This window comes from Phyllostomus discolor, chromosome 10, assembly GCF_004126475.2.
Source record: "Phyllostomus discolor isolate MPI-MPIP mPhyDis1 chromosome 10, mPhyDis1.pri.v3, whole genome shotgun sequence".
NCBI lineage: Eukaryota > Metazoa > Chordata > Mammalia > Chiroptera > Phyllostomidae > Phyllostomus > Phyllostomus discolor.
In genome coordinates, this window is record NC_040912.2 from 19,017,880 (window position 1) to 19,089,968 (window position 72,089).

The following is a 72,089-nucleotide window of genomic DNA, read 5'->3' on the forward strand; positions in this document are numbered from 1 at the left end:
ACATTTTGGCCAAGTAAATCTTTGCTGTGGGACTGTCTTATGCATTGGAAGCACCCCTGGCCTCTACCCACTAGAAGCCAACCTACTCAAAATGTCCAAATCAATAAAGTTATTGGTGAAAATGAAAAGTGTGTCTTTTATCTTATGGAAGAAACTAAACAGACATTTTGGCCAACCCAATAATTTCATGGGGGCAGTTGATAAAGAGAAGGATACAGGAGGTAGGCAGGACCTCTCCTCACATTTAATTCCATTTCCCAGCCTGTCTCCAACCCATGACACTGTGTTCCTTTGGAAATGCACCCTCTTCTCTTAGTGGTTTTCAACCAAGGCCACACCACCCCCCCCTCCCATGCCAAGGGGCATTCGGCAAGATCTGGAGAAATTTGGGATTGTTGCACCTGTAGGTAGGGCTGTTACTGGCATCTTTCGAGTAGAGGCCAGTGATGCTGCTAAGTATCCTACACGGCACAGCACTGTCCTCCCAGTGGGGTGGCCTGCTCCAGTGACCAAAACAAGGCATTCCTTTTAAGCTGATGGGGAAACTCAGTGCTTGCTTGCTTACCTCATAAAGTCAGCTTCTGCCATTCATAACTATCTTTATTTTCCAGCTTTACTGAATTAGAACTTAAGCATAAAATTGTAAGATGTTAAAGTAGACAACGTTAGGATTTGATAAGCATATACATTGTGAAAGGATTCCCGCCATCAAGTTAACACATCCATCACCTCGTATATTTACTCCCCCCGCCCCTCCACTTCTGTTTTCCCCCCTTGGTGAGAACATTTCATTTCTACTCTTAGCAAATTTCAACTATACAGTACAGTGTTGTCAGTGCGTTACATATGAAGTCCTCAGACTCTACTCATTTTATAAGTGAAAGTTTGTGCCGTTTCACCAGCCTCTATTTCCCCCACTGCAACCACTTTCCTACTCTCTTGTTTCTATGAGGTTCACTTTTTTTTTGTTTTTTGATTCAACATATCCGTGGAACCATGCAGTGTTTGTCTTTCTCTGCTTGCCTTGTTTCACTTAGCGCCATGCCTTCCAGGGTCATCCATGTTGTGGCAAATGACAGGAGTTCCTTCTTTTCTAAGGTTGAATACTCACTACATTTTCTTGACCCATCCATCCATCGAGGAACACTTAGTCTGTCTACTTGCCTTAGCTGCCCCACATGACTGCCTCTCCACAGTCTCACCCACTTAGTAAGGGGAAGGTTCCACATGGATCCACGCATCAACTCTCTCAGGTCTTTCAACTCTGGGCCCTTTGGGTTTACCCTGGCCCAGCAAAGGAAACACAGTGTGAAGGACAGGATATAGAAGATGTAAGACAACTATGGTTGGGAATGGGGCCAACGAAGCACATAACTTCATGGACATTGCAAATACCTTTAAGTGATCCATGTCAAAGAGAATGATTATGAAAAACATGTGATAGCTTCTGGAAAGGCAGGCAGCAGTGACACCATTATTCGCAGCCATTACTCCTTTATCTTAAGGTGCTACTTTACTGAGCCAATCACTCCTGTAAATGTCCCTCAAGTTTTATTGGCCCACACTTGATCTAAAAGCACTCATGGGTTGCATATTTCTCTTCAATATTTTCTGTACATCACTGTATTGACGGACTGTACCTTTATTAAAAAATAATTTACATCCTTAGCAGAATTACAGCCTTAATAGAATTGTGGCAGCTTGCGTGAAAATGTTAAGACAAGATGCAATATCAGGAGAGAAGTAACAAGTGAAGTCAGGCCAGTAGGAAGGCCAAGAAGCACCAATGACGTCGCTGAAATAAAGGCAGAGGTACTGCTTGCATCTGTGTGAACACCTGAGCTCTCTGCTTCCAGGCCGCACAAATAGGTAAAAAAAATAAGTTACACAGTGCTTTGCCAGAAGAGACAAATCATCTAAGTCTGAACAGACCGAGTTCTGCATCTCATAGAGGCCAGTGAATGGAAGGGATAGTGGGAAGGGCAATTCACAGAAGGTTTTTTATGAAATTGGGTTGCTTTACAATAACAGTAGTGATAGTGGTGGTGGTGGTGGTGATGTTTTGGAGAGAGAAATCTTTTCCCCATTGCTCAGGTTTCCATGAGAAGGGATGAGCAAGCCTAACCTGTTTTGAGTTAAGTTGGAGATGATGTCATTGCTGAGTGAGAAGGTGTGGATACTGCCAGGGTGGTGGGCGGTAGAGATGAGAAGGTGGGTCATCTGAGGCAGAAGTCTATTTCCCCCTTATATAAAAGGGGTCCAGAGGCAGACAGATAAAGTTTTCTTTGGTTTCTCCAAGGCATGAGAAACCCTGGATCATCGCATTTTGGTTTTGTCATCCTAGTTTATGACTGTGTCTTCACAGTTCAAGATAGCTGCGTGCTCTCTATCCATCATCACAGCCATGTGTGCTGGCGAGGAAGAGAGGGAAAACAGGAAAGGGGGAGCTCCATCTGCATTGTCTTTTTAAGCAAACTTCTGCAAGTATCACACGGGAAAGTTGGCTTTCCCCTATTTGCCTGAAACTACGTTAGTTACTCCTATTCCACAAAAGAGGCTGGAAAATATAGTCTTTAAAAAAAAAAAAAAGATTTTATTTGTTTTTAGAGAGAGAGAGAGAAATTCAATGCGCGGTTGCTGGGGGGTCATGGCCTGCAACCCAGGCATGTATCCTGACTGGGAATCGAACCTGCGACACTTTGGTTCGCAGCCCGCACTCAATCCACTGAGCTACGCCAGCCAGGGCTGGAAAATGTAGTCTTTTTAATCCTCAAACTGACCAGGGAAAGGTTAGGGTTCTCTTGCCAAGAAGGAAGGGATGATATTGATGTAGGTTAAGTCTCTGCCACACACATGGTAACAGGTTGTGGTAAACCTTATTATTCCGCCTTTGTTACTTTTCCTAGCAGCAATGCTTATCAGAGTGTTGGGCCAGGGGCATGGGTTAGAGTGGCTGTTATCAATAAGGAAGTAGGTAATTCCGGAATGTAAGCAACAATATCACTGAAATCTTGATACTAAGGTCTAGGCTAATGGACTGAATAAGGACAATGTGCACTTGGGGCATGGAGATCACAGTGAGGGTGAAGAGCTAGTCGCTGAACAGAGAAGAAAGGACTGGGAAGGCAGAAGAGACTGGGTGATTAGAAGAGGGAACTCGGGCAGACAACTTGTGATTTCAAGCTGACAGAAGTAAGGCATTGCCAGGGCTCAGTGTGAGGGGTGGCTGTGCTTCGCTGGCATGGAAACCAGGTTATTACTGTTGATGTACAGGAGCGTCGGAAACAAGGTCATTGAAAAGGATGATGTCAGAGGATCAAATGGAAAGGGCCATTGAATTGGAGCCTGAAAACCAATATCTCATCAAAGCTGCAGGAAAGAGAAAGAGGAGAATTAGTGGCAGTGTCGCTTCACCTCCGACTGAGAGGGGGTGGAGGTCTGTCTATCAGGGCGACAGTAATGGCAGATACCGATTGCCACGTGGCAATCAAGTTATTTTTTAATGTAAAAATGATTTTTATTTTTGTTTATCCCTGTCCACTCACCCCTCCCCTTGTATAACCATCAGGTTGTTCTCTATGGGTCTGTTTTTGTTTATTCATTTGTTTTCTAAGATCTCACATATACGTGTAAACATACAGTATTTGTCTTCCTCGGATTTATTTCACTTAGCATAATGCCCTCTGGGTCCATCCATGTTGCCAATAGCAAGATTCCACTGCTTTTTATTGCTGAATAATATTCCATTGTATGTATATAGCACATCTTTATCCACTCATCTATTGATGGGCATTCAGGTTGTTCCCACGTCTTGTGTATTATTACTAGTAATGTTGCAATGAACATAGGGGCACGCTTACCTTTTCAAATTAGCGTTTTTGTTCTCTTTGGAAAACTACTCAGAAGTAGAATTGTTGGATCACATGGAAGCTCTGTTTTTAAGCTTTTAAGGAATCTCCACACAGTTTTCCTTAGTGGCTGCACTAATTTACAATCCTGGGAATAGTGTACAAGGAAGGGCTGTGCTTTCTCCACATCATCGCCAAACGCCACTCCTTGTTGTTTGCTGACCGATGATGACAGCCATTCTGTCAGCTGTGGGGTAATAGCTCATTGTGTTTTAAATTTGCATTTCCTGAGGGTGAGTGACATTGAGCATCTTTTTATGTCTCTTGGCCCTCTGTCCTCTTGGGAGAAATGTCTATTCAGGTTCTTTGCCCATTTTTCAATTGGATTTTTTTTTGGTGGTATGTTGTATGAGTTTTTTAAATATATATTTTGAAAGTTAACCCCTTAACAGATGTAGCATTTGCAAATACCTTCTCCCATTCAGTAGGCTGTCTTCTCATTTTGTTGATAGTCTCCTCCTCTGTGAAAAAAGCTTGTTTCATTTATGTTTTGTTTCCTTTATAAAAGGAAATATATTCAAAAACAATATTGCTAAGAGCAAGTGTCAAGCAGTTTACTGCCTACATTTTCTTCTAGGAGTTTTACAGTTCTAGGCTTAACATTTAAGTCTTTAATCCATTGTGGTTGCTTTTGTATATGGTATATGAAGACAGTACAATTCTTTTTTTTTTTTTTTTTTTGCATTTACCTGTCCAGTCTTGCCAACACCACTTATTGAAAAAAAATTCTTACTCCATTGTATATCCCAGCCTCCTTTGTCATAGATTATTTGACCATAAAAGCAGGGATTTACTTCTGGGCTCTGTATTCTATTCTATTGATCTATATATCTGTTTTTTAGGCCAGTACCATACTGTTTTACCTATGATAGCTTTGTAGTATAGTTTGCCAGCAGGGGGCACATTACCTCCAACTTTGTTCTTTTTCGAGATTGCTTTGACTACTTGAGGTCTTTGTGGTTCCATATAAATTTTAGAATTAATTGTTCTGACAATAACCTTAATACTCTAGGTATTAAGGACACTTTAACAATATTAATCTTTCCAATCCATGGGCAAAGTATGTGAAATGATTTTTAAATAAACTGTTGTATAATAATTTTAGATTTAAATGAAAATTGTTAAGATATGAAGACTTTATTCCCTTTATCCAAGTTCCTGTAAGTTAACATCTTACATAAGGGTGGTATACAGGTAAAAACTAGGAAATTCATTAGTTATTCCTATTAAACTTCATTCAGATTTCTGCAGTTTCTGCCCTAGTGTTCTTTATAGGATACAGTCAGGAATACCATCTTGTATTTAATCATGTTTCCTTGGTCTCCTCTGATCTGTGCCAGTGTCTGGGTCTCTACTTGTATTTCATGCCTTGACACTTGAAAGAATATTCCCAGAAATTTTGTGGAGTGTCCCACAGTTTGGTTTTGTCTGATCTTTTCTCATGGTTAGACTGGTGTTATGTGATTTTGACACATCAAGTTGAAGTATGTTTGTCACAGAATCACATTAGAGAGGGCATGCTATCATGAGTGTGTGGGGACGTTGCTTACCCTTGAACATGTGGCTAGTAGCACCTGCCAGATTTCTACAACGTACTCTCGTTTTTTCCCTGTGTTCTGTTCTTTGGAAACAAGTTGCTGAGGGTCTAGGCCACACTCAAGAGGGAGGGTTAGTAAGCTCCATCTATTGGAGGGAAGAATATCTAAAATATTATTTGGGACTTTTCTGAAAGGAAGCTTTTCTCCCTCATTTTTTTTCATGTATTTATCAAGATGCACTTACAGATATTTACTATTTGGGTTATAACCCAGTGCTACCATTATTATTATTTATTTTTTTTTTTTTGGCCCTCAAATTTCTCCAAGTTTAGGGCATTTGGCACTAAGTGTTTTAAAATAATTTATCAATGACTCCCAACAATGCAGTGAGGCAGGTATTAGCATTATCCTTGTTTTGCAGTAAAGGAAACCCGAGTTCAACGTAACCTCTCCCAATCATTCACATCCGACATGTGCTGAATGAAGCCAGCAGTCTGACTAGAGTCTGTGTGCTTAGCTTTGCTTTCAAAGGAGAAGAATGTTCCATAAACATCAGAGATAAGGTTGTCTTTTTTATCTCATGTTTTTAAAGAGGTGAGAAATAAGAGAGACAAGATTTTGAGGGGATTCATCATAAAGGTAGTAATTCCAGAAGGGATGAGCTTCCAATGCGACAGTATGTAGATAAAGAACCACAAATGGTCATAACTAAGCGTGTGACCAGGTGGGAGGAGGTGGTGCAGGGAGGGAAGTAGCTAACAAAGTGACAGGCTGCAGGACCACTGATACCCTGGAAACATAGGGGGGAAAAAACGGTTCATTCAATCAGTTTGGTTGCAGGGCCATAGAGAATCCATCTGTGGTAAGAAGGGACTTAAGTAAACATCAGCCAAACAATATACAGAAGGGTAGAAAATAAAACCAGATTTCAGGAGATGGAAAGTTGTTTTACAGACAGGAGGTAAAGGAGTAAATTAATAAGAAAGGGGGTGCAGAAGAGAGGACTCTTTCCAGGGCTGCAGGAAGGGAGACAGACTCTGGACAAGGGAAGTGTTGACGCCAAGTGCATGAGGGCTGGGCGGGAGGGTGTCAGTCGTGCAGGGAGGGAACCCTGCCTTGGGTATTGCTGGAGGTGAGCCTGAGACCGAGGACAGTGGGAGTGTTGAGGTGACAGCACAGACACACCTAGGATGCTATGGATTTTTATTTGATAGCCTCCATGTTATCAGTGAAACTGGAAGTTCACCTGCACACATTGGGAGAAAACCGAGTGTTACCTACTCGTGTAGGGACCTAACACCCCCGGGCCAAGGTGGGAAGGGGGTGAGCTGAGGTCACGTGTGCTGGTAGAAGCCATTTGAGTGAAAGCAGAGAGAAAAAATGATGATCTGTATTTTTGCTTGACATAAAGCTAAACTTAGGTTTTCTAAAATGTTCAGAATTAAGTATGACACTAACTCGCTAGGTTTATTTTAGGTTGTTGAAAAAATGATGATTGTGAAGGATAAACATAAAACATAAAGGTAATTGCTACTAGAATAAAACAGTTTTTCTTAGGAATTTCTCTTCAGACAATTTTAATTACGGAACTCTTGGTGAGTGTTCAGCAGTTGTGAATTTGACACCACAAGGCCGAACGTCCCGTCTGTGTGTCAGAGTGTACGTGGTGGGCAGTATTTTCTGACCCAAGCAGGAAATATCACTGGCATGGATCAGGGTCAGAGTCGTCTACTTCAGAAGCATTTTAAATCTATGAAGTTACTGGAAGTATGTGTATATATATATATATATTTTTTTTTTTCAGATAAAAGCCAGTGTATCCATGGGTACAACTCTGTACGAAATTTATGAACTGCTGACTTAACAGATCCTTAAATGTTACAGATTGCATTTATTGACAATAGTTATAATTCTATACTCTAAATACTAATGTCCTTTATATGAAGCAGAAAGAATTTACATTAAAACATATTATTTGGTGATTATTTTATTATCATATATATTACTGTATACAACTGATAGTAAGGGTATTATAAATTGTATTTTAAACAAAAATGTATGCATGGCATATGTAAAGCAGTAACATTTCAAAGGAAAGAGAAAAGGTATGAAAACATCTAAAGTTGAGTAATACTGAAAAACACTAGGTTTGCGCATAGTAGTGACTGAAAGCTTTATAATACATCAGAACACCAGTCCATCTGCAGGTACCGCGAGGACAACCTGGGACAGAAAGAGTGTGAATTAGACACATCCAGGTCCTTAGAACTGCACACCATCTAAAAATTAATCCCTCCACACAGAAGTAAGCAAAGCTTTCCCTCTTTGTTTTGGTACACTCAGCAATGCAGACAAAGGTATATTTGGCTTAATGTGATTTTATTATTCGTAGGTAAGCTTTAGTTATGTTATAGAGATAAAAATATACAATATTGCTTTAATTTTTTTTATTTTATAAGTCTATAATGGATTGTCGCCATAGTCACCACTTAAAAAGCCTATTTTCCACTAAGCACTTTATCCAGTGACACAGGGGAAGACTAACAAAAATGGTTCAGAGGAAGACTTTTAATTCAAGTTTAAATGTAAAAATGGAATTAAGCTAGACATGGGTCTAAATCTTCAGTGATACCTCATGCTGGGAACAAATTATGAAATGTTTTAGACAAATGTATTATTTTCAACACTGACATTGACTTTACAGATTCAAAATTTTGACTGAAAATGCATAAAACAGACATACATACAATCTGAAGCCACTTTTATATACAATAACTTATTAAAAAAAAGGAAAATGTATCTCAGCACTACATCTCAGTTTGGGAGCCCATCGTGTGTTTGTGTAATACATGCAAACGCGCCTGGTGCTCTTCAGACATCACAGCTGAGCGAGAGACTGGCAGATGGTGGCACTTCTTTTAAATCACCGGAGGACAGTAGTTAGTAGGGTGATTAATTTGTCTTACTGATAATTAAAGTCATGCTAGCATAGAAACCACCTAATGTTTGAAATTAATCTCACCCCTTTTACTTAATACCAACTTAAAAGCAGTTGCTTTCACTATTTAAGACTGATAAAATATGTAAAACCCAGACAACTTATGTGCATATAAAATATATGGACTATTTTTAAAATGAAAAATTCAAAATATTTTACAAATGATTTTGTTCATTATTAAGCATACAATGCACCATTTGTTCACTTACAACAACACTCTGCACCAAACATCGCTATATTCAGTCTTACCGCTTCTCAAATATGAGAAAAACAAATAGTTTCCACTGGGCTAAGAAGTGAAATTTATAAAGTCAACATACCTTAAAAGATTACAGATCTAAAACAGTTTGTAAAAAATTTTTACACAGTGAAATGGGTGGTTTGCTTTAATTTAATGAATGACCCAGAAACAAAAACTCCTCTTCATTGCAGATCAATAAATGTGGTTGTCTTTATAACAGCAGATTCTTCATACTACAACATTCAACTACCACAGTGGAGGTTTTAGTGGAGGTAAACGGTGGTGTATCTCTTTCCTCTGAACACACTGTTGAAATTTTAGTGCTGCTGTCTTAATGTTTACTTAATGATCAAGAAATTTGAAAACATTGTACTTTTAAATTTTTTCAATGTAAGGCACATAGCAACATTTAAAGTCTAGAAACTAGATTATATAATAAATAATCTTTTCAATCACTGTTTTTTTACCTGAAGAAAGTGGGTGAGTAGTGCAGTTAAAATATGCCTGGATTAATAAAAATGGCTGAATTTAAGAAATGTAAATAATACTTGTGTATAGAATGTTAATTTTTTTAAAAGTGTGTTTTATATAAAGTGTACATCTTACAGTGTTATAGCAAGAAAAAATTGTGAGGCACTTAATCTCAATGATTTCCTTCTTCATTGTTAATGTTATCTTTCTACAAAAGCACCAAACCGCCCTGGCTGGGTCACTCGGTTGGAGCGCTGTTCTGTACACCAAAAGGCTGCAGGTTCGATTCCCAGTCAGGGCACGCACCTCAATTGGGGGTTCCATCCCCAGAGCATGTATGGGAGGCAACCAATTGACATTTCACTCTCTCAAAGATCAATAAACAATATCCTTGGGTGAGGATTAAACAAAAAAAAAAGCAGACCACCAAACCACTTATCTTAACATCAGGGGGAAAAAAATATGGGCAATAGTTTAGTTTGGTAACTATGGGCAATAACTTAGTTTGGAGAACTAAGGAGTCAGAAGTGCAAAACTCAAAGCATTTCTTTATTCTGACAGAAACAATTTCAATAGAGAACATTTTCTTAACATGCCCCTGAATAAATTTTGTTTAGTTTGTGGCACTCAGAATGTGAAATGTAGGTGACAACTCTCAGCAGTCTGTGGCAGGACCCTTTCTGTTTGAATGACTAGTATATAATATGTAAGCTTGGTCTGTTTTTAACTCCTCTTTGAGAAACACTAAAATGTGGCTCGGTATTAACAGTGGGAACGACACACGTCAGTGTCTCCAAGTGAACTTCCTGCTGCCCAACACTGACAGTTTTAGTAACTGCGACCTTCCACAAACTAATTTCAACCAAATCCAAGGTAAAAATTGATCTTGGAATTATAGGAATCTACTAGATGTCAAATTGGCGAAAGGTCTGGCTTCTGACAGATGATGAAGGGGCTGGAGATGTGTGGCCATCTGAGTGTTATTTGTAGCACTTAGTTCAGCTGGATAGATTTCGTTTAAAACTCCATTTTGAAACTGAAAACAAAAATAGTGCAATGATTAGATCTTTAAGTATCTTAACCCATTAAATAACATATTAAAATGTATTTTAAAAATTTTCACTCTACATGATGTTAAACTTCAAATTACTGCTGCCAAATTTTAAATCATGCAATGAAAACACACTGAGCACATGTATATTAGCACGTTAATAACCTTCCGGCTCCTCCAGCAGATGATACCGAGGGGTAATGAAGCATTTCACTTCAGATTTGGCGTTCCATATATCAGGAGAGCATTTGATCAGTACGCCTTCAGTTTTGGATAGGACTGATGACTCAAAGAGTAGCAGTCGTAAATTATAATTACACAGGGCGGAACAAAAGCAGGTTTACACAGCTGTGAGTGTGCGGCACACAGAGTGTGTATTCCTGTGTTAACGTCCATACAAACAACTAAATCTACTTTTGCCCACTCCCTCCACCTCCGTATATGTCCTTGATAATAATAAGTTTGCCCTGACCAGATTTCATCACAGTCTAGTTCTGGGCACCAGGGAATTTACTGCATTCGAGATTACGACACTGGAAATACAGATGACCCAAGACTTTTCCAAAACAGGCTAGTTCTGATTTGTTAGAGTTTCCCTACTATTCCTAAAAATATTATACCATGAGTATGATTTTCTAAACCATTTTCTTATTTGTACTGTATACTTTTAAATTACTAAGTGCCACTATAATTACCGTCCTAATTATAGAATCAAGTTTATTAAAAACTTTCTTATAATGAAATCAGCCTAGTTTTTCTAACTGCTACTGAGGGGGAAAAAAGCAGGCCCCAGAGAGTGCTGCAGGGTCTTACAGACTACGGAGGCTTTACAGATGGTTATGGACAGAATACGGTTAGTGAGAGTTGTAGGAACTTGCACATGGATTCAAATCATACCCTTAATTCCTTCCAAAAAACCTGCTTTTCTAAAGCTAATGTGACAGCTTTAGTGCTGAAAAGGCTGATTACATCAAAGATCTTCCAAAACGTATGTTAAATATATAGTAAAAGCCACATAATCTAGATCTTCCATGAATGGCAACTTTGTCATGTCTTCAAATGGAAGGTAGTAGTATTTGCCCAGCGAATGTTTGGTCAACTACATTCCTCTCACCAGTCATAACATATGCCAGTGATTCCCTTTAGATTGTCTAGAGCGGTGCTGTTTAATAGAAATATGTGAGCCACATACATAATTTTAATATATTTTACTTAACATAGCTGAAATTTATCATTTCAACATAAAATCAATACAAAAGATATTTTGTTTTTTCAAATTAAATCTCCGAAACTGGTGTATATTTTACACCACATCTCATCTGGGACTAGCCGCACGTGGAGTGGCTACCCTACAGAGGCGGGGGAGTTGCCGGGCTATAGAATTCTTGTTATTCATAAAGAAGTACCAAAAAATGGGGAAGGGGGGTCACGGTAAAGAACTCACGAGATAATGAAAGCCCTGTTCAAAATGTAGTGTTACATAAGTAAGTTCTCTACCAGACACTCAAGAGTATGCAAGAGATAAGGTACGTACGTACCCATGCTTAACTTTATGGCAGTGTTATGAAATAGACTCTAACTGAATATTACATTTAAGATAAATGTCAGGAATGAGAATAAGAAAAACCTTCAATGCCCTTTTCTGCCATTTTCTATTAGAAAGCTTATATATATAATCAGACTAAATCAAGCGAAAAAACAAAATGGAAAACACAATTAGGGATAAAGACTCAGGTAACACTGTTACATTACTCCAATACACAGTACAGAGACCAATGAACTTAATTTTAAGTCAGGGTTTTCAAAACTAAATTTACAAAACATTTAAAAATAAACCACTTTCTAATGGAAAGCACGAATGTGAAGATGCCATATCCCTGGGCTGCCAGAAAGAGCAGATATAATCACGTTAACTTTTTTGTATTAAGGTGCTCTTCATTTTAAAGTGTGCTTGCTGCTAGAAGGGTTCCGAGGACACATTGAAGCAACAAAAATACAATGTCTAGCTCAAGTCCCGTGATGGACAGCCAGCAGCGTTACCCCGTTTTTAAGGTCAGAAAAAAGTATTTCACCTTAAAGGATAAGAGGAGGACGTGGCAGATAAGACGGAGGGGTTGCTGGAGAATGCTAAGGAGCCTAGGACTAAATTCCAGGGATCATCTGGGGCAAAGGCAAAGAAACTTACCTTCATTGCCTATAACCCAATTTCAACAATATATTAAAACACTGACAAAATTATTTTTAAAATTCAAATAAATTTTTCAAGTCTGAATTTTTAAAACGCATGCAATTTTAAAGAATCAAGAAAGATAACCCAAAATCTGTAAACACTGTACTTGTAACTAATTTCACCTGGTAACTTAAGGCCATATTCACTCACCTTGGCCCTTGATTTCTTTCTCCTTTATAATTCAGGCAAACACAATATACTAGTGTTGGTAACATACTGGAAAAGTACTGGCTTATTAAAAAAAAAAGTCACAGACACAATAGAAATGTTCTCTGATGTAAATGCTATAGGTAAGAGATTAAATCACTCCTGATATCAAAGATGTATAACTCGTGTATTTCTAGTAAAGAAGAATCACCCAAAAGGGATGATTTAGATAAACCCTTACCTTGGTTAAAAACTCCTGTGGGCCCGGCACTGCTGCGTTGTACTGCATCTGGGCCACGCAGTGCTGCTGAGGTTCCGGCTGACACGGGTACATTGACACAGCCCCAGAATAACATGTCTGCGGAGTAACTAGGCTTGCCTGGGGATGTAGCCCATGCTTTTGGTTTTCCGAAACTTGTAAACATGTGACAAAACCTTCTAAATTAGAAGTAGCAGTAGGGTACGGGGATGGTTCAAAATTCCCCATGGGAAAGTCTAACTGCGTCCCCTGCTGCGGTAACGCTGACTGGTTACCCGGAATAAAGTTCTGTGTGTAAGGCATAGTCTCCATCTCGGATTTGTAAGGAAACTCTTGACTGGTCCCAGGGAAGTCTGAAAAGACACCGTACTGTTGTTGGTCTTGCTGAGGACAACTAAAAAGCACAGGCTGGTTAGCGCTCCAATCTGGGAACATGCCACCGACTTGCATGTGCTTCATTTTCTGGCACAGCTGCTGCTGCTGCTCCACGGCAGGGTGCCTTGGGTGGGGCTGTAGCTGCTGCTGCTGCTGCTCTAACTGCAGATGCTCCTGGACCATACAGCTCGAGCTCAGCGCTGTGGGTGGTTGCTGCTGGTAGCCTGGACACACGAAGGTAGACTTATCTAAAGAATCTTGGACGAACGTCAGGATTTCATCTGTTATGTCAATGTTTTGAAAGTCATCCTCGCCAGAAAAGTCAGTTCTGAAAAATTCCTCGTTCTGCTGCATATGTTTAATATCTTCAAAATCAATACCTAGGTGTTTCATAATGCTGTACAAATCACTATTTTTATTGTCTGGGACGAGCCCTACTGGACCTTCAGAGAGTGTCATGTTCACTTCCTGAGGCTGACCAATTTGCTCATGTTTCAGGATACCATTCCCCATTTGTGCAATGCTGTCTTGCCAATTACTGCATTTGTCCATATAGTCATTAAGAATATCTCTGTCCAAAGGTGCGCTACTTGCAGCATGAGAGAGATAAACAGACTTATCTTGTTGCATAAGGCTAGTCCAGAGGGAATCCTTGTGGGGAGCTGATTCAGTAACAGAATCTTTTCCACTAGCAATATTTCTAGGCCTTTCTGGTGAGGGCTCCATCATGGGAGGGAAGGGGTTACTGATCTCATACAACACAGCTTCTCCAGTGGCAAACATGAAAGGCAACTTCATATTGCGTTTTCTTAGATGCTCTGTTCCTTCTTCATCTCTAAAATCACAAAAACATTATTTTGACAAATATTTCTGATGACTGGTGCCATAAAATTGTTTTTTGGACAAATGATTTAGAATTTGTCCAAATACAGTATAATCACTAATTCCACACTCAGGTTATGTCCCTACCTGACATCCTGCACCCCCCCAAAAAATATTCCACATAAGAATGTAGGACTCTGACTGGGACAGGCACCTCTAAATAAAATGCAAAACCTAGAAGCTATAAAGACTGACATAATTCACAATCTGAAAATTGTATGTGTATACATTTAACACAGCATTACAAAACAGCAAATATTTAGGAATAAAATTAAAGATGTACAAGACTCATGTGAAAAGCACAATCATCACTGAGATAAAGACACAATACATAACTGTGTACCCCTAAGTACAAGTGCAGCGGCACATACATTTCATTCAGCATGTTCACAGGTTAGAATGTTAAGTATTACAAAGATGTTAATTCCCCCCAAATGAGCTATAGTTTCATTGTAATGCCCTGGTCAGATCTGGGATCTCGGGATTACAGTGTGATCTCTTTAGGGCTGTCCAACCTGTGGACTGCATGCGGCCCAGGGTGGCTATGAATGCAGCCCAATACAAAGTCCTCAATTCACTTAATAAACATGAGATTTTTTTGTGTGTGTGATTATGTGTCACAATGTCACAAGACGGCTCTTCTTCCAGTATGGCCCAGAGATGCCAAAGGGTTGAACACCCTGATTTTCTGGTGGGAACTGACAACTGACTTCTAAAATGTGTACCAAAGTACAAAGGGGTCAAAAAGAGCCGAGGCAGTCTTGATAGAGAACAACAAAAACCCTAAACAAAAGGGAGGACACACACTCAGATATCAAGAGTTGTCATAGAATAATTAAAGCAATGCACTGTTAGTGCAAACAAAGACCACCAGACCAATGGGACCTAACAGAGCCCTGAAACAGTACCACAGACTCCCCGTCCAATCAAAAGGCAGTGCGGCGGCGAAGAGGTGCCTTTTCAGTAAGTCATCTTTCAATAAATGTTACTGGTCAAATGGATATACACATCCAAATGGATATACACATCCAACTTCTTTTAAGTTGGTAAAATAGCAAACTTCATTATCTAAAAATGTAGCCTAACTCATTAATACACTCACCATGTATGATTTGGGATGTTTATGATTACCCCTGAAAAAATTTGCTGCTACATCCTAAAATATAAACATAAAACTAAAACTTTATGTCACTGTAAATTATGGCTAGAGGCACGGCTTCCTAAACACTGAAGGGCTTCAGTAAGCACAAGGAGAAAAACTGATCTTGATCCTTGCTCGAGCCCCATACAAAAATCAATTCCCTGGAGAAAATGTACAGTGCAAGTGTTTTAACAAAATATTCATTTCCAGAATAATTAAGAAACTTAAAAATCACTGTGTGCTTAGAAAAACAAATGCTAATAAGCAAAGCATTGTTATATTCTTATATTACAGATGGCACTAGCTTTGCATTTGCCCTACATACGTACCCAGGATAAACCCTGAATCATTCCTTCAGTTCCCTTAGTTGTTCCCCTCCCAGGACTCTGCACACTAGTTGTTCAGTGCAGTCTGTCAGTTCTGACTTCTCAATGCCCTTCGCTGATGTCCTTTCTATACATCTTACTTTAACTTTTCAATTTTGTATATCCGTATTTTTACTGTTGTCCCCATTCTGCCCACCACTCCCCTCTGTTGTTTTTGTTCGTGGGTCCTTTATACATGAACCTTCCAATTTTTATTTGCACAGTAAACTCTCTTATAATTTAAGCTTTCAAGTAAAAGCATTTACAAGCCAAAATGTCATCACCATAAAAAACAATGACAACAAACATTCTAAGTCTGTGCTTACGTCAGCGGCCTCTGGGTCGCAATGATGTAGTCGGGCCTCCCGTTTTTGTAAACCAGGCGCGCGTTAGACTGGACCCAGGTCCACCGATTGCCTTTGGTGAGCAGCCTGAACACCACCAAGCCACTCTCCCCGGTCTTAATCACTAAAATAAAATAGAAAAATAAGAAGTCAAACTCAAAGTCAACATATTAAAGAAAATCTCTAAAACAAAACCTCCCTTATCTCCAGATGTTATTTCATTTATCAACAAAGATGACAAATGTCTGGACAACTTTTTAAAACTATCCAAATGCATGGAAATAGCTCTTTGGAGCTGTTATCTCACACTAAAGTTATATAAGACGTTACGGGGAAGACTAAGGAACAGACAATTCTAGTAACACATGAAATTATAGAGAGTATAGTTTGGGGTGAAAGAGATAAAAATTGTTTTAATTTTAAATAGGGGATGTTTCCCACAGCTTAATATTTTCTATACAATTTTAAAATATAACCTATACTGACATAAATTTATGAAGGAATAATGACACCATCAAAAAATTCCTGAGCAAAACATGGTACGAAATGATGTTTCATCCTAATTGAACTGCTGTATGGGGCCGCTGTAGCGGAGTCAGAACAACTCGGGTTTACCACAGTGGGTGGCACCGGGTGGAAGATGACGGGAACATCTCCTCAGACACGTTACATCATGTAACACTCTGAAACACGTCCTGCGGCAGCACATGCCCCTTGTCGCAGGCGCGTTCCCCCAGAACTTACTCCGGATGTGGTACTCGGCACAGTGAAGCATATCAGCAGCATGAATGAACTGATACCCGGACCCTCTCATGCACAGCTCTGCCTCAGTGTAGCCCAAAATAAGTTTTCCTCTGTTTAAAAAAAAAAATTAAAATTTAACAAGTGAAGTAACCAACATAAATTCATCAGCTACATGCTATTTTCTGCAATGGGTCTTCCTAGATATTTAGAATTTTATATTGGCAGGTAGAAAAAATTAACCAAATCTATGTAACTGCTCTCTCTTGCTTATGGCTGCAAATTTCAGTTTTAGACTATTTTCTTCTCCTGAATAAAGACCATGAAGTTAGTATGGCTAAAGATAACTCTAACAGAATAGATTATGTAAGAACAAAATCTTTAATAAAAATCTAGAATGCTTGTACTCCATTTATGAGGGGCAGGGTTTTTCAAACCTCTCTGAATTTCCATATTAGAAATTAGAAAAGCAATGATGATATGCTTTGTTATAACATGAATGATTAATATATTCCTATATATCTCCTTAATATATCTCCATAATTCTCTGAAAGTTACTAAATTTCTAAGGCTGAAAGTCAAATAAAATTTATACAATTTAAAATTCTTTGAAAAACCCAATAATCTTACTAATTAAGCATGTCATCTTTATGATATGGAAATTGGGGCAAGCATTGTGAAAAATTATAATAAGGTGACTTGTGAGCCTGATAATTTTAAAAGGAAGACTATACTGAATACTATAAAGTAACATACAATATTATAATCTATGCTATATATTTTACATGCTAAGAGAATCTTACTACATTGTACAATATATGCATGCCATGAAATAAAACCGAAAAAGTTTTACTTACTTGGCATCAACACCAGTAGGTGTAAAGTCTAGTTTGTGTTTTGTTCTAAAGATGAAGTTTTTGGTTCGGATTTCAAGTATAGACGGTGGCTGCAGTGGAGTAGCTACCGCGAACAGAGCTAACTGAGGGGGAAGGGTTGATCCATCTTTCGCTTTCTTGTTCTGGCCATGAAGATACTTTAACCTCCCTTGGAAATTCATTGCCTTAAAAAATCAAAAACAGTTCATTAAAATTAAGTTTAAAAATTGTTCCTTTTTAAAAGGCTCGGTCATGGCCACATCCAAGGTTCCTCAGTGTGAAACTGCTTTCCTTCACTCCTCTCTCCACGGGAAGCCCATTAGAAAGATCCTGAAACAGTGTGAAGACTGCTAAAGGGAAAAGCACGCCACGGCTGGCGTTCTAGTGGTCTCAACCAGAGTACCTGTGTCGTTTTCTCGGTTTCCCAGTGCCCCAGCACTGACGCCTGGCACGGCGCAGTGCAAACTGTGTACGCAATATGTATTTCCTGACGGAATGAACAGTAACAGTCCTCAAGCACACGTGAATTTTAAATCACACATGAGCTACATTCCACAGCTCACGGTGTATTTCACAGCTCATGGCAATCTTTCATATAAAGTACAGTTTTCTTAAAACATTAAAGTGACTCATGAAATCATAAAGAATGCAGAGCTCTATTAAAGATAAAGAATAATTTTAGAAGACAGAGTAAACAAAGATAATTTAAGCCTGAGCATGATTAGCTTAGTTGTTTAAAACAGTAATAACCAGGACAAGGGGTAATACTATCAGTATGATTACAGCACAAGAAAGAAAAGACAAGACCCAATTACACTCAGATTCCATCCCAGAAAATACACAGTAATAGTTTTCTTCAGTACTAATGATCAATCTCAAAGCAATTCTAACTCTGGATCAGCAAAACTATCTTCACAAATAAACACAAGAACAAAAACCACATTTGCTAATGTTTAAAATTTGGTTATCTGTTTCAAATTCCTGATATTCACAAACATAATATACAACATGCCTTGTGATCTCTTTCCCCTGTGCTGGTGGAGTGTGCAGTCTTTTTGGGGGGATGGTGGGGTACACTCTGGGATTTTGATGAACAGCCTTAAGATGAATGGCTTTTAAGAACAAAGGGCTCAGTGATCCTCTCCCCTGGGGATCACAGGATAACAGGCCCCTTTCGGAAAGGCTCTGAGAAGTCCTGCAGTAAGAAAACCCATTCAAATTTGAGAACTGTCTCCCAAATTTATTTGAGCACTTTTTTTGGTGGTGGGGGGGGCCCAAGCAGGGGTGCTATCTTACAGGTACAGACGACAGAGAGGACAGACCATCTGCACCCTCAGTACCCTGCCTAAACTGCTCCAGGGTTATCCTACCCAGGTGTTCAGACCACACAACGGCATCTCCCACCACACACTGATCCTATGACCACAAATGTACAGACATTTTCCTACATGGCAGTTACTCTGGCCATGTGGAGAAGGCCAGGGTAATGGCTCTGTCTAGCAGGCATTACGTCCGAAGAGGGTAAGCATTCTGTTATTAAAGTCGGGCTACACAGTTCTCAGAAGTCCTAACAGCAGGCAACATTACAAGGTTCTATGCCACTTCCCTCAATCTTTGGGACCGCAACCCAAAGGACAGGGTTTTGGAAAGGACAGTTAAAGATTTGAAAACCAGAAATAATATTTTAAAAGATACTTTTTTTTAATCAAGGTACTTGATGAAGGAGATTTTTAAAACCAAACTCCAGTGTAACCAAAGAGTATTGGTTTCATGTCATCTGTTTCAGTTCTCTAAATCGACAGGAAAGGCCGGGACCCCGGAGCGCACGCCTCACCAGAAAGCCGGAGGAGTTGTCCAGCAGGCACCGCAGGCGGCATGTGAAGCACCTCTCCATGAACACGGAGTTTTCTGGGGGCAGCTGGTCTGGGTTAAGATAGCCTGCCGGCTGCGGGAGGCCATTAGCTTCTGTAGAAACAACAGCGACACATATTTACTTTCCATTTTGCTGTAAAATTACCGTATTTTGAGGACCATATGATGCACCTAGGTTTTAGAGGAGGAAAATAGGAAAAAAAATTCCAAAGCAAAAAAATGTGGTAAAATATTTAACAACATAAATAATATTTTTCCAATGTAAATGTAAACAGAACTCAACAGCAGCATTAACAACCATTATTCCTCCCAAATTTGAGGGGTGCGTCTTATAGTCTGAAAAAAAGAGGTGTTTGGATAGTTGAAATTTGTGTTAATTTCTAAATTGAAGTCTATAATTCAAGATACAAAAAGATAATCATTATCAGAAGAGGAGCTATGAAAAGAAACTAAGACCCACTGAATATTACTTGTACCTCATAGAACTTTACCTGTTCAGTTTTGTGTTTATTTCTATTGACCTGTAAGTGCCAAAAATTTCCACATTTTGAGTGCCATTGTTTTCTCTTTAACATTTCCACAAACTTCTGAAAACACTGTCTGCATTGAGAAAAGCTTTTTTTTAATACTTGTACATGCTACTTTGCCTTTTCGTTTTATGCCTTTTGAACCCAGGTCAACTGACACACCTCCAGGAGCAGCCCTGTACACAGTCCTTCCTATGGCACAGCGGCACAGTGCGTGTCATCGTATAAAGTGCATCACTGAAAATGGGGACACCTACCTGCTTGGCAGTCATCAATGGTTGCTCAATATTCCTTAGATTGATTCACTTTTGGTTAATGCCAAATACAATCATTATAAAATTAGATTAATAAAAAGGAAAATAATAAAATCATTCATTTTTCAAGGAAATACTATCTCTCAGTTCATCAGCCTCTTTGTGACCCATGGGTTTCTACTACTTTCCCACCTTCACCAAGGAGTTCTGTGCCCGTATAGGTTTGCTGCCTCCTTTTGCAAAATTATATTAAAAATATCAAAGCTTTTAAAAAAATGTATTTATTGACTTGAGAGAGTGAGAAACACTGCTATGTTGTTCCACTTATTTATCCATTCATTGATTGATCCTTGTATGTGCCCTGATGGGGGAATTGAACCCACAACCTTGGCGTGTGCTCTGACCAACTGAGCAACCCGGCCAGGGCCCGCAACTATATTTTGATAAATATTCTTACCATCGACTCTTTGTCCAGAGTCTGTGCACTGTGAAGGGTTTAATGCCCAGTGTAGCTGACGCTGAAATTCAGCTCGGTCTTCAGTATGAATCAGTTCATACACGCTCTGATGTATGACATCGGACTGAGGAAAAACAAATACAAGGGAATAAAACAAAAATACTGACTTGAAGTTAAATATTACTTATTAAAGTGATTTCAGAGCCCAGCTAGATTAGTTAGCGGTGACGAGTAAACCAACGGCCCGCAGCGCTCGCCAGTCCCCCCAGAGAGGAGGAACTAGAGGGGCACTAGCACTGCCCTTGGGGAGCCAAAAGTAACTCCGTGGCTGTTTGCCACATAAGCCACCGCGCCACTCTTTAATCGCAACATATTAAGTTCTGATTATTTTTATCCCATTTTCATCTGGTAAGTATTTCTTTTTTCACAAAACCCTATCTGAACACCCTGCTGACTTCCGTAAACTTAATAGAATTCATTGTGTGTTTTCTTCACTGTTCTCTAACAGTTTTCTTTAGATTGAATTCCTCCAAGGAGACTCCAGAGGAGTCAGGGTTATGCCTTTCACGGGGTCAGAATCCTTCCTCTACCTCTTGCTTCTTAGCATTTATTACAGTGCTGAGCCTTTAACCCTTAAATCAGCAGTTTTCTAACATTTTTTTCATTGTAACTCACGGTACTGAATACATTTTTCATCCACAACATGTGTGCATATACACACATGGAGAAATATTTCACAACACACTTTGTGTGATAACATTATATAATCTATTTTATTCCATTCTAAGGAACTAAAAAGAATGGTTGATACACCACATGATCATCATTACCCATTAAGGAGTGACAACTTGCCCTGAACCATAATTCACGTCAGACACGAATATTTTCTTAAATAACATCTATGCTAATGTGTACCTGTGAGGAAAATATAGATTGGGAAATAGTTGATCTCTGATTTCTTAACTGTTAGGAACCACATTATCAAATAGTAATTAAGAAAACTAGGCAGTTAAGTTTCAAACAGGCCCTTCTGTGGACATTAGTGCATTTTCTTTGTAATTTAAAAAGTCTGAAAACAATTCTGGGTCAGCAAAATTATCTTCAAGAACACCTTCATAAACTGGTAGTAGCCAGACTCCACTACTTTAGCTACCTAGAGAAAATTTCCCTACAACTTGGTGTTTCAGCATTAAACTGTCTTTAACACAATTGCCAGAGTTATCACCTGAAACACAGATTGGAACACACACCTTCCCTTAACAAACACCTTCGGTGGTCTGCACTGTGTATAGATCACAGCTTATCATCAGTTTATATGGCAGTGTAAACAGTGCTTCTCACCACCAGCCTTGATATCACCTGTGAGCTTGTCAGAAATGAAATTTCATGGGCCCTGCCTACTGTGATCTACTGAATCAGAATACCAGGTTTTGGGGTCTAAAGATACACAATTTTATCAAGTTATTCAGGTGAGTCTTATGCAGGTGAAAATTTAGGAACTATTGATACATTAAGTAGAGCTACCATTCAGGTGTACTTGCTAACTGTGTGCAAATCACATCTTATATTCGTTTCCCTCCAATATACCAAACACCTTAGCTACCACTCCACCTCTTCATGATGCATTCAGTAACACTGAACAAACCAGGCACGTTCACCTCCTTTAAGGACTTCCAGTCTACTGCTTGCAGTCCCCCTGCCTTTTCTTCCCCGTGTCCCCGCACGACTGGCTACCCATCTGAATCCTACACTTTCTTTAAGTTACTTAAATACCATCTCCTTTAGGAAAGCTTCCCTAATCCCCGTAAATCAGAAGTAAAGGTAGCGGCCATGTTATTTTGTGTGTACCTTTACAAATCACCTTATTCATTTCATAGTTGCTGTCTATCCACCAGTATCCATACTAATTGGGTGGCAAATACCCTCTTGCCCGCCCTCATTCACTACCCTGTCTGGTCCCTACCTGAATGTTTCTTTTACGTGAATGAGCGTTCCTCAGTAAGTGAAAGAGGAAACACGGTATCCATAAGTCTCACAAACATTTATGGAAATTTTAATGTAGTAAATTAATGGTATAAAAACATGTTGGCTGAAAATACATAATTTTTATTCTATAGCACACATTTTAATTGCTATTTTATATATCCAAATTATACCCCTAAAGTATAAGACACATAAAAAGAAGTTAATTTTTAAAAAAATTTTAATGGCCTAAGAATGCCACATTTACCTGCTGAAACCCCAGATAATCTTGGATAGTAGAAGAAGCATAGAAGACCACAGCATCTGTAGTGACGACCAACACAAAGCCGTTCAGGGCCTGCAAGAGAAGAAGCTCTAAAATCAGTCGTGGGACTAACAATACTGTCACTCCTAAACATGTACTTCAACTAAGGCTATCACGTTTACTGCTAACACAACCTCCGTTTAAATGGCTGAAACGACACGGCACACTCACACAGGCACACCGCACCAACGCCGAGTGCAGCCTCACACGCGAGTGCCGCCCCGATGACGGCGGTGTGTGTGTGCACGGCGCTGCATGACCTCCCACTCCAGATACACGGGAAATAATTCAACGACTGATGAATGAGTTCTCCATTTACAAGTGTTTCTCTAATGACAAGGAACTATATGTCCTAACATTTACCTGTAATAAGAATTCTCCTTCATGGAAGTTCAGACCGCCCCCAAATTTCGTTCCACCGTTATCCTGAACTCCACTTCTGCCGGCTGGGGAGGATTTTAATGCAACTGTGGAAAAAGGGAAAAACAATGACAGGGTAAGTAGTTTTAAAAACACAGGGTTTCCAAAGGCTATGGCGGAAAACCTCTATATACCAGACAGAGAAACCGTAAGAAATACTGTAATGACAGTAAGTAATCCTTTGCCAATGGGTGATTTTAAACTCAAGATGACAGAGTCCTAAAAATAATTTTTGATGAGTTCTCTATATTATTTTTGTCATATAACTTAGAAGTTTCAAAGAACTGCATGGTGCTGCTATGAATACTCCTCCCATTCCTATCTACTTATGAGAGCAAGGTTCATCAGAACATTACCAATAAAAAATGATTTTAATTATCTCTATGTACTTATCTAAACATCAGTGAACTAGTGGTGGTGAGGGGAAAGAATCAACCATACACCTGATTAAGAAATAGATTTCTATTATGTTTAGAATAGTCTTGTCTAATTTTAGGGTAAAAAAGTAGTATTATTATTAGGTGCAAGTTAAATCTATAAATTAAGTCATTATGAATTATGTTTATGATGTTGTACCATTCTATCCAAGAACATTTGTGTTTTCCATTTGCTCAAGTCTACATTTTTTGTCCCACTAGAATGTGTTGAGGTTTTCCACAAAAAGGATTCGCACATTAATTTTTTATGGTTAACCCTAAGTATCAGGCATCTTATGAAGTGACTTCTCTTTTATTATTATCTTCTGCTTGTGGATGATACATATGAAAGAAATGCTGATGGCATGGTGAAATGCTTTATTCTTAGAAGTGACATATTGTAATGCTCTCTCTCCTCTTTTCTCTTCCCATCTCTCTCTCTTTGTGTGTGTGTATTTGTTGTCTGAGGGGCAACATGGCTGAACAGAAGTAACTACCATTTACTTACTTAGAATGTTTCCAAGCACTCTCACATATTATCTTATTTTAAAGCTTGTGATAAAGCATGTGAGTGTTGGTATCTCACAGCATTAAGTCCAAGTCTTAGCTTGGCCACTTAATGTGCTAACTCTTACAGCCTGTCTCCTAATAGGGGAAGTGGTAATTGAAAAAACAAACAAACAAAAACCATCCTGCATCTTAGCCAGGTAGCTCAATTGGTTGGAGTGTTTCCTATAGACCAAAAGGTTGCAGGTTTGATTCCTGGTCAGGGCACATACCTGGGTTGCGGGTTCAACTCCCTAGTGAGGGTGCATATAAGAGATAACCGATCAATGTTTCCATCTCTCTCTCCCTCCCCTCTCCCTCCCCTCCTTCTCGCTCTCCCCCTTCCTCTTTCTCTAAAATCAATAAAACATATCCTTGGGTGAAGATTTTTTAAAAAGTACCCATCCTGAAGGATTGTGAAGAATAATGGAAATATATGTGAAGTTCCTGGAATATAGCAGCTCAAACATTCAATAAATAGAAGCTATATTAATAGAAGCAGTAATGATTACTATATTCCCCAGAGCTTATAGGCTAATTATAAAGTATAACCTTTTAAATACAGCCATAATATTTCCTTCCCATTTTTCTGTTCTCTAAAAGTGGTGATATTTAAATCAGAGAAACCATGAAATAAAGCTAACTTTGACATTACTTTTAAGACTTATTTCATTAGAGTTTTATTTGAGAAAGATGATGAGGCTTGGTGAAAAACTGGAGAGTTACTAACAGCAGACTTCCTCTGGGTCTGAGCAAAGCATCACATGTACCACCTTTTCTTGTTTGAAATGTGCATTCTGGTAAATTATTAAGTGCACGTGTCACACTGGAAACTTATGCCAAGTTATCGCCTTTGCAGAACTTGAAACATGTCTCTTTAAAAGAGGCCAAAAGTTTGGCCTCTGAATATAACAATTCCAAAAGGCCAGAGAACAGATTTCCTTGGGCCAAAAAAAAAAATTGCTTGAGGTGAATTAATTGATCTAACAGTTAAGACCAAAGGAAATGCTTAATCGTTTTTCGTTGAAAGCCAGAAGAGAGAAAAGCCTTTTTCTTTCTGTTCTGTAAGTTTGTTGTTGCTTTCTAATGGCCAAATTTGCTTGAATGCACTAAAATCTCACAGTGTCAAGGGTTAACAACAGTCCACTACTTTTCCAAAATCTCCAGTATGCATTGCAGCACAATTTAAGAGTTATGCCAAATATCAGAAAGATTTGCCATTAACAAAACCAAAACCACTACATTATAAAACCAGCAAAGTAACCTTAAAAAATGGATATTAACAGTGTCAAACTGAAACTGTCTAAATTATCTTATTAGGAATCTTTTAAAGTTAATTTTAATCAATGAAACTGATGCCAGATATTGGGCCACTGAGGAGATGAATAAGACATAAAAGAGACCATTCATCTCAAGAGTAATTTACAATTTGTTTCTGGCCTTATATTGGGGATATTAGCCAATTTAATTAGACATCAGACAGACTACCTTTAAGTAGGGAATCTAAGCTATGGAAATGAAGAACTAGAAAAGAACATCAAAAATATTAAGTACCAGAATTATATTTAATTAAAATATTAGAGGAACTTCAAAGAAAGAAAAAATAAAAAGAACTGTTTCTAAACAACAGTGCCTACAATTTCTAAATATTGGAAGGATAATATTTAATATGCGCAACTACTACTTAAGCAGAAAAAGTGGCAAGTGAGGAAGGATCACTGGAGGATTCTAAATATTTCTGTTGTTCTCATGCTTAACGTAAATAGGCAGTAAAGGATTTGAGTAAATATTGTGCAAAGATGAGTCCAGGAAGGGCGAACTCCCTTCCCATTCCCATCTAAAAAGACACTAATGTGACTTTTTAGGAAACTTATTTCATGTCCCGGTGTCTCAACCCAAACTATGTACTTTATGCTCTCTATGAAGTTTGACCTTTCTTTCCTGATATACCGATGACCTCTCCCTTCTTAAAATTTTTAGGGGCTATGTTAGCTCTACTCCCTTTCACACATCCATGTCTTCATTGGTTAGAAAGCAATAGAAGAGCGAGAAAGTGACCTAGGGTGCCGGCACCAGTGCTCCTTCCTAGCGTCTGAGTGGCCTTCAGCCATTTCCTCAGGAGTAGTATGTTACCTACTGAGCATGCGTTGTAGGCCAAGTGGCTTCCAAGTATTATCTTATTTAATCTTCATGACAGTCCTGTGAGAGACTAGACATTCTTGACCTTTCAACGTATTAGGAAACTGAGACTTAGGGAGGTTAAGAGACTTTCCCAAGGTCACAGAGCATTAAGTGGCAGAGCCTAGATTAAAAACCCGGGTTGCCTGGCCCTCGGCGTGTGTGCTATTATTAACCACCTACCAGACTGTTGCTCCCCCCATGCTAACTACCTTTGACCTTTGGGTTCTTTCTCTTTAAATGAGGACAGTGACACCTCTGGAGACAGATTCCTGTGAGGACTAAAATAACATGATGTAGAGTACCTGAGTAATAATACCTGGAATCTCTTACTGGCAGTCAAGGAGATAAACTCAGCGCTGCATGTACTGAGCAGTGCTGCATGCTGAGTTTATACACCTTCAACCCATGAAGGGTGGTGACACCAAGGGCACAACACGAATAACTGAGTCTTCTCCTACCGCTGAACACACCGCATCAATGAGCACCCAGCAGGACTGCTGGGACACCTGCAGTACGTCTATAGCAAAGACCTGAGGGTACTTGAAGACCATACATTGTTATGAAAATTATATGCCTACTCGGATGCACAGGACACTTGTAACATTGCACCACTAGAGTTAAATACATGACAGTGCACAGGCACAAAATGTGAACTCTGGAAAGAAGTTGCTAGCTGATCCTGCTCCTGGGGAGCCTGTCACGTACTGAACATTTGTAAAACCCCCTCTGCGGGAACACCACACCTTCCAGAGTGTAAAGATGGGACACTGAACGTTCAGTGGAATGTTTGGATAATAAACCATCAACATATTTCAGCTATTTCTTCACTGAGAAATTGAAGCAATGACACAAGTAAAAATTTAATTGGTGATGGGCTTTTAGTGTAAATGCATTACAGCATTACAAAACCGTCTCATTCCCACATGCATTTAACTGTATTTCCTGACATGCGCGTTCCTTCCTTATACATCTATAGGTCAGATGTCCACTGCTCCCTACAAACCAAATATTTCCTCTTCAAAAAAAAATGCTCTGAATTGCGAGAGACAGAAGTTCATGAGGAAGAAATATTGGCATGCAGTAAGCAGTATTTTGTTGCTATATAGTTTGCATTTAAACAGAATGATAACATGATATATGTCTTGCCAGGGAAAAGCATAAGCCTTTTAAATCTCTAACTGTTGATATAAATCAATTCATTTTTTAAAAAAACACTTATTTTTAATACTTCTGCAAGGAAATTTCATTCCCACATTAAGCATAGAAGAGAGCAAAGCTAGCCCTGGCTGGTGTGGCTCAGTGAGCCTGCGAACCAAAGGGTTGCTGGTTGGATTCCCAGTTGGGTTGTGGGTCAGGTCCCCAGTTGTGCAGGAGGGCACACAAGAGCCAACCACCCACTGATGTTTCTCTCCCTCCCTTCCCCTCTGTAAAAATAAATTTTTTTAAAAAAAAGGAGAGAGCAAAGCTATCATAAAATTCAACCAACTACATAAATGTCTATAAATTAGATAGGGTTAAGTTATGCAGTATTTGTTAACCACAAGGAATACATTTTTAGTTTTATCTGGTATAGATGAGTATTTCTAAGTAATTTCCAAAATAATACATTAAGTGTACCTAAAGAGAGTTTCTTCTATATACCTTGGGGTAAAAGATAGAAATTTCCTTTCAATACAGGAAGTATTCTTTTGCAAATGAAGTATTTTTTTTTTGAGGGAAAGAAGAAACAAACTAAAGAAGCCTCATATTCTAAGTTTCTAGGAGACAAAGAGTAGGTCTACACAGTTCAGTACTTTCTGATGATATTGACAGATTATAAATTTCTAGGCAAAAAAATCACTAAGGCAAAAATAAAGTAAAATCAGGTTTTTAAAATGTGAATGTAAGTTTGTATCTTTATGAGTGAATGTGGGTTACGTACTGGTGGTTACTGTCTGTCTTAGAAAATCTAAAAAAAAAAATCCTGAAGCTGAAAAAATCCTTAAATGTAGACCTTAAATGTACTCCTACTCTTAATTAAATGAAAACTGACTTTCAGAAATGCTATGTAACATTTGTTTCCAGTTTTACACTCAGTTATATGTGATTCTACTGTAACTATGTTAGTTTCTAGATTAATGAAACCAACAAGAGCAGTTAACTTACGTTTTCAGTGGGGAATGAGCTGCATTTAGCATTCCACACATATAAGAGTGGAATGCAAATTGCATTCCAGGTAGCAGAGCTGAATCAGCTGGAGCAGTGATTCTCCAGCTTTTCCAGGTGTGGGAACCACCTGGAAGGCTGTGGGAACCCGACGCTGAACCCCACTCTCCAGAACTTCCCGATTCCGTGGGTCCAGGAGAGGGCCCACAGTTTGCATTACTGACAAGTTCCCATGTGATACCGAGGGCCAGGTGACACATTTGAGGAACTAGTGACTTAAAACATCGGGATTTAGAAGTAACTTACAAATGTTCTGGATCTCATTCCCTTGTATTTTCTAAAAGGACCACTCCTTGCAGAGAGAGTGCGCTTATTCCTATGAATGGCCTCAGGGAGTAACCCTAACTCCAACTCTGTATCGATGAAAATGGAAGCACACCATGTAAGGCTGACATACTGGGCGGTAACAGAAACCTCTACAGGCACACACAGCCAGCCAGAAGCAGGCACTCTGCATCCACAGTTCATGCCCTGACCAATGCAAACTACGCACTTCTCCCCGAGTGTCTAGAGTTGAGTGTGTGCCACTTCTAAAAAGGATATGGGGAGATAAATCAGTACATATTATATCAAAAGGCTGAAATGAGTTTATTAGCAAATTATCAAAATACAAAATTAATTCAACGAAGGGATTCTCAGATGGGATTAGCACCAGGTCCACAGAGGCCTCTATGCATATTCAACAACACAGTTCACCATTAAATAAAGTAAAATATCAGTATCCTGCAAAGCAATCATTACCGCTTATACAACAACTTAAACTGTAAACGTTCCCTCACAAATCTCTTCTTTTTAGGACAAATCCACCACACCAACTTGAAACATCAGGCAAGCAAGCATTTGTACTGTCCATGCTGAGAGGATAACGAAGACAGTGTGGACCAGCGAGGTTAAAGGTCTTCTCTAAGGCTATGAGGTTGGTTGGTTGAACTTGCCTCTGTGTTCCCAGTGATTTGGTTACAGGACACACGCTCCGCCCCCCGACCCAGCCTCACCATGCTGAGATGAAGAGAGGGAATGCCATCTCCTTAACACACAGACTAGATACCTGACGCTCGACAATGTCAAGAATCCAGTTGACACTAAAATATCCTGTAAAACTGACCATAAAAGACACCCCCACATCACGTGGGCAAATTTAAAGCTAGAAGAAACTGAATGAATACAGATAATTTTAGGTTAAGTAATCCAATTTGACTGCTTATCTCCCTCTTAACCACCCACTGTTGATACCTGAATGGTTTTATGGCTACCACAGACAGCCAAGAACCTCTAGTGGTATTTTTCTTTATGGACTTCAATTTCATTTTTGTTCACACTCTCATGTGGAATTTTCTCTTTGGCCCTGTAAGAACTGGAAACACCAAGTGAAGGCATCTTTCAGTGTACTCATTTATCACCTTACCATGGTTTCACATTCCACACATACAAATCTGCTTCCTTCCACCTTTGCCCATCCTTAAAACATCTCATCTTCAGTATTTTTTCACTTATTCTATATATTTTTCACTAAAAATCTGATTGGCTTCCATGGTTGCAAATATTATTCCAACTATATAATAATGACTCTAAAATGTAAATCTCAGCTTTGACGAAATACATGAATCTGAGCTACTGATTAAACTGCTTAATCAAAAAGTCTAAAGGCTGTAAGTGCAGGATTTAAAAATAACACATAAAATGATTGGTAAATAATGACTGGTCATAATGTGCTTTGTTACACACCTTAAAGGGATTAATTTCATATTATGTGAACACACTGTCTAAAACACTATAACAAGAAGATATAATTTTTCCACTAACCAGGTCCCAAAGCATTACAAGAAATCAAATGATTTAGCATATAAAAAGAGAAAGGACTCATGGACACATACGACACTGTGGTGACTGCTGGCGGGAGGGGGTGGGCACAGGTGGAAGAGAGTGTAAGTGGGATGAATGGCAACGAAAACATTCAGCAAAAGAGAAAATACTAAAAAAAATCAAATAACTTAATTATAGACATTTAAAACCTGTATTTGGGAAAAACATAAAAAGGAAAAAAATTGCTGAAAGTTGGCCAGCTTTGATATTACCCTGCCCCTCAAAAAAAGCTGAAGGGTAAATTTATGACCTACTGAGCCTGTTCACGGAGAAGCAATTAAGGAATTAAGGCTCCTAGAGTCATGTAACACTTGGTAACGATCAAAGAGAAGACCCATTAAAGTAGTAAATTTAAAAGACGGGGAAAAAGCAAAACATACAATAAAGGATGTAATGAGTCTGATTTACTGTTTGAATCTTTGATATGTATTTGTCACTGTTGTTTTTTTTAAAAAAACTCATCAAAGCAAACAAAAACACTCAGAGATGAAAGTGTCCTATAAGAATCATAAAATATTAAATTTATTCATAGAGTCTAATGAATCTCACACTGTAAGTTAGAATGTGATAAAAAAATATTTAAATGCCTAATCCATAGAGGTCATATTATTAAATGTAAGAGCCAGGATTTGAATACCACTTCAACCTGACTCAGTAAGAATACTATTCTTTTTATTCATCCGTATTTCAATTTGCATGGATTGGATTACATAAACTTCATAAACTAAACTTCAAAAGACTCTAAATACTATAATTTTAGTTATGGAAGGTGTCAACAAATTTTAGCTTTTTGTGTTTTAGAACGTGACTTCTGGGGAAAAAATACAGAGCTGAATTACCATCTAAGATGGATGATACCATGGGTAAATGAAACGGACCACTACTTGACGATTTCAAATGTGCAGATCTTTTAGTCACACAAACCCAACTGGAACACTTCTAGAATCAGGAGAATAAGAAACACAAACTGGTGGTTATAAAATAAATGTTATGGGGATGTAATGTACAGTACAGGGAATATAGTCAATAATATGGCAATAACTGTCCAGTGATAGATACAAGCCCATTAAACTTTATAAATATCAACCCTTAAACAGGCTTTGTACTTTATTCATTTTTACTGCCGTTCAAGTTCATTCTTGGCGTTTATACATACATACATATTTGTTTTTTCAAGATAATGCTCTTGTTACACAGATACCAGAACAGGACTAAAATCCAGAGAAACACACAAGCTAAAAATGAACAAACACAATAGCTCTCTTTACAAAACCCAATGAACTGGAAATGAACTGTTCAAGTATCTACTGAAGGAAGACTTACCGAAGGAAGACTAAGAAGTGAGCACATATAATTTTTAATTTAAAATAAAAGTTAACAGTACTTGAACAATAAATAAGTAAATAAATAAGATCATTAAAATGGGGAATGACAGAATTCAGGTGTTAAAAAGTTTAGCCTTCATTGATAGGCCTGGGGACTAACGCAGGTGGAAGCTGTTACTGTAAAATTGTGAAACTTCTGAATAAAGACTCCTTTCCTTTATCACTAAACCTTTGCCTCCGGAAAAAATTATTGAAAATGAAATAAAATAAAAGTCAACAGAGACCCACCATACGCAGTGAGAGGGAATGTCAGATCACCGTGCACGGCTACCAGCTGCTGCTACCCTCCACTCAACACAGCATTTTAGACTTCCTGGAAATTTGAAACATTCCTGCAGGCAATTAACACTACACTTCATAAACTGGCCATCATTTTAAGCATGGATAATGATTGAAGACAGATTTTTCCCTACAGTACCTAGTTTTTAAAATAACCAGAAGGATCCCCAAACTTACTTTTGTCAGGCTTAATGTAACTTACACAGCACAAAAACATCTTTTTGTTTCTTATGGGAGGGAAAACATTCCACAAAGTAAATTTATGCATCTCGATATTTTCAAAACAGTCTCCATGACTCAGCATGGAGCATGTAAAAGATTTCACAGTTTCTAATTATATTTTAAATGATGCAATACTTACTCTGAATATTTTACTGAATTATCGCATACTACATGCCACTGACCTCTATTACTGTCTCACAGAAGAACATTTTTCTGCCTTTTTACCTCATTAGACACTTGGGTCTCGACAGAGAACATGGATTAGTCATTCCCAATTTTTTAACTCTGGGGTTGCTGTCAAAAAGGGAAATCATTTAAACACAATCCTTATATGATGACCAGCATTTTAAATGGTGGTAATGACACCTAATTCAAAGTTTTACATGCTGACATTACTCTAACTCGGAATAAAACATCGCCAAGCCCACTGGGACTGGTCAACAAGCCCCACGCCCTCCGTTTGACCCCAGCACGAAGAGACACAAGCCAGGAGGAAACCATCCTCCCCTTTAGGATTAACCAATTTCAAAGGCTGGGTTGTACCCATGCAAATCTTAGACCCTCTTGATAAACTTTTAACTCATCATAATCTCTTAAGTTATTTAAACTTAGCAAATGTTTTCCATCTCAGAAGTAACATGGTATCTGAGTTTGATACTCATTTTGAGATTTGTTTCTTCCTTTCAGGTTCCATTTTTTTTTTTCTTTTTAAATTAAGAAAAAAGTGATATCTCAACATTCTGAGATCTGGTGAAAAGGTCTGAACAGAGGGGCGAGGACCTGAGGACCTCTTCCAGTCTGCGCTTCCGGGACCTTCCGTGCACACTGACTGTCACCTCACGGCTCCGCCCGACCACGTCGCTGTCCCCAGGCTCCCTGCTAGTGTGATTTAATCCGTCTTGAGAGGTGAAACATTGCACTTGACCCTGTTTAATTGCCGGCATCAGAAAACAGCAATTTTGGATTTCCGTTCTTTGCTAACAACAAAAAAGGTTCTCCAGAAACACGTCTAAGACACAATGATTTAGAGAAGAAAATAATTAAGAAGAGTCTTTTAAAAAAAGCAGCAGCAGCAGGGGAGAATAGCAGGCAACAAAGACGAGCAGTGCTGCTGAGGGAACTGAATGGAACTTAAGCAGAGTCTGCTATTTTAGCTAATCTGTCATTTCTGTTATTAACACATCATTAATCCTCAAGCATATCTAAATGTGTCCACTGTGCAGAAATAAACAATACACTGCCACCTTATTCTGGAATTATTCAGACCCCGAATTTCCTAACGGGGTGATTTATTAAACCCAGAGTCCTATTTGTACATCCCATCGACGCTGACAAAAATCAAACATGTAACCAGACTGCCAGACTGCTGGGAAGTACAAAAGGAATATCCAGCAAAGAAGAAAAGGTGCAGTGGCCCAGGAACAAGATGACGAACATAAAGCGATGGCAAAGGAGCCCTGAGTGTGGCTGCGGAACGTGAAGGGCGGCGCTGAAAGCACCAAGGAAGGATACAAATGACACTAGTCGGTTCAAAAGGGCGTCCAGGGCTTTGACATTTGAGTCCTTAAATGCTCGCACACGATTCACTCTCTGATCCAGCCCATCAGAGACCCTGTAAAAAATTTCTAACTGCAACAATTCAATTAAAAAAATGATTTCTTGCATCTGGATATTTATAGAGCAAGAATAAAATAACTGATGTAACCAATAAGGGCAAACTGGCTATTAACAGATTATCTGGAAATAGTAAAAAATATCTTAAACCAAGCCCCAGAAATATATTTCTAAACACATCACCTAGAATATTCAGTATGATTTTTACACTGCCTTTCAGACATGTTAGTGAAATTAAGTTGATAAATATTTATTAAATGCCTACTATGTGGCAGGCATTGTTTTAAGAGTTTAAGATCTAGCAGCAAACACAATATTCTCAAGGGACTTCCATTCTAGTGAGAAAAAGGCAATCTATGGAGTGTTTAAGTGCACCCCCCCAAAAAAAAAGCACTGTGTTATAAAACATGTTTTAGTGGTTACTTCATCTGTAGCATAAACATGGAGTACAAACTGAAAAACAATTCTCTGAGCTTTACTGTCTCGAGTATGTGCAGTTCAAGAGTTTTCAAGGATCAAACATTCGAAGGTTCCTTCAATGATTTCTTTAGTTGAAATCCAAACTAATTAACTAGCATATGTTAAGTAGTATTTTATTTCCCTTGAAAATACTCCTTAAATGTTGCATTACAAGTGTTTAATATGGGCCTTTTCAAAGGTTTTCATGCGCTGTATGTCTGCTCCTGAAATAACAGACCTTGAACCGTCAGAGGGCAGGAACGTTTCTTCCCTGTTTCTTCTTCGTCAATTCAGGGCCTGCACAGTGCTGACACTAAACCACAATCCTGAGTTACTACACTCATTATAAAATACTTTTAATTTAATATTGTAGAGAAACTGCTTCTAACCTTAACATAATTGAAAAATCGCTAAGTCTTGTTCAAATGCTTCAAAGCTATATTTTAGAATGTTTTAATTAATTACATATGGCTAAATATTGGTGGTGTACTTAAAAACTTTTCAGTGTTGCTTAAGCAGGATAGTCCTGGCTCCAAAGTTTAAGAAGATCCATCCAAGCTGGATTATTTAAACTTGCAATAAATAGATGTATTTTCTTGGAAAAATATCTATTGTTACAGTAAAACTTGAGTTTCCTTTCTAACAAGATTGTATGATTACTCGTTTATATTGTTCTTTCCGCAGGAATTCACACACCCCCTGTTTGCATCCTGTTATTCACTTTGAGCTTCCCTTCGCTTCACTATACTGTTTCCCTAATAGTGGTTTTAGCACACAAAAATCCTAATCATTATCAGCCTCCTCCAAGTCTCCTCATTTCCATTTAGTATTTCTTCAGGTCAGAAGGATTGCCTTAAGATTTTTCACTCCCTCTGCTCTCTCAAAAACTGCATTCCCGTCCTGGACCACCAGTGGTCTGAACAAGACTTTAGCATCTTTTTTACTGATTACTCCCCCTCACCTCCCACCCAACTCTTGTATCTGAACAACCTAAGACATGGCTTAGGATACACATCCCACTGAAACCCAAGCAAACACATTTACAGTCTTCCTAAAATTCTGTACATTTGGATTTGTCTTTCAGAAGGCAAATGTAAACAATGATTTTAAAAAGTAATTCAGGGTATAATCAAGGCCAAGTTATATCACTGTCTCAGACTCTAGGGTGCTTGTTAAAAATACACATTCCTGGGTTCCACAAAGAACTATGTAGAATCAGCACAAAACGGGCATGCCTCAGAACGTGCATTTTTAACAAGCTCGTCAGGTGATTCTGATGCACACTGAAGTTCAAAAACCAGTAATGCAAAGGGCCTAAAATTCAAGATAATATAATTGATAGTGCAAATAAGGGATTAAGAGTCTACTGTCAAATGCACCAAACCAGAATTAAAAAAATACACAAACTCCTTAATGAAGAGCTAAGAAAATACTGTGCAACAAGAACTCCAGCTACGCTGTGACACTCTTTGGAAACTCCTTTACTTGAGATACTGAACAGGATGTACCTGTCTAATCATGAAAAAAATGTATGTAAGTTTATACACTAAATATACATACACATTGATGTGTGTATATATGCATGTATGGATGCATGCATATGCACAGTCTAGAAAGGCAGTAATTATGTTAGTATTAAATGGCACGCTGGCTATAAACTCACTAAGCAGCTTTGGTTCTACGCCACTACTTCTCAACAGGGAACAGCCTATATTTTTTCTCTTCTAACACACAGTTTGATTTCTCATTATAGAGCAGCAGGAAATGAAAAGGCAAAATGACTCCCATCAACACATCTTTACTAGAATCAAGGAATAATGCCTCTCTGGCTTCTAGAGTGTGAAGTCTAAGAGCAGAGAGCAGAGAGCACATCTCACATGCCACGGAACCCTGGCCACAGGTCAAGCAGGAAGCACAGCAGGGGAATGCACACTGGAGATCAGGACAAGGTGTCACAGAGCTGGACGTGGCCTTGGGTTACAGCCAACCACAGGGGCTCCTGGGCTTGCACGGCAGATCCAGCCGCACCACCCCCGTTTACGATGCCCTAGGTCTGGGAGGGGGCCGAAGGGCTGGCATTTCTCCCAGTTCCCAGGGGATGCTAGTGCTGCTTGTCTGCAGATGATACTTTGAGAACTGTGGGTATTGGGAAAATTGCTCAGGATTTTGCTATATAGAAGGCTCCCAGAAAAGAGAAGTAATTGAGACATAGTCAGGAACACAATATAGGGAATCTGGAAACCTGGGTTCTAGTTTCTGCTCTATTATAAAATGGCTATATAGCTGATAAACATACACACATACACACACACACACCACACAAATATCACATAACTCATCTAGAAGATGAAGGGTCTGCTACAGATGAAAACTGAAAATTTAAAGACTTTTTATGCAAATCAGAGAAAATTTAAGTGTCTGCTATGAACCCCTGAAATCATTATCTTCAAATCAGTGTTTACTGCCCAGATCAGAACTGTTCTTCATGACTAGGAAACGCTGTATGATTAAAGGTAACAAGTATCACCTAGCTCAAATCCCTAACTTTACAGCCAAGTAAACTGAGGTTTGAGGATGCCATCTGGTTTGGTTTGTCAAACAGTTTGTCAGCAGCATGGTGCAGAATTAAATCCCACTGACTCCTATAGTGAAATGTCCTTTTCAGGGGAAAAGAAAACTTTTAATTATATTTTCCTAGATAAATATAGAGTTAATACAAAGCAGAATTATACCTGACTTTGACTTAATTAAATAAAATGACATATCTATATAAATAGACTGAAGGGAATCCATAGTCATTAATATGTGTTTTACTCTTTTCATTTGAGAGAGAGAGACTCTTAAAAAGTGAATTAGAAAAGGAAGTGGAACTGGGAACTGGCATACTTATTAATATGAGCATAAGTTCCAAGTACATAATTTTTCAAAGAATGACACCACATCATCATTTAATGGCAGCACCTGTTTGGGGAGTAAATCTGGAAAACCGACTTTTGGAAATACTAGATACTTGGCTTTGCTACTTAAGTTTTACTATACAGCAATAAACAAAACTTCTCCACAGATGGCAAATTTTTGCAGTTTTCAACACTGAAGCAGAAACATCCAAATTCAACACAAGTATTTTGTAAGTGATTACAGAAAAATCAAACCCTTTTGTCTTACCATCAAAGAAGCTCTTGGCTCTTAGGTAACTGACACTGAGCCTAAGAACGGAAAGTTTGTCCAGCTTATTAATAACATCTTGTGGGAAAGGCAGCAGGCTCGCCAAACGGTCCAACTCGGTGTTGAGTCGGTCTCTGTGTCGCTTGGAAGGATTCGACTTGATTCCTTCAGGCGGCACTGGCTTGATGCTGAAAAACAAACAAAATGCCATAAAATACTCTAAAATACATAAAGCAAATATTTCCATTGCCTTATATAGCACCTCCTCAGATATTTCTCTCATTAAGCAAACATCTGAAATCTACTTTAAGTTTACATAAATCCTTTCAAAATGCTCCTTTTACATCTTAATTGTGCAAAACAGGGGGATGGGTAAAATTCTTTATAATATTTTATTAAAGGATCATGAACCTATCATAGGAAAATGCTGAGTATATCTCATATACTTTACACTTCATACACTTCATACACTTGTGGCACAGTGATTCCCAATTAACAAATCTGCTAGGACTTTTTCTCCTTTAAACACAGCTATTGTGAGGGAAAGGGAAAAAAAGAAATCTGTAATAAATTACGTGAAAATCATGCTTTCTTTCAACCTTTCACAAGAAGCATCTTGGCATCATTTATGCTGCAGATAAATACAATCCTTAATAAAACACTTACATTCATCCTCCCAGCTTCCTGCACTGAAGGATACCATCTAATGGGATCCTCCAATATTGAAAGAAGAAAACATTTGACTTTAGATGTTTCTATTTGTTGAATGACAAATACTAGAGGTTAACTGTGATTATTGGAAAATTTTCCTTTTGTGACTGCTACTTTATTAGCAGCATCCCTAGTTTGTCCCTCAAGCAGAAAATTCAATGAAACCCAAGCATTTGGTATGATTTTCAACGAAGGAAAGAGACACTTATGGCGAGGAGCAGAGCCTGGGCTGAGCAATGAGAAGCTGGGCTACTGCACACAAAGGCCTTAGCCAGGAAGTCACAGCAGACATTCACTATGTAAGGTGAACTGACAGACCATCAGACATCCATGCGGAAACGGAAATAGAGAAACTGGTAAAAAACAAAACAAAGTAATTTTTCGATCATGACTCTGCACCTTTCCACTTGACATAAAAATAAAGAATTATCCGGAATGTTCTTATAACAAAGACTTTTTTCCAGTTTCAACAAGAAAACAAAGGCATTTTTGACAATTCAAATGATAGTATTTTTAAAAAGCAGAAATTGGCTTTAGTGCTATCAATTTGATATAATCAAAATATTCCTAAGTTGTTTTCCACTGTTATATCTGCAGAAATAATACTTTGTGCAAAAAATATGAAATTTTAATGTTTTTTTACACTGTCCCTAACAAGTAATACCTTCAGAACTTACCTATTTCTATTTTTTTTCTATTATAATGTGTGCTGTTTCTACAAAAAAGATTACTAAATTGGTAAAATGGCACACATACAAGTGAGTAAAACTATCCCTAGACTGTTTGTGTAATTGTATAATTAACAGAAATTGGTGACTGTTTCTCTATTTTCCCTTAATTATATTGCATTTATCATCAAATTCGAGTCACACCTAATTACTACAGTTCTCCAATTAATCAACTGAATTTCAACTTTTACCTGTAATGCATGTCTACTAACTCTCTACGGATCAATCACTTGTCTACACAAATATTTATTTGCACCTGTCATGTCCTGCGCAATCCATGAAAACAGCTTCTCCTACACATTTGAAAAGTGTTACAGGAGCTAAGTACTGGGAGCAATTACTTGACAAGAGATTTTTACAAGTGGTAATATGAAATGAATCTTGAAATAGGAACAGGATTTCAGGAGGAAGCATGACTGAGAAATGGTGAACTGTGTTAGAAATCCCCAGTCTAAAATGTGAAGCATGGGGTTCAAAGACAGAAGGGGGGAGCTGGTTGGGACCACATTCTTTCAACCAGTATTGACCACCCACCATATGCCCAGCACAGAACACTCAGCAGTGAGCAAAACACACTAAAACTATTGTTCTCGCACAGCTCCTTTCCAGTGGGAGGATATGTATATACTTAAACATGTACTTTTCAGGCTGGAAAAACAAACAAAGCCAGGTGAGGAGCGAAGCAGTGACAGGGTGCTGGTTCTGACAGCCAGGGAAGGCCTCTGATGCGATGTTTCAGCACAGGCATGAACAGAACCAAGGAGTGAGCCGCGTGGGTGTCTGATGACAGACATGTTCAAGGCAGAGGCTGCAGCCACTTTCCTCACAGAAGTGATACGAAATTGGACTTGGGATCTGAGGATCATCTTAAGCTTTCAGCTGTGATTTACATGGCCGGTGTGGTGTTTTTACTAAGCTGGCTCTGGAGATGGCGAGGACAGAATGCAGGGCAGATCTCATGGAAGCTAGCACTTCTTTCTCAAATACCAACCCACCTCTATCCTCTGATTCAAAGCTTTCAGCAGCTCTGCATGGCCTGCATTCCTTGGCCTAGAACACAAAGTGCATTTTGGTCTTTCTAAGGCCCCTAACTATTCTTTTGCCCTCATTGTTTCCAGCCCAAGCGTTCCTTGTCCATTATATTCCAGAGCTAAGAAATTACAGTTACCAACATGTACTTCGGTGCTTTCATATCTGCTACTCGCCTGCTCTGTGTCACCAGCTTCAAAGCCCTACTCAAATAAATCACTTTTGTAAAGTCTTCCCTGGCCTACTCACAATGGATTCCTCCCGTACTACTTTCTGTACCTTACACATCTTATGCAAATGCCTTACACAACCATTCCATTAAGGAGTATTCTGTGCACATACCATTTCCCATAAATTAAAAATGAAATCCAGCCCTGCAGTCCTGGCGGCTTTCCAGTAAAGATTATAAAACACTGGGGAGAAAACAGTAAAACAAAATTGAAGACAAGCTGATATGACACAGGGAGAAACAGCAACAGTACAAGAATCAGACTTACCCCTATTCCTCCAAGTAGTACTGCTGCCTGTCTTGGGCTGGCTCTTTGCAGCAGTCAACCCTGCACTCCATGAGACTGCCTCTTTACCCACTGCAAACCTGTCCACTGCTCCAACACATTATTATGCCCACGACGGAATATTTACCATCAGTTTAAATTTCCTAAGTCATGCACTATGTAACCTATGTTGCATATACTTGTTTAATGCTCTTATTACTATAAAACCTTAATCATTTCTGCATCCCCACTGCTCTGCATAGTACTCGACACAGAGTGGACTCTCAATTAATGTTTGCTGATCAGAAATGTCTAGAGAAGAAATGACAAGAGCCTGACCAAAGGCAGTAGTGGTAGGGACAGTAAGGACAGACTAGTTTGAGATAACTGAACACAGCACTTTGTGCCTATCAAGAAGCTGAGCACCAGACTCAGGTGTTCACTGAATTAAGCTCACCTGGTCACCAGCTAGGTATTGGAAGTAAGAGAGGCGAAAACACTGAGTAAGGAAAGGTTGCAACTGACTAGAGTTTGTAGCTTAGGGTAACAACTCTGTTTCCCAATGCAAGGTATACCAAACCAAGACGACAGAGACTTGAGCACAGACTTCCACAGCTGAGGAAGAGGCATGGGCAAAGATGACAGAGGGAGAATAAGATGGAAAGGAAAAGAAACAGGGTAGCTATTTTGGAGGTTATAGAACAAAGTTAATGCACAGAGGAATTAAATAAATTCAGGATTGAGAAGTGCCCACTGGGCTTGGCGTTTCAAATCCAATGGTGTTAAAACTAAAGTAATAGCTTTGACATACTTTTCCCTTGTTTTTGTGAGAAATAATCGGAACTATTTTGTGAAAATATTTCACACTTAATCATATACATTGAAGATGTACAGATTAATTAAAAATAGTAATCGCACATCAATTACACCTGACTTGGGTTATGCCAGCACTTTGACTTTTGATTTGTCTTTAAATCTATGCCAAAATATTATACTTGCAAGCATTTATTTAAATAAACATAAATAAATGTCCCAGTTAAGATTTGGGACATCTGCAGTTCAGAAGTCTGCTCAAATAGACTGTAAGATGTTGATCAGGCAAAGAAAAAAATTTATTAGTTTTTAAACCTTAACCTCAAAAATCTTGTCCCAGCCTGTAACCAGACTGTTGGGAAATCAAGACTCCAGCTGACTGTGTGCCATGCTTCTGCTTCAGGAGCCCCGCGCCCCCTAAGTGCTGGCGGGGACAGGCCCGGCGGCCTGCCCCGGGCCAGTCTGAACGTTCGTTATCTTCACGGCCTTGATCTTTCTCACCCCAGTCTGAAGTGTCTGTTAGGCTCCTCACTTGTGCTCAGTGTTTGAGACAAGGTTGAAAAATTTAGACACCCACTCTAAGTTACTGTATCTGTATTTATATTTTTATATGGTATCTACCATAAAATCTCAAATGACACGCAAACATATAGTTTCAGTTATCCTATTAGAATAAAGGGAGATTTTCTTTGTCTTTTTTAAAAGATTTTATTTATTTATTTTTAGAGAGAGGGGAAGGGAGGGAGAAAGAGAGGGAGAGAGAGGCAGAAATGTCAATGTGTGGTTGCCTCACACGCACCCCCAGTTGGGGACCTGGCCTGCAAACCACCATGTGCCCTGACTGGGAACTGTACTTGAATAATAAAAAAATAAAATAAAATGACAGCCAAAAAAGAAAAAAAAAATAAAAAGGACATTAACACTAAAATTGATGAAATCCAAATAAAGTCTATCATTTCATTAAAAAAAAGAGTAAAGTGACATTTTCTAACAAGAGATTGCCTATCACAGCACAGAGTTTGCTTTATCAGCTTTTACATGTGGGTGATTTAATCCACTCTCACTGCTTCAGGCTACTTACCAATAAGTTGTTTATCTTTATTTCCAGGCCCTACACCTAAATGTCCTCTCTTCTCATTCTGTTTCCCAGAACTTAGGCTCCCTCCTGCTCTGCAGGTGCCGTGATACTGCTCTTCAACCAAAGGCCAGGAACCCTCCCAGCTTTTAAACCCACCTGTTCTTCAGTGCCTCCCCATGGTTTCAGTGCATACCTATTAACCTCTGAATGTAAATGGTGAATATTTAGTCATAAATTACATGCTTAATATAATATCGCAAAGGTTATCTCTGGCTCAAATAACATTAAATTTCATTGGTAGATTTAATACAGCTGGATATTTCACTTCCTCATATGAGGGAGAAAAACATTTGCAAAAACTTCTGAGAATCCTGGCTGGATGTCACTTGTAATGAGTCAGAATTCTGTGGCCACTCTCTTGCTGCTGGCTCTCGAGTTACGATGGGCTAGTCCCTTTCCCTATTTTTTTTTAACCTAAGGAGAGGCGATGAGGTACAAACAGCACACAGTCTCTAGCACCAGCTTTAACACTGAAAACCGGGAACATGAAATATGCCCTAGAAATCACTGTTACTTCCATAATTCTGAAAAAAAGTCATTAAGAATGTTCCTCTTGTATTAATATACATTTTTTTTAGTATTTCCATTTAAACCCACATAAAAAGTACCTACTATATCAAAATCACTAAAACATGAGCAGAAATGTCTGGTGGTCAATTATTAAAAGAGTGGATAGCTCTCCAATACCTACTATGTGCACCAATACCTACTATGGTACTAGAAAGCTCTGGTACTGGCAAACACAAAGGAGAGGCCTATTTTTAAGTAGCTTATCTTTTGTACTAGGAGGAGATATATTTCATAACTAGACAAACTCAGGCATCATGTATGGCTCAATAGCACTACAAAAGTGATGCTTGGGTAGAGTAAAGAGGGCAGGTTTCATGGAGATGCGGCGTCTAACTTAAAGACAGCCAAGTCACTTCTGATCTCATGATGTCAGAGTACATAGCTTTCTGCAAAGACCCTTCTTTTTTAGAAAATCAAGCCAGACAAGGAGAAACAAGACAAAGAAACACAAAGTGTGTCTCCATTAAACCCAAGAGACAGCCAAACCCAGATGCAAATAACTATGAGGATGAAAAATAGGTAGAAAAGAAATCAATGAAAACACAAAAGAGGAAGGCAAGTGTAATCATAGTGTATTACTTAGAACAGTAAACAATGCTTATCATTTAAAAAATGATGAAACAGTGAAACTGGATTTAATTTAAAATTGTGATAACATTATATTGCAAGGATTAAGAAAGGTGGAGAGATGAAATAGCACTAATCTTAATTATCACAATAAACATCAACAGATCACATCTAACATGCTAAACTGAAGAAAGCATATACATATTACTGAATTTTTCAATATGCATGTATTATTTAATAGGAATATTTTTAAAACAATCAAAAAACAACAAAGGAGCAACATGAAAATGACTAAAAATATGACAAAACAAACCAACATATGAAGGACATCTCAAGTAGAAAAATCTTCGAACACCTCACTACTACTCCCTGCCACACGCAATCCCAATTACCTACTCCACCATTTTTATCTATGAAAGTCAATTGTCAAAATTAATGTTTTTAAGCAAAATACAAGGACACACTACCAACAGGAATATAAACTTTCTGCAGAGCAATTTGACACTATGTCTCAGAGCATAATGTTTTGCTCAACCTTAAAAGTATAATTTTTTCCTAATAAGAATTTGCATAGAAATTCACATATCTCAAAGGTAGTCTCTGAAAAACTAGTTAAAATATTTAAAGGTTGGAAAAAAAAAACTCTCCCCCCCCAAAAAAAAAGTAGTTAAATTATGGAACATTAAAAAAACAGAGTGCCATGCAGCCATGAAAAGCAATGTTTTACAGGAGGGGCGGGGGGAGCAAATCAGTGAGACAGGAGGAATAAGAGACTTTTAAGGAAAGGGTATGAAGGCAAATATGGGTTCAGGTATGGAAATTGTGTACGGGAAATAGTAAATAACTTATTTCATAAAGTTAACTATTTGAGCTCAGTGAACAGTAAGGAAATACCTAGGACATGGATGCACCCTATGTGCTGCTGAACTTAATCACCTGGGTAGTATTGTGAAGTTGGTAAAAACGTAAGTTTTGGGATCCAATTCAGTGTTTCCATTTCCTGCCCAACAATTTTGAATCTGAACCTCAGGTCTTTGCCTATGAAACTGAAAAATTACCTTTTCACAGTACTATTATAAACTGAAAAAAAAAAGTATATGAAGCCCAGTACACATTTATACCATAGTAAGTACTAATGAACAGAAGTTTTTCTGTTACATTGAACCACCATATAGGAAAAAAAAATTTACAGAAGGGTATAAGAAAGTACTGTTTTTAAAGATTTTGCATGACACTTATTTCTAAGTCTTATTTACATCAATAAGCACATACTGTGTAAGTTTATTCACCAGTGAAGTAGCACATTTCTGCCATGCCCAGAACTGAGAAGACAATCATACACTGCCTCTTACTGTTTCACAAAAGAACTGATTGTTCTGAGACAATGTAATATAAAATTATTTAAAGAATAGAATTTATTTTCTGTTCCATGTATATCTTTAGCAGTCTTTACAGTTTATAAAATGCCTTTGTTCTGCTCATTTTAGTTGTGAGAGTGGCATTTTAGTTGTAGGTGTTGACTGTCCTGCTATGTTCGTCAAGAATTTGCCCAGATCTACAAAAACAAGAAAACTCGGCCTTATCTTTTAGTTTAGACATAGTACTCTTTCCACTTGTATGTTTCCTCTTTTTTGCCATTTTTAATAAGTTACCAATAACTAAACATTTTCACTTACTCATTTCATAGTTTCAATATGTAAGAGCCTCCAAAGTCACTGTGTACAAGTTACCTAAATAAAGTTATTTGGTGTAGAAATAATTATGTAACTGAAAAAAATTATCCTTTTATTTTACAGGCTATTTGCAAAATGGTATCATACTACATTTACATGAAACATTTTCAGGAAAACACGGCCTACTTTTATCCTACTAAGTAGGTTTTATATAATGAGGTTCCTGAGATTTAAATAGAAGAGCAACTTAGCAAAAGTAGTAAGAACAATGCTTTTATACTATATGAACATTGTGAGTATTTTCACAAAGTGAAAAGGATCGGGTAAGTCTCACAAGTTATTTCCGGTCCTGACACCTGACGGCTGGCTCAGTCACTGCTGCTGACAGCACTTTTAAGGGTAGGAAATCATCACCTACTGTTTGCCAACAGCCCGTATAGAAATACGGTCAATGAAATACCACTAACTCTCTCTGTATTAATAAAACTTCTAAAATATATCCAAAATTATTATCAGTAGAGATAAAAACAGAGTCTACTTAATTCAATGGCACGCTTTTCACCTATCTTCACAAGACAACATAATTCTACAAATTGACAAAAATGCCAATATCTCCAAAGAAAATAAAACAAGAACAAGATTTAAATAATTTTTTTTTTTGGTTTAAGCAGGGTTGTTAAGTATGGAACAACATTTTAAGGAAAGTTACAGCACAATCTATGCCTGTGGTTCTCAGGAAAAGGTCGTCCTGAAGGTAGGAAGGAACGCGGATCCCATGCAAGGTGGCTTCGGATCCTTTAATTTCCTAACTTCCATTACTCAGAAAGGAAGGAAACAGTTACTGAGCATCTGCTATCTACAACATAACTTCAATGGGAGTAAAATGAACACATACATTTACAATGTGTTTCTTAGAAATAAAGATAATTTTCAATGTTAGACTTGCCACTAGAGGGAGTTTATCTTGCTTAATTAATTCAATTGAAGGTTGGGAAGAGGTTCAGATTGAAATTCTGTCGTACTTGATTCCAAAACTTTACAGAACTGCATCTATAAATGGGCAACTTATCAACAATCTTATACTTATGTTACACCACATTTTCTCTTTAAGTAAAATAAAATGGCTTTCACTCAAAGGATCAAGTTAAATCGCAATAGCATTTTCAGCTCAAACAAGATGTATTTTTCTGACATTGTTGGCATATATCAGACCTCAGCTACAAAGGGTAATTTAACTTAAAAAAAATCCATATTAAACTTAATGTTAAGTTTAATGGCTACATTCCTAAAATTAACTTTGATTAACTGCATTAAAAAGCTAATGATTTTTCATTCCAGTAAAAATAATTTATAAACAATTTCATGTGATTCTATAAATGCCAGCCAGCACTAGGCTTTTCTTATGGAGCAATATAGTGATATTTTAGGGCATTTATGACACTAGAAGCAATGCAAAGTGCTCAAAAAAGAGCTGAAAAACATCTATGCTAACTAAATAAAATAAAATAAGGGTAATGTGAAAATGTCTTAGCAACACTGTATCACAAGGAATTAATAAGTATGTTAAAATATTAAGATACAATAATAAAAAGCACATCTTACATAAAAAGAAAATGCAATACACTTAAAAGGCAGATATTTAATAAAATGCTAACTAAAAGCCCAAGATGTTAAACTTTTTAATATATACAAAAATAAGGCACTTGACTTTTTTTTTTAAAAGTCATCTAGGTTGTTACGTAACACATTGACAGAAACTCAGTAACTTAAAAATCCATTAGGGAGATCTTCAAATTTTATGACTATACATGTAAAACCCATGACACCTGTATTATAAGTCACCCTAAGTGTACAATAAGTACATAAAACAGGCATTTGGGATGCCTCTCAATTTTACCCATCAAGAACAAATTCAAACTAGACAAATACATTCTAATATCAAAAAATCACTCTACAAAATGCAAGTTTGCAAATCAATGTCACAGAACTGCCACGACAGAAAATGCTTGCCAAGTCTAGATCTGAAGAACTATGATTTTCAAATTGAAATTCTAAAAGGAAATTAAAACTCCAGAATAATGAGATTTTTAAACTAGTTTGTGGTTTTAAATATAAATGCTGTTTGTGGCCGAAATTAAGTTTTAAGCAGAATGCATACTTCTGATTGGCTCTGAATGAACATTTAATGTGCTCTTAAAACTCTTTATGAAAATGTGAAAAATGTGAATTAACTCAGAGATAAGTTGGAAATAAACACGTGAATACAGCTGACTCACAAAAGTATATCTGTCTAAAACACGAATTTGTTTTTCTGAAAAAAATCATTTTAAAGTTATTTGCCATTTCATGCAAATATCCCACCAAAACAAACAAGAAAATCTGTAATCACTCTATTAGCATTGACAAAGCTTTGGAGTAGGGGAAAAAGGGAACTAGAGAAAGGTACCAAGAATGAAAATGTCTATTTCACTTATTCCTAGTTTCAAATCTGTTACTTTACAGACCCTAAAACCACCGCAAAAGTGCTAAGCTCCCTAATTAAGACAGCTCAAAAAACAAATCCCCCACCGTACCTTGCGCACTACATACACTCATACCTGCTGCCATCTCTATACATTTTACCGACACGGTCACTTAGAACACTACAAAATTACTTCCAAATAAGTAAATAAGAGCACAACAGAAAGCCAGTTGCACCAGACCAAAAAATACCTTCAGAGGCACTCAGCCCCTTTTCCGCAGGTGGCGCATGTTTAGCTCTTTGGAACACCTCGCCCTGCCAGGAAAGAGAATTTGGACTGTCCTCCAACCTAACCTAAGAGGATATTAAGATTGGAAGGGGATTTCAAGACGGGCTTATGTTAACTAAGCCACCAGCCCCACAGGCACACCGGGGTTGTCAACAAATTAGGACCACAGAAAACAGCTGCAAGTGGGTGGGGGTGTGCGACCGTGCGTGTGGGCTGCGTGACAACTTTTAAAATGCAGTGATTAAAAACTGAAAAATCCAAGGCTTGGTTGTCTCGACCCGGCCCCGAATTTCGATTCTACTGTGTCGGGAATGGACCTAATCACCACACCGCGAGCAATTGGGGACGCGGTGGGAACTCCTCCCGCACCCGCGTGCCTGAGCGCCCAGCCCCCGCGCCCAAGACTCCGGACACTCACGTTTTCTGCACGGGTTTCCGCCGCTTGCGACTTGCGTAGGTGATGTTGGCGCTGCTGCCATTCATGGTGCCCAGCCGCCGGCGCCTCCTCCCCAAGCGCAGGCACCGTCCGCCCGGTCTCCGGGACTCGTCTGCCGCTGGAACGACGGTGGCGACAGCAGGCGCGGGATTTCACGAAGCTGCTGCGCTCGCTCCACCTGCGTCCTCCCGGGTGGTGGGCAGACGCCGGGTCCTCCGACCCTCGGCTCCCAAAGTCCCGCGATTCCAGGTGCGCTGCCGGGTCCCGGCGCCGAAGTGGGTGGGAGGTGGGCGGTGACCGGCGGAGACCCGTGAGCGAGGCGTGGTTGCAGGTGCGGTCCACCCCGGCGGAGACGGCGCGGCGCGGCCCACAGGTGAGGCGGCCAGGGAGGAGGAGCCTGAGCTGCCCGTTTGGAAGCCCGGCCTGGGTCGCTCCCGGTGGTGCCGCGCCCCGCGACGGCCGCCGCGGCCCCTTGGGAAAGGGAGGCGCCGCTGCACACTCCCGGTGCTTCCCCAATCCTGGGTGCTCCCGCCTGTGCAGCTCGCGCTCTGGCCACCACTACCGGTGCCACCTGCTTCCGCTGGGCTACGTAGCTATCCCTGGTCTGAGCTGGTGGTCCAGGTGACGTTCCCGGACCAAGCGTCAAATGGACCTTCCCGGCGATGACCCGCGCCGCCGCGCGCACCCGCTGAATTGCCAAAGCGCTCTGACCGCCTCTGGCCCCGCCCTGTCCCTATAGCTCCGCCCCGTTCTACTTGGGCCCGCCCCCGTCTGCTCCCTTGAGGGCCCCGCCTCCCTGGCACGTAATGACGAAAGACGTCAAGACGCCCCGCAGTAACCATCTTCTTGAGGTCAAGGGGTGGATTCTGTAGCCACAGTTCCAGCCCTTAAAGAGGTGTGACAACAAGTAATAAGTAGCCAAACTCTTTGCAGCTAGACTATCTAAAGGATAGACATGCTAAACAGGGAGCTTAACTTCACCTATCTGAGAGACAGTGACTCACCTTTCGGCTAAAAATTACGGTGAGCTGGCCGGTAACCAGCGCGACTCCACACTCCTAGAGGGGAAGGCTTCAGACAGCCACATCGGAGTAGGAGTTTAAAAACTAGGAGGTTCCTTGGCTTTTTTTTTTTTGTCTTTGTACTAGATAATATCTTTTCCCCAACCAGAATAACTATTGCTATTCTATAGTCATATTTCAATTAGATCGAAAGGAAGGAAGCAGGAGATGTTTGTGGCTAATAGTCTGGTACGGCCCAACGGGAGGAACTGGAAGTGACATTCAGGAATTTTAGGAGCAAATCATAAAGCCTTGATAAAGGGTCTAGATTTTATTTTGTAGGCAACGAAAGCCCTTTAGCGACATTTAGCAGGAAAGTGACATTTTGGTGTTTTGGAAAAGTTACGTGGAAGAAAGTGCAAACTAGATAACAGGGTATCAAGGCTGGTTGGAGAGAGGGTGGTTAGGATTGAAATAACTCAGGTGTAAGTCCAGGGAAGTGGCAGTAGGATGGACAATAGGCAAAATATAGACGATATAAAAGAATAAGGAAATAGAGGAAGAGAGGAATCTTAAATGTCTCCAAAATTTCTGACTCAGTGCTGTTAAGCACGAGAGTGAACACAGAGGCGTCTGTCAGGAGCAGAAGGGCAAACAGGTTAGGATACATGGAGGACAGCTCCCACCATATCCATTCCCTTTTTTTTTTTTTTTTTTTTTTTTATCTCATTGCTCTTAGGGAAAGGGAAGGGAGACAGAGAAACATTGATGCAAGAGAAGCATGACTGGTTGCCTCTCGGATGCACCTGGATGCACCCGGATGGGGATCAAACGTTCAACCGAGGCGTGTGTCCCCACCGGGAAGGAAGCGGGATGGAACCCGCAGCCTTCTGGTTATGGGCAACACTCCAGCGGAGCGCACCAGCAAGGGTCCATTTCTAAATTTTAAAATGCTTTGAAGCCATTTTCACCGAGTAAATTGTTACCTCAAATTCAGTTCATCAATAAATTAAACTTATCATTTTCCTTAGCTGAAACTTTTTCATTGGCTCTGCCATTCTCCAGATCAACCTGTGAATCCTCTTCAACTCTCCTTGCCATTTGTATCTAAGTATTCTAGCAAATACTATTTTGTTCTTCGCAATGTTCATAATCCATCCCCCTCCACCTTATTTTTTAATAATATCAGAGAGCCTGTCCAGCTAAATGCCATACCATTAGGGGTTCCCCAACTGATATTTTCTCCTCTACACATTAATTAAATCAAGAGATATTTGGGGAGGTAACTCCAATGAGCCAGTACAAGCAACGTCCCTATAAGGGGAAGGATCCAAGCAGATATGAGGGACTACAGCCAGTTAGTTCAGTACGATCAGGGGAGAAAGGCACAAAGGGTCAAGTCTGTGTTCCAGAAATAACGCCATATCTGGGTGTAGGGCAAATTAAAAAGGCAGGAGCAGAGTGGAATGGATGGAGTACTCCTTAGGAAGGCATCTGCAGTAGCCCAGCCAAGAGATGGCAATTGTTGATACTACTGTGGAGGGGATTGTGGAGAGGAAGAAAATGGAATAGATGCAAAGATATTTGGTAGGTATTGGAAGATTGAGTGGATATATGAGAGTGAGGAAAGAAGATGAGGCAAAACCATAGGCGTCGTATGGACTATGTATCTGGCTATATGGTAATGGCATGTAATGGTGGGAAGTTCTTAACTTGGCTTTGGATTTCTTTGGCTCGAGGTACATTTGAGACATCTAATAGAAGATGTCAATAAACCATAAGATATTTGGGTCTGTATCTCAAAGAAGATATATAAACTGGAGACAAATTCAGAAGTCATTTGCATTTAGGTGACCAGAGCATGTAGGTTACAGGGTGTGAATATATACTAGAAAGAAAGGACCGGGTCCTGAAGAACTTTAATATGTAATATCTAATAGCTGGAGAGGAGATGGAAGTCCTGCAAAACCAACTGAAGAAAGAGTTGCTAGAATGCTGAGAGGGGAATAAAGGGGTTATCTGTCACAGAGCACAAGGTAGGGAAACGTTAGGAGTGGCTAACAAATACTGTTCAAATAAAATGAGCACTGAAAATGTTCTTTCTGACTTCTCAACATGGGGTCATTGGTGACTTTTGTGAACACAATGTTGGTGGACTAATGGACCTGCGATTTAGATTGGGGAAGAAATGACATTGGCTGAAATCACATTTTGTTTTGTTCTGTTTTGAAGTTTGGCTGTGAAAGAGAGAGACCTAGGATGGTAGCTAGGGGGCGTAAAGAGTTAACTTGCTTGTTTGTTTGTTTTGTTTCTTAAGGGATGATGGTTAAGCAGTTGAGAGAGATTGAGATTGGCTGCAGGTGAGAAAGAAAAGGACCTGTAAAGGAACCATGGATGTGAAAAAACAGGAAGCAATAGGTGCCAAAGCACAAACAGGGGATTAGGATTATAGTAGATTACAGAATAGCAGAAATAGCTCATCTACTGCCTCGCTCTTCAAAGAGCTCCACAGCTTCTCATACGTGTTATAAAGATCTCTCAGTGCCCTTACTGAGTCAAACGTTAGTAAGCCCTCCCAGATGATTCAAATGCACATGAAGTTTGAGCAGCACTGCCCGTCAAAGCTGGAGAAAAGGAGGGAGGTGGGTGAAATGGAGCAGGCTGCAGGTACTATAGGGTCAGAAAGATGAAGGAAATGTGATAAGGGTATTACAGCATGAGCTACAAAGAAACAGGTGTGTTTTGTGGTTGATGGTTTTGTTTTATATTTCAACTTTACAAGACTACAGAGTGAAAGTCACCTGGGAAGTGGCAACAGGGAACTGGGTGGACATAACCCAGATCCTCGATGTGTAATGAGGGAAAATAATTAGGCATCGTTTTGGAGAATTTCCCAAATGCTAGGAAAATGAGAGCCTCAGAGACAGCCAGCTCTCAGTTTAGGGCAAAAAAATAGAGCAACTTCCAACAAAGGCAGTGCATGCAGAGCAGTTTGTTTACGGATTAGCAATTCCAGGGCCATAGATTCAACTGTCTCTATTTTCCCTTCTCTTTCATGTCTTCATCTCTGTATTCACATCCATAGCCATTCTACCTAAAAGGTATATAAAGTGTGAACAAATAATTTCCTTCCAGCATAGAAACTGTAGGAGTGAAAAATGCATGTCAAAGCATAATTTATTGGCTCTGTACTTTAAACTTCCTTTTCAGAAAAGGATACACGAAATGTACTGAATCCCAGGAGCTGACCTTATATCAGTGATTTGGTACAATCCCTTTCTATCTTACTTTGTCCTGCTTCCATACCCTTATTTTCTGTTTGACTTTAGGGTTATTTTCATTACTCAGGAGCCATATCCTGCTTAGTTTTAGTCTAGGCTTAGTTATGTAATGGATCTTTGTATAGCCCAGATAAAAATAGAATATTGATAAGATTTTTAGAATTCATTTTATTTTAATAGCAACACCATAAAGTTCCCGTAACATTTTTTGCTTACTATGTCAATAAAATCATTCTAGTATAATGTCATTTAAGGGAAAAAAAGAGAAAAAAGAATGAGTTGTCACTTTCTGGAAACTATCACTCTCTATTCCTAATATCACCATTGTAGAGCATAGGTCACAAAGTGTGACTTGTGGTCACTGCTAAGGATTTAAATTTTCTATTAGCAATTTTTATGTAGTAACGTGTTCTTTTCTTGTAACAATTCATTTGCCCATCAGAATTTATGAATATTTGACCACCTTATCGAAAGCAATGTTATCCTTTAATTCAGTTAAGGCAAGATTACTTTCTGAGGCTTCAGATGCAGCTGTATGTCTGTTTATGGGGTCCTTTCCTCTGCTAAATACATGAGCAAAAGAAATGTTTTAGGAATGCTATTATAAATAGCAGCTGTTCCAGAATAAAGTAATCGAAATGAATGCTAAACTTATTCTGTCATGGTACATGCATTCATTCATTCCATTCAGTGATGTGTTCATGTTCGTGTAATATACCAGGCACTGTGGGAACAGTGGTGGTATCAGATAAACTCCTACCCTCTGCGAGCTTACATTCCAATGGGAGACACAAGAATTAATCAAGTAGTTATATAAATAAATGTATAATTGCAACTGTGCTAAGTGCTAGAAAATGAGTACTCTGAGCATACATAACAGGTAAATTTGGTTAGGGCTGAATTCTAAGGCATTGGTAGGCATTTTGTAGGTGAAGTGGGGAAGAAAGGGCATTCCTTACAGATAGAACATTTGTCACAATTTTTATCTCCTCTTCAATCTTGTAGTTGCCTATCCCAGGTCCTTAGAATGATCTGTTTCACTCATATTCTGCTTTTACATCTTAGAACCCACATTATAGTTACAGCAAATATTTTATTATTTTTATAATTTCTTTAAACCTCACATAAGGATATGTTTTTATTGATTTGAGAGAGAGAGAGAGACATTGACATGAGAGAGAAACATAGATTGGTTGCCTCCTGTTCATGCCCCAACTGGGAATCTAACCCACAACCGAGGTGTGTACACAGACCAGGGAGTGAACCTGCAACCTTTTGGGGTATGGGATGATGCTTCAACCAAATGAGCCAGTGGGCCAGGGCATAGTAAATATTTTAGAGAGCTTACAGACTGTATACTGAGGTTCCCCAAGGACACCACAGCATACTCAAAGGGGCATTATCATGGGATATTTAAAATTTTCAAGGCCAACCCAGTGACATCAGTTGGACTCCATGACAGCCATTAGCTCTGGGTAGTTCAGAACCTCAACATTAAGTCATACTCATTCCTTTTGATGCCATCATACCGTTGTGAAGCTGGGTTTGTGTAAGTTGCTGCTATAAAACACAAGGGCAGGAAATGAGGGGATTGGTTTCCAATCCAATTCCAGAGTCTAAGAAGTTATGAAGTGCCCACCAGACATGCACAACCTATTAAGGATGAAGTAAATTTTTTTAAAGAAAATGTGTGTGTATTATTTCTTTAATAGCTACTAAGTTGTTAGAATAGACATACATAATAAGTTTGCACATAACTAGTTAATAAGTGGAATTGTTAGTGTTTTCTCTCAGCATGCAACACCATGAAAAATTACTGCGACACCAAGAGTGCCATGAACTGGAAAAGTTTGGGGATCTTAAGCGCAGCTACGCCCTTCATTTAATAAATGAGACACCTCAGGCCCAGAACAATAAGGTGCCTTGCTCATGACAGCCTAGAATTCAGGTCTTGTGCCTTCCAGTCCAGTCAAAATTATATAATTTATCTCACACTGACTGGTGTGATTCATTTCTTTAATCAGTTTACACACTGCTTGCTTTGACTCTAATCCTAAAGAACAGACATACATGTCTCAGTGCTATTTCTAAATGCTTCCTGCCTTCTTTCTTGGATATTCTATAACAATGTTACAGTCAGGAGCCAAAAGAAATGCAATTAATAGGTGTTGAAGAATTTTAGGAGTATTTTAGGCTAATGCAAATCTTAACATTAAGAAGGAAACTACATCCTGGCTGGTGTAGCTCAGTGGATTGAGTGCGGGCTGCAAACCAAAGTGTCACAGGTTCAGTTCCCAGTCAGGGCACATGCCTGGGTTGCAGGCCATGGCTCCCAGCAACCGCATATTGATGTTTTTCTCTCCCTCTCTTTCTCCCTCCCATCCCTCTCTAAAAATGGATGAATAAAATCTTACAAAAAAGAAGTAAACTATAATAAAAATGTAGGAATAATTTGTTATTAGACAAAATTATTTTTATTTTTGCTTTGTTATAAGAAACAAAGATTTTTAACACATGAGAGAACCTAATCTATCAAAATATCAACATGTATTAGGCTTAGATCTTGACTTTTGCTTGCTGGACCTTTTGTTCTTATAAATGTAAAATGTGATTATAGAAAATATTATGAAGAAACTTTATGTTTCACATGCTACGATTAAGTGATTTGTTAAATATTTTATTAAATAATATATACATGAATAAATTTTTGTTAAAAGTCATTTAGCTTTAGATATATATATATATATTTGGGATCTACATAACATTACATATTTTATATATTTTCAATTGTGATATGGAAGAAACTGAAATAAAGATCAAATATATTTATTAAAGAAATATTAAAAAAGAAAATTATATTAACATAAAAACTTAAGGAAATCTAAATTATTATGACACCAACTTAAAATCTATAATTTAGATCTATTAACTTTAAAAGACTAGCACATTCTTACACTTATTAAAAACTAAAAATGTATTCTGCTTGAAAATGTTTAACTTAAATTTAATCTGTAAACAGTGGTTCTCAGCTTTTATTATACATTGTAATCACCTGGGAGCTGTAAAAAATACTGATGGCTTCCAGAGATTTTGATTTACTTTATAACGCTTGTGGCCTGGGTATCAGGATTTTTAGGCATAATAATTATATTGTGGTCATATAAAAGAAAAATCCTTATTTTCAGGAAATGCATGCTTGCCAACATTTAAGCGTGAAATATCTTGATATTGGCTCTTACTAAAAATGGTCACTAATGTGGGATATAAAACTGAAACTCACAGACACAAACAACAGTATGCTGGTTACCAGAGGGAAGGGAGTAGGGGACAATGAAGGGTAAAGGGGTTCAGTTGTATGGAGATGGAATATGATTTGACTTTGGGTGGTGGGCACACAATGCAATATACAAATGACATATCATAGAAATATACAAATGAAACCTATATAACTCTATTGGCCAGTGTCACCCCAATACATTTAATTTAAAAATAGTCTAGGAAAAAAAATATATATATACATACACATACATATATGTATACATACCAGGACTGTCCAGAAAAAATCCAGCCATTGTTAATATGACAAGAATGGTTTGCACGACATCGGTGTAACCTGGCAGCCAAGGAGAGTGGACTGGAATGCACGTGCACGAACAATGATGACTTTACTGTGCTAGTCAGTGTGGGTGGCAGACACTGTTGACTGAGCATGTGTACTGTACTGTGTGGCCATCGCATTCAACATGCCTGGAGAACATTATGCTAAATGAAATAAGCCAGCCAGAAAAAGACAACCACCATAATTTCACTCAAATGTGGAATCTATTGAATGCACTGAACTAACAAGAAAAATGGGGACAGACTCAGATGGAGAGCATGACAACAGCTAGTAGGGGTGGGAGGTGAGTGGGTGGAAGGATTGAGCAAAAAGGAAAGAGGACTCAGGGACATGGACAACAGTGTGGTAGTTGCTGGGGGAGGGGATATAAGGAGACTAAAGAAATGGTAATGGGAAAAAATACAATAAAATCTAAATCAAAACTACAACAACAAAATGAATGAGTAGAGCAATGAATCTGCAGCAAATTTTGTGTTAAGCTTGAACATTCCTCTGCTGAAACTATCAGATGATTCGGAAGGCTTTCAGGATGATGCAATGAATGAGGCACAAATAAAAGTGTGACACAAATGCTTCAGAGATGGTCGAGAATCTGTGGAAAGTGATCCATGTTTTGGAAGGCCTGCAACAAGCAGAACACCTGAGAATGTTGAGCGGGTACTGGCTGCAATCTACAAAGATTGTAGACCTAGTGTGAGAACTAGAAGCTGACCTGGGGATTCCATGATCTACTGCATCTGAGATTCTGATGCAGGATCTTGGCATGAAATGTGTCATGGCAAAATTTGTTCCGTGGCTTCTGCTACCAGAGCAGAAGGACCATTGTGCTACACTTGCTAATGATGCTGAGAGAACTGTGTGAGGTCCCAAGGTGCCTACTTTGAAGGAGACTGAAGTGTCATTGTCCTATGTATGTTTCTTGTATCTTCTATCTTCATCAATAAATGTCGCTATTTTTCATGTTGCATAGCTGGATACTTTTTGGACAGACCTCAGGCACCTATAGCTGTGAAGTGTTTACAAATACTTGTATTATTCTTTCAACTTTTCTATATGCTTGAAAGTTTCCCAATAAAAAGAGAGAAATATGACAATGAAAATAAATAGCCATTTACCTTCAAGTTTAAAAAATCAGAGGCAAAATAATTATCTCAAGCCGGATAACTGTTTCAATGAGAGGTGAGGCCAGGACTGATATATTAATCACCCAGTTCTTACATAAGAATAAGCTTTAGAACTTGCTCTAACCCTTGAGATTCCAGGAAACAGATGGAAGATAAGTGAAAAGACTCCAGTGAAATTTCTGCACTTCTCCAGGTTGAGAACAAACTTAGAAGCCCAAACCCCCATTTTGCAGTAACTGTGGGCTGAGGAATACATGTGAAGTTAGTTGTCCATTCAAGAATTTAGCTGGTTTATGCTGACCACAAATTACTCATTTTGTTGTATCTACCAGTCAGTGATATATTCTTAAATGCTCATAGTTTCTAACCCTTACAGATAGTTTTCACTTATTCTTATACTATAAATTTGAAATTACTTCTTTACCCACTCCTTGACTTGTGTAAGACTTTATAATGCATCAGTAACCAGGATTTTTATCTGTAAGGCATACATGCTAAAATAGTAGTATTTTTTTTAAAGAATCTGTGGGGAGGAAATGTTAACTTGTACCCCAAATTAAATCTGTTCACATTAATTCTATGCAAAAAAAAGTATAGGGTCTCTGGACCCCCCTTAATTAAACCCTCTACTAAGCATTGGGAAAATCTGCCATTACCTGATTGGTAAGTTGTTAATGATAAAGGAGATCTGGTTACATAATTAATCAAAGGGATGTAGCTGAGGGTGGAGTGTCCTGTTCTCCACCCTTCCCTCCTAAGGCAGGGTACAAGAATTTCCCTTGTAAAACTTTAAACTTTAGATGAGCTGCTTTCCTGCCTGAACATAGATTGACTTCCCATCTGCCTTTACAGAGGAGAGACGTCCTGATGGAAATGGGGCGGAAAGATTCCCAGTTTTGGACACATTTCTTACATTGTTTCAATCCCTGCTTTGGGTTGAATCCATTTGGGCTATCTGAGCCTGTAAGTAAAGAATCAGATAAAGTAAGTGTGTTTCTGAAAAAAAAAAAGCATGAAAATCAAATAATTATTTTGGAGTACATTGGCATTTAAAGAGACATCAAATAGATCACTTTTTAGTGTAAACAATTCTATCTAAACTCAGAAATCAGGGGTTTCAAACATGTGTTACTTTTTTTTTTCATACTTACATGAACTAAGATTTTATGAGCGCACCGATTCATGCCAACTTTCTCATGTGATCCTTTGAAGCAAGTCACCAGCACTAAGCACCACCAATAGCAAAAAAAAGTCAACATACACCTATATTAAGAAAGACAGCAATCTGAATCCTGCTAGAGTGCTTTTAGATTGTGTATAGAAAGTATATGAAAGATTTAAAGGCAAACTGTGACTCCTTTTATTGATTCTTGAACAACTGAGAGTCAAAGGTTAACTTCCATAGGGACTGAATTTTTTATATAGTAACATGAATTTAACTTCTTTAATTGTAATATAGTATAATTGGTAAGTCTAAACAGAAATGTATCCAGTAATATATACCCCTCTTTTAATGTACAGATAAGGAATTTCTGTACTTAGATAATTGAATGTGCATATAAAATGTTCACAAAAAACTTTAAAAAAGCATTTGTAATTAAAGTTCTGATTTAATTGATATTAATGAAATTACTGATGCATTAAAATTTTTCCATTTATCCAAATATTTTATTTGCATATCCCATATTTTTAATATTGAAGTACAAATTTAGGAAGATTTGCCTAAGAGAATTTTCATTCTTTCATTTTTCTTTTATGCATGACTAAAATTCAGCAGGATTTGGTATCCCAACTTCTTTCCCTTTTAATGTTTTTCTGTATGGGTTTAGAAGAAAACAAAAATTAAAATAAAGATAAGGTCCAAATGTTGCCACATTGGCAGCCTTTGTCCAGCAGAAGGGAAGCCAATAATGCAGTCTCTAATAATGTCCTTTCCCCTGGTTTTAATAAGAAGGTTTGTGTTGTTCTGACATTAAATGGATTAAGCAGCAAGCCTGCTGAGAAAAATACTCAAAGGTATTAAACCCTTGCAGTGTTGGTTTAACTGCAAGTACTGTAAAATAAGATTAAGTCTGAGTTTGGAAGTAGAACTAAAATTGACATAAGACTAAAAGGTAATGATATTCACAAATGTTTGAATTAATGGTTCAGTGAAAAATATAATTAGCATAAGATTTGAAAATATGTCTCCTTTGGCAAATGTCTTCAGAGAGTAATCAGTGCTGTAGACTGATGTAGTGGAAAGAGCACTGGGCAAGGGGCCAGAGTCTTTGAATTCGAGTTTGTTGCTCTAGCACTCACTAGTTCTACGACCTCGGGTAAGAGATTTCTAGTCTCTGAATGGAGGTGTGGTGGATGTGGTCAATCGGCAACCATTCTCCTCCATAGAGGGTACATTTCTGCATTGCGGAGGCTGGAAAGCTAAAAGCTGCATTTCTCAAATTCCTGTGCTATTAAAGTTGCAGATGCAAATTAGGGTCAGCCAACTAAATGCACTTGCTGAGATCTGGAAAGCTGAAGTCAAGTGGAGGTCATCTTGCTGCTGCTTACATTGCTTTCTGTTAGTAAGTGTGATTGCGAAGGTACGATTTTTGTGTGATAGGTTCCAGTATCCAAATTCAAGGGTTTCGAGGGGTTGTTGGTTTTCCAATCCCCTGTAGTGACAGGGGTGTGTTTTTGAACTCAGTAAATTCTGTAGCGGTGACTTCCGGATTCCTCACCTTTCTCACTGAAGCAGAAGTGGTAGTTCCCCAACAGGTCATTTCTGCAGGGTTCTGGGAGCATTCCTGGATGCCCACCCTGGGGCCTCAATATCTAACCTTTCCAATTATTTTTGTAAGCTTTTAATTCCCTGTATTACGTTGCGGTCTGTTTTCTTATTTTTGTCACAGTTTTAGGATGGTAATAACTAGAAGCACTGAGGCTAATTCTGTAAGTGGAAATGGACAGATGGACATGACTCCATGTCTGTCAAGATTCTGAGCAGCTTGGAAGAATGTTGTTCTGTGTTCTGTGACCTCATACTTTTTAAAGGAATAAAATAATCCTTTTTAATCATCTTTTTTTTTTTTTTCAGAAACATTTGTTGTTAAATCTGTGGAACCAAGAGACTTTTTCCTTCTAAACCAGCCCACGGGCCCCAGGCTGATTAAAACACCAGATCAGGGATTTCCTGACAGGGTTCCTTGCCCTCGGCCTCAGCCAGGCTGCTGGCTGTCTCCGTCTGTCCCTGTGTCTCTTCTGCACACTTTGGACCTGGATGAGCCCTGTTCTGCTTCTCCTAAGAGAACTCATTCCACTGGCTTTTTTTCCTGGAGACTCTCCCCCTGCCCCCACCCCAGTTTTGGGCCTTAGGATGTAAATGGATTTGGAACACAGTTATGATAAACCTTCCAGATCTCCTCAGGAAGAGAGTCCAGGAAATAAGAGAATTACACTGAGTTCTCATTACTTTCTTACCTAAATTTAAATATTAAACAATAAACTATTGGCTATATCCACTTTTCTAGTGCTCTGTGGATAAAAGCTTATTTATTTACTTGCATAATAAAATTCCATCATATAAACTCCACTTTCATCATTTCATCCATCATTTCTTTATAGGCCAGTTCTAACCTTAATATAATAGTTCCTAATTTTCAGGTTGACCCTGAATTTCCCCATCCTATCTGAAATGGTAACACAAGTTTTGTTCTGAATACACATACCACTTCCCTTCTCAAGAATCTGTAATTGCTCTTTGTCCTTCGACCAGTTTTAAGTAGCCAACCTAAAACACTCCATTCAACTCATCTAACTTTACTTTTCTATCTAATTGTATCTTCCCTGTTCCCTAACACATGCTCTCCACTTCAGTCAGACCAGTTTTCTTACGGTTTCCTGACTGTGTCAAACTCAGACTCTCCTCTTCATCATGTTTAGCTGAAAACCCTGCTTTCCACTTCTATCACATCGAACCCCTCGACCCCAGACAGTGCTTGCTTGTGCCATGCATTCTTCACATTAACTCACATTTTATCTTGTGTTATTCGTGATGTTCTCATTAATAAGCCATTGTTCCAATATAATTGAAGAAGATGCTGGTGCAATATTAAGTGCTTCATCGATATGTGTTTAATTGAGTCAAATATGTATATATTTATCTTTTCAAAATAACCCAAACATTTTATTGTTGGAATTAAACATCCTAAAAGTTGCACTCCTGTTATGTTTAACTGTTGGTTCGATGACTCATAAGTTTTCTCAGCTTTGTTCAGATGTCCATAACAAGTTTGGTATATTATTTGTAATTCAAGATGACCAATGTAATTTAGTTTATATGCTGAAGCCAGATCATTTCGCTAATGGCAGAATATAATACTCATTTGATAGGCACACAGGATGCATTCATTCAACAAAGAAATACTGAGCTATGGTGACGGCATAAAGAATAAGACGTGGTTCTTGCCTCACATTCAGAAACCCACAGGGCGTGCGGGGTAAGGGGAGTGGGTAGGAAATCACTACGGAGTGTGAAGAGTTTGAGGATTATGGTAAATGCAAGATACCCTGAAAGCACATAAAAAGAACACCTAATCTAACCTCAGGGATTCCGAAGCGACAAGCTGAAGTGACCCCTGAAAAGTAGGCATCACCCCAGTAAATGCGGCTTGAGAAGGTCAGAGGAAACCTGGGCAAGATCTGAAGGCAGTGAAAGGAAGTCTTGTTTGACATGCAGAAAGTTTAGAGATATAGGAAAAGTTAATTTAATTGCTTAAAATTGCCTGCTGGCCTGTTTAGTTCTGACTCAGATTTTCTGTGATTCCAGTTCATATTTTAAAATCTAACAAAATTAACTCAAACCGAAAGAACATGCTAGGAATAATGTATTTTAAAAGTATTAGAACCAGAGACATGGAAATAAAGAATAAAATGACAGTAACCAAAGAGGAGGTGGGAGGGGGATAATGGGCAAAAGAAGGAAAAGTGCCGAGTCAAGGAACATGTGTGAAGGACTCATGGACGTGGACGATGGCGTGGGGATTGACTGTGGGAGTGGGGTAGGGGTAAGGGGGGCAGGGGAGAGCCATGGGGGAAAATTGGGACAAATGTAACTGAACAACAACAATAATACTATTTCACAAATTATTATTATCCCTAAAATGTTTGCAAGGGGAAAAACTATTTTTCCTTCTGTGTTAGGTCACATTGCTAAGAGATTTTACAGAGAGAGTGTTCTCAGGAAAAGGGGGTGTAGGAAGCAGGGTAGGATCAGACAGGGAGCTAAGCAGGAGTGTGGCTGCAGCTGGAGCCCACCTTCAGTCTCATCCTAAGTGTGACCGTGGAGCTCAAATTGCATCACAGAATTGGTCCCACCTGGAGACAACAAGTCTGGCTGCTTATTGCTTATTACAGAGGACGTTAGAGAGGATAACCTCCTAGATGCAGGATGCCGTGGCCCATAGAGCTCAGGAACATTTTAAGAAGAAGGGGAAGCAGCAAGCCTGTCAGCCAACGCTCAGAGCATCTGGGGATGGGTGCAGCTGGGTGTAGCAGCCAGCAAAGGGGATCTGAATGGAAATCCAACAGGACCCTGTAAACCTTATTTCTTACATTTTAGGGATTTTGCATTTGGACAAAAAATACTTGTGCAAATGTCTAGAATGCTTTTGTATATCATAAGACTTAATTGGTCTTGTTGATTTTAGAAAAGTAATTTAGAGAATAAAGAAGTTATATGCTATACACCAGACCCTTGAATGCCATTGCTTCATTTAATGTCATTTCATTATAACATTGATGAAATGACATAGGAACTTGACTCATGTTTGTATCAATGAACCTGTGATAAAACTGGTTTTGTTATACATCATTTCAGTTAAATTACCAGCACCTATTGACAACATTAAGTAAGGAATTACTGTGCAGTTAGCCTAAAGCACACGTATATGACACCATTCTGTTTTGGTGAGATTGGAGACATCTCAGTTTTATCATTTACAAGAAACCCTGTCAAAGCAGACATTAGCTGTTAGGTTAAACAGTCACACTATGAACTCTTACAGTCTTTCTTTCTTTCTTTCTTTCTTTCTTTCTTTCTTTCTTTCTTTCTTTCTTTCTTTCTTTCTTTCCTTCTTTCTCTCTCTCTCTCTCTCTCTTTCTTTCTTTCTTTCTTTCTTTCTTTCTTTCTTTCTTTCTTTCTTTCACAAAGTGTCAGTTTATTTCCTTCAGTTCTTCTTCCTATGGTTTTTCTTTCCTTTTTCTATTTCTTCTATTTCTTTCCTGTTTACTTTCATTTCTCCCTCTCTTCTTCCTCTCTCCCTTCATTCTTTCCTTTCTTGTTTTTCTTTCTCCCCCCAAAATGGTGGTCTTCCTGTCATAGGGTAACTAAAATTATACCTGAAACTCAGAAAAAATGAATTGTTGCAGGAAACTGGATATGCTTTTATTTTTTTTTATTCACCTAAAAGTTTGTAAGCCATTTCATGATCGTGGCCTGCTCTGGATTTTAATCTTTGGCATTCACTTCCAAAGTACCATTGTCTCTCCAATAAATTGAATAACACTTACTATATTTTTTCATCATTAAACTTTGATAAATTTATAAAATGTTCTTTGAAATGACATTCTTGAGGAAGACAAGCTCCTTAGAGGTCCCACAAACTAGGGAGCAGGAATTCCTAAAACTATTGCACTTAGCTAAGTTACTTTCCAATTTTTGTATGGAGTCCACTTGTCATCAAAACAAAATTAATATTGCATTCTCCTCAGGGCAAGGACACATTAAACATTTCACACAGCAGGCACATCTTTCAGGAATGCAGACCCATAAACAATTAGTTGCATACACCTCTTGTGACATCAGGTGACTTTTACAAGGTGCTGTGCTACTCATTAAAGTTAAATGCCCAACACTGCATAGTGCCTCCATGAAAAGTATAGGCTGGCACAATTTAGTTAATAATTTTAAACTTCTTTTGTACAGACACTGGCTCCATTGATGATATGAGGCTCTGACATAATTATTGCAAGTGCATTATATTTCAAAAAATATCTGTTGTGTGATGTAGCAATCGGAATATTACTCAGAGTGGTAATTCAGTAATTGTCTGACTCACTTGTTGGATTGGGTGTGGTGTCCGACCCCAGGCCAATGACCTGTGTTTGTTATTGTGGTCATTTTTTTTTTGAGCACAAACAGCTTGGTGTACTCCTGTTAGCACAAAGCATGCTTCTCAGGAAAATGTGGTTAAAGTGGGTCTTTGTCTTCCCTTTGATTCATTACCTCTGTAGATGTTTTTTGATTAAAAAAACATTTTAACCTATTTGCATTTACTTTCCACATAGCTTATGTAAACTGCAATTATTTTCAATTTTCAAAAATGAATAAAATCCATCTTTCCCAGTCAATCCTTTTTTAAAAAATAAAAATTAGTATTTATGAATACAGTCTTGTGCACTTTACATACCTCCATGTAGTCTTACAACAACCCTATGAGACAGGTACCTTTTAAAAAGACTTGAAATAAAGTTCATCACTTTAAAGTCTATAGTTGTGTGGCTTTCAGTGTACTCATGGGGTTATAGAACCACCAATGCTATCCAATTCCAGAACATTTTCACTGCCTCAAAGGAAATCCCATTCTCGTGAGCAGTCACTCTCCATTCCCATTCCTACCAGCTTTTACAAAACCATTGTCTTATTCTGGGCATTTCCTATTCTGGAATCATATAATACATGGCCTTTTGGGTTAACTTCTTTTATTAGCATGATGTTCTCAATCATGTTGTAGCATTTGTCAGAATTATGATTCAAAATTATGGTTCCTCAAATTAGAGGAGTCATTTACCAAATTAAAAATAATCATTCGTACGGATGGATCAATCCAAAGCCCATGCCTTCTCCCAGTATGAAAACAGGTGACTGTGGAGCTGGCCTGGTTGCCGCAGAGCTAAAAGAGGCTCCGGCCCTGGCTACTGGTCTTTACCCTTCCTTAGTGAGTGCTAATTTGAGAGTCATTGTTCCAAACAATGAAAGTGAAGTAATCGGCATGCATCTCTTTCCCTTGTAAAGTAGGAATCTCAGAGCTAAGGTTCCTGTCTTACAGTTTCTGTGTGGGCTGTCAAGATAACATTTCTTATCTCCCCTTTGTTTTCTGCAGCTATTTCAATGAGCATATCTGTGCTTAGAAGTGAAAATAGTCTCAAAGCCATTAAGTTGATTGTATATACATTAATCAATCAATCATTCCTTCTTCCAATTCGATGGAAATAGACTCAATTACAGCGTTCCCAGTAGTCAGAAGTTTTCCCATCCTCCACAGCAGCTTCCCACAGAGCGCGTGCTCGGGGACAACTAGGGAGTGATAGCAGGCACACACAGCCCTCCATGCCTCCAATAGCGTCAGCTGGACTCTGAGATCCAGAATGAAAATAATGTGATGAGTTAGTCATATAGTTAAAATACAAAATCATTTGTGGGACAAAACGAATCGCTCATTGTGTGTCTTTAACAAAAATACATTTTGAGAAAAGCATTTGTCCATACTCCCAAACCAACAAATGACACATATAACCTGAAGCTAATAAAACTGCTGACAGATAGATCTGTTTAAGACTATGGATTGTGACTCCCAGAGAGCTGGAGAATGATTTACTGGAGCAGTTGCTAAATACAGTAGCTGCCTTTACCAACGTTACAACAATTGGCAATCGCTGTGTCTGCAGTGAAGCATGAGCTCAGGAAACCGGCAATGTCAGGTCTCAAAGCTACATTTGTAAAGGGTGCCTACGTGATGTTCCATCGAATAAGCGTCAGCCTGAAAATTCGCCTGTGTGACAGCTAACCCTGGAACTTTCCACTTCTCCTTAAAAAGATCTGTAACTTTGCAACCGGTACTGATTTGAAAGGAGAAAAAATAGAATATTAAAAAAATCTCCTCCACCATAATGAATATTCAATTCAACACTTTTTTTTGTTGTCGAGAGTCTAACATTTGCTAGACATTTGCTTGAACATAAGAGGTTCAAGGTTTACAGAATGAACAGACATTTGAATAATTTGTAGACATTCCAAGAGAAGAAGAAAAAAGAAGGGAAAAATAAGCAAGAATGCTAGAAGTTAGGTATTTATTTTAGCATAGTTTCTCATTTTATATTTACTATGATGCTACTGCTTTTAGTACTAGCTAAGAATATTAGTGTTTCTCGCACTTTCAACTTTTTTCTTTCTTAAAGCTATTGCTCTTTAAGCATGTGTTAAAGCACAAGTGCTAAATTCTATACTTTTTACCTACTTTAAGAAACAGTAGAATTGAACTGGAAGGCTACATATTCAACAAGACTTCAAAGGCAGCTTTCCCGTGTAGCTAGTTCAGATGCGCCTGAGGACCCATGTATTACTCCTCTTCCCTCTGCTTGTGGGACATAAACACTAAAGAACAATTCAAAATTCAAGAACAAGAACTCAAGAACCTTAGGTACACCAAATTAGACTTATCGTGATCCTTAATTCATCGCCACCTTCGTCACTGGCCCTTGCGATTCAGCTCACAGAAAACAGTATCAGTCATCCCTGTGTCAGATGGGTGGTGTCATGTCATGTAAACAGAAGACGATCCCTGTGGGTCTACACCTTCTGTGTGACTTGTATGGGAATTGAGACTTAGTGTAACCAACTGTCCCATTTGTCTGGGACTGTCCCATGAGCACCGAAAGTCCTCTATGTCAGGTAAAACCCAGACCCTGGCAAAGCACTCAAGCTGGTCACTCTAAATCATACCCTAAGTGGCCTCAAACAGTTTGTATTTTTCTCTATTAAATTCAATATACATTTTTCTCTATTTAAACTTAGGCAGAGCCTGCAGCTAACATTTAATCATTAGTAGGTTCTCCATACGTGCCAGAGTCTATTCTAACCATTGGAGAAAGATACTAGTATCAATCCCACTTTAATCATGAAGACACTGGGCACTAAAACATTTAAGTGGCCAGCTCAGGTCTCACAGCTAAGGTACATGTCCGTGTCCACAACCTTAAGGACTTCGCACTGATGCCTAGACACAAACTAAATAGTGTGTCAGTGTACTTATTCCTCAATGTGCCTACTATTCTTCACTGGCAGAACAAATACAGATGTATGCTGTGGATTACACTGTGGGATTGAACTAGAAGAGTGACCACGAGTATTCAGCGTAAGTGACATTCTAAGGAATATGGCCCCATTTAAATGGTCATTGTACAGCAGCCCAGTTTTCAATTGTAATAGTGTTTTTGCCAGTTACCTCACAGAAAAGGAAGTGGAAGGAAATTGGAAACATGATATTTTAGGTTTTAAGATTAACCTTTACTCTGCTCATTTTAGGATTTGGGGCTCTGGAAGAAAGTATAACATTTGCATTATATTGGGACTAGTTCTTTTTCAGTTTTGTAGCCTGAGTCTTGTTTGCCTTTGTTCCAATAAAAGACTGTTGTCTTTTTTAAAAATCTTTAAATGTATTTATACACACGCTGAGACAGTTTGTCATCCTGTACTTCTTCACAGATGATTTGGGCAATGCCCGACTGTCTGAGGACACTATAAGCTTCCTCGGGGCAAGAATCCTATTGGTTGTGCTCAGTATTTTATAATTAGTGTCTGACGTAGGGCCTGGTTTAGAGTGGGCACCCAGTAAATATTTGTGGAGTAAAAGAATGCTTGAATAATTCAGTAAATGGACATTTAGAAAATTTATAAGCACTGAGTCAGAAGGAAAAAATTATGGCTCTTGAGAATTGAGAAACAAATAATTTCAAGTTGTAGAAATGAAAATGAACACAGTAAAATGGTGTAACATAAGATTTATGTTATTTTATTATTGCAGTTAACATTTATTGGGTGCTTATTACATGTTAAACACTGCACTGGGTGCAATTGAGAAAAATTAATCCTCATAACCGATCTATGAAGCAGGTGTTATTATTGGCTACAGTTTTATGTATGAGGAACCGAGCCTTCGAGAGGTTAAGCAGCTTTATTTCACTCCCACTGCCAACAGGTAGTGGCTGCAACTGAGATGGTAATATGAATACCACATGCTCCCACAGAACACTGTACTTCCCTTTCGTGATACTCCTCAGACTTCTCTGTAACTGCGTGTTTAGTGTCTGTCTTCCCCACTCTAGGAAGGCAGAGTCTGTGTCCAGCGTATTTAACGTTTGATTCTCAGAACCAAAGAACCTGGCATCCCATAGTGGTAGCTCAACATTTCTCAGAGAAATGAATCCATAAGGTGGGAATAACACCATAAGGGGGCCAGGGCGGGGGGAGAGAATCAATGTGCTTATGGAACAACAGAACCGAAAAACTATATAAAAATAATAGATTACTAAAATTTTTCTCGGGTTACAAATTAAATGCCTATTCCCTGAGATGATTACCCACATTCAGCTTTTTAAAAAAGACTGCAGCAATAAATTCCACCGGACAACGCGTGGATTTGGCACAGAGGCTAGCCTCTCTAAGCAGTGTGGCCAATGCTATTATTGGAAGTTGTACTATGTAAAGGGAAGTAACTCTTTGGCAAAATCTAGAATTGACAACTAGAGATTAGAAATTAATAGTGTTTTTGAGTGAGGATGACCTTGGTATCAGAACACTGTTACAAAAACGAGCACTGTGAGTGCATATTTTTCTCCATGTTTTTTTATTCTTCACTGAGTTGCTCCCAACCCAGTTAAGAACAAAGGACTGGCTGGTCTCCACTGTACTGATCTCACCCCCTATACCAGAAAAGTTAAGTGTGTGGTGCTTAATTAGGAATAAAGTCAGGTTAAAAGCAAGTGAGGACTTGGAATACTACTAAATGGAACTACTTAATATACTCAGGAAGACTTAATATAGGTAATCCAGTAACACCTGGCAATGAGGGTTTCTTGAACAGAGCATTTATAAATCGGGTTGTCTGGAGGAAGATTAACTAACTAGTGGATGGCTGTGTGTCAGTGGGTAGATGGACGGATTCTACATTCTACAGCTGATGACAGCAGGTCCAGAACTAGAGGCATTCACTAAGAAAATACTGGAAAAAATAAAATATTTTACACTTCAAATACATTTTTAAAGCAGGAGCAAAAGTGGCTGAATTGCAAAGAATTAGAAATTTGTAGTTTTATTTTTTTTGAATGGTATGTTGAAAGGGGCACAACTTAGTGGAAAGACGATTTTAGTTTTGGGGTATGTTAAATGAGGATAGGGCAAGGGATCTAAGAGCAGAACAACTGGAATGACAAGAGTAGAATATTCACTGGAGATCAGGACTAGAGACCAAGATTTTGAGAACATCCACGTGGATGTGATGATTCAAGCTATTGACATCAGTAAATTCGTGGAAAGAGAAGAGTGAGAAAACCAGTGAGCCCCGGAAATTGTCACAGAGAAGGGACAGAAGGACGAAGTATAATTGGAGGGGTGGTCAGGAAGGTCGTTGTTGAGGGTTACAGAATTCAAGTGACGAAAGAATTTCAAAAAGGGCTACAGTAAAATACGACAAAAGAATCAAGAAGGAGGAAATTCAGAAAAGACAATTGAATTTGTCCAGCAGATAAGACCCTGACACTCAGACTACTGTTTTATGGAAAACAGCCAAAAAGCAAATTAAGGAGTGAAAGGTAAAGTGAAGGGAGGTAGTAAGCATGTAGGAGTCATTTAAGGACTTTGGGTTTAAAGGAAGGAAAGAAGCATAATAGCAGGAAATGTTAGGGGCATTAGGTTAACAAAATAAAGGGGCACTGCTATAATAAAGAAGAAGCTAATCTTCCTGAATTCTGAGCTACTCCCTCTTAGTAAATTAGTAGCCTTGGGAGGCTCATTAACTCCTGGAGGGCACTATGGTATTGTTCCCTGCATGGTACTTACAATGCCTGACAAAGATAGAGGCTATTATTCATAGCTTTAAGAACAGCACTTCCTGTCACACTGGAGAGACTCCCTAGGAAATAAAGATACCATTATAAGAAACAGAAGCATATGTATTTGATTTTCTGGAAGAATGATGTATTTGAAGAAAACTGCAAATCCTTCAGCAAAAAGTTAATCTGCCAATATCAGATTTAAAACTACTAGGCCATTCCTGCTTCATCTTTATGCCTCCGTTTCTACATCTGTAAAATAAAGAGCTTGGAGTGGATGATCTATAAGAAAACTTATCTTTCAAAATCTATGTTACCTGATCCTTTTCCATCTAAGACACTACAATAGTGTAAGACACTACAATTTTGTAAAGAACAATACAAAATGCAACGATAAAATTAAGAATGAACAGAGGAAGCTTCTCTTGTTTTTCTCTTCCTCCTTCTTTCCATTTTTCTTTATTTAACTCCTTTTGGTTTAAAAAATGCGTCTTAAAAACTTCATGCATTATGGATTTTATGAATGCTAAAGATTATGAAAAGTTTTTCAAAGCAGTCACTGATTTTTTAAAAATGTATTTATTGTATCGTGTAGCTCCTAGGATTTTTGTAAATAGTATTATTAGTAGCTACAATATCATAAAAGTAGTAATAAATCAGAGTTGTTACCTACAGGAGCCAAAATCTAATGTGGGATGCAAATGGCCATGTTTTTAACAACTTTCATATAGATGCTGATGTACAGCTTAAAATGTGCATAAGCAGGAACCTGATCCCTCTACAGCTCATGCCTGGTGGCCGCAGACTCCAGGGCAGAGGACAGGAGACAGCTGACCTTGGCCTGTACCTCCCAGGAGGCCCCATAGCCAGCACACCAGGTGGACAGCTTCAGACCACTCCAAAGTGCCAACTGCCTCCACCAGCGACACACTCAAGAGGCAGACTCAGAGGTGGGCGCCTGCACAGCTGATTCTCCACAATGGTGGGAGGTCAGTGGTCCCAACCAGTCCTTGCAGAAAAATATCCTGGGGATAAATCCCTCCCATTGATGTAGCAACAGCAATTAAGACTTAATTACAAAAGGAGGGTGTACACAGCCCATACAGGGGAGGGAGCACACCTCCCCTGTCCAGCTTGGGTGGTTAGGGGCTGTGTAACTGCACAACTACAGAACACCTATTCCATAAGTCCACTCTATTAAGACTGAGAGATGTAGGAGTCCTACTCAATACATAGAAACAAACACAAGGAGGCTGCCAAAATTAGGAGACAAACATTTCCCAAATGAAAGTACAGAACAAATCTCCAGAAAAAGAACTAAACAAAATGGAGACAAGTAATCTACTAGATGCAGAATTCAAAGCATGAGTTATAAGGATGCTCGATGAACTTAGTGAGAACTTCAACAGCATAAAAAAGGACATGGAAACCATAAAATATAACCAGTGAGAAATGCAGGATACGCTAACTGAAATGAATAATTTACAGAAAATCAACAGTACTGTAGATGAAGCTGAGAATCAAATCAGCAATTTGGAATATAAGAAAACAAAAAAACACCCAGTCGGAA

At 38.7% G+C, this 72,089-nt stretch overlaps 1 protein-coding gene across 1 annotated transcript; it reads right to left on the reverse strand.

Annotated features, from left to right (window-relative positions):
* Nucleotides 1-7,808: 7,808 nt before the first annotated feature.
* Nucleotides 7,809-49,318, reverse strand: AHR (aryl hydrocarbon receptor). The gene is made up of 11 exons (XM_028525656.2): nucleotides 48,610-49,318; nucleotides 37,719-37,906; nucleotides 23,327-23,430; nucleotides 22,907-22,996; nucleotides 20,677-20,800; nucleotides 19,401-19,531; nucleotides 17,549-17,751; nucleotides 16,695-16,804; nucleotides 15,933-16,074; nucleotides 12,826-14,053; nucleotides 7,809-10,192 (listed from the first exon to the last, which is right to left on the reverse strand). The coding sequence occupies exons 1-11, from the start codon at nucleotides 48,672-48,674 to the stop codon at nucleotides 10,049-10,051; spliced, it is 2,529 nt and encodes an 842-aa protein (XP_028381457.1). The 5' UTR covers nucleotides 48,675-49,318; the 3' UTR covers nucleotides 7,809-10,048.
* Nucleotides 49,319-72,089: the final 22,771 nt, after the last annotated feature.

Coding starts and splice junctions, on each gene's coding strand:
- AHR (XM_028525656.2), bottom strand. CDS start 48,674: ATGAATGGCAGCAGCGCCAACATCACCTACGCAAGTCGCAAGCGGCGG. Junction 23,431..37,718: donor AGCCAAGAGCTTCTTTGATG/GTAAGACAAAAG, acceptor CTTTTTCCACAG/TTGCATTAAAATCCTCCCCA. Junction 22,997..23,326: donor AAGGAGAATTCTTATTACAG/GTAAATGTTAGG, acceptor CTTCTCTTGCAG/GCCCTGAACGGCTTTGTGTT.